At 35.7% G+C, this 72,089-nt stretch overlaps 4 protein-coding genes, 3 long non-coding RNA genes and 1 pseudogene across 9 annotated transcripts in view; 1 reads left to right on the forward strand and 7 right to left on the reverse strand.

Moving 5' to 3' along the window:
- Window positions 1-5,026: 5,026 nt before the first annotated feature.
- LOC109177853 lies at window positions 5,027-7,439 on the reverse strand (annotated as a pseudogene).
- A 568-nt stretch (window positions 7,440-8,007) lies between these two features.
- On the reverse strand, window positions 8,008-9,565 carry LOC109176881. Its single transcript, XR_002053477.1, has 2 exons — window positions 9,448-9,565; window positions 8,008-8,275 (listed from the first exon to the last, which is right to left on the reverse strand). It is a non-coding gene; the product is annotated as an uncharacterized LOC109176881 (long non-coding RNA).
- A 14,025-nt stretch (window positions 9,566-23,590) lies between these two features.
- On the reverse strand, window positions 23,591-26,380 carry LOC109176872. Its single transcript, XM_019326271.1, has 6 exons — window positions 25,920-26,380; window positions 25,325-25,410; window positions 25,219-25,226; window positions 24,884-25,123; window positions 24,653-24,781; window positions 23,591-24,034 (listed from the first exon to the last, which is right to left on the reverse strand). The coding sequence occupies exons 1-5, from the start codon at window positions 25,922-25,924 to the stop codon at window positions 24,710-24,712; spliced, it is 411 nt and encodes a 136-aa protein (XP_019181816.1). The 5' UTR covers window positions 25,925-26,380; the 3' UTR covers window positions 23,591-24,034; window positions 24,653-24,709.
- Window positions 26,381-34,677: 8,297 nt separating this feature from the next.
- LOC109176845 (putative disease resistance RPP13-like protein 3) lies at window positions 34,678-39,145 on the reverse strand. The gene is made up of 4 exons (XM_019326243.1): window positions 38,466-39,145; window positions 36,219-38,330; window positions 35,502-35,611; window positions 34,678-35,151 (listed from the first exon to the last, which is right to left on the reverse strand). Exons 1-3 carry the CDS (start codon window positions 39,022-39,024, stop codon window positions 35,541-35,543), a joined length of 2,742 nt encoding a protein of 913 aa, XP_019181788.1. The 5' UTR covers window positions 39,025-39,145; the 3' UTR covers window positions 34,678-35,151; window positions 35,502-35,540.
- Window positions 39,146-44,056: 4,911 nt separating this feature from the next.
- LOC109176855 lies at window positions 44,057-45,220 on the reverse strand. Of its 3 annotated transcripts, none has more exons than XM_019326256.1 (2): window positions 44,379-45,220; window positions 44,057-44,174 (listed from the first exon to the last, which is right to left on the reverse strand). In XM_019326256.1, exons 1-2 carry the CDS (start codon window positions 45,194-45,196, stop codon window positions 44,144-44,146), a joined length of 849 nt encoding a protein of 282 aa, XP_019181801.1. In that variant the 5' UTR covers window positions 45,197-45,220; the 3' UTR covers window positions 44,057-44,143. The 3 variants fall into 3 exon arrangements, with proteins under 3 accessions (XP_019181801.1, XP_019181796.1, XP_019181805.1); XM_019326251.1 differs by having other exon boundaries at window positions 44,057-44,226; XM_019326260.1 differs by having other exon boundaries at window positions 44,057-44,248.
- Window positions 45,221-45,271: 51 nt separating this feature from the next.
- Window positions 45,272-46,766, reverse strand: LOC109176850 (putative late blight resistance protein homolog R1C-3). The gene has a single exon (XM_019326246.1). The coding sequence runs from the start codon at window positions 46,714-46,716 to the stop codon at window positions 45,670-45,672; it is 1,047 nt and encodes a 348-aa protein (XP_019181791.1). The 5' UTR covers window positions 46,717-46,766; the 3' UTR covers window positions 45,272-45,669.
- Window positions 46,767-46,820: 54 nt separating this feature from the next.
- On the reverse strand, window positions 46,821-48,963 carry LOC109176886. The gene is made up of 2 exons (XR_002053480.1): window positions 48,804-48,963; window positions 46,821-47,350 (listed from the first exon to the last, which is right to left on the reverse strand). It is a non-coding gene; the product is annotated as an uncharacterized LOC109176886 (long non-coding RNA).
- Window positions 48,964-63,661: 14,698 nt separating this feature from the next.
- Window positions 63,662-72,089, forward strand: part of LOC109178239 — an 11,441-nt gene continuing 3,013 nt past the window's right edge. Inside the window, exons 1-2 of the long non-coding RNA XR_002053687.1 lie at window positions 63,662-63,934; window positions 64,016-64,071. This is a non-coding gene — a long non-coding RNA (uncharacterized LOC109178239). The remainder of the gene's footprint in view (window positions 63,935-64,015; window positions 64,072-72,089) is intronic.

Here is a 72,089-nt window from a genome sequence, read left to right on the forward strand (position 1 = left end):
AGTGAGTCAATGTCACAATCATATCCCCGAAAGAAAAAAACAACAAATAAGGGCTTCAGTTTTATAGGGCGGTTTGCACTCTGTATTTTCGGTTTTATTTAACTACTACTATTATACAGTTTTGTAGAATTAATTTCCCAGTAAGTTGAACTGGTGTCAGTCATATACTTGTACAACAATGGCGGACAGTAAGTATAATGTTGAAGCTGCAGAAATTGTCGCCAACAAGAGGAAATTAATTCTGTGCAGATGATGATGATGACACGACGAGTCGACGACTGTGCAGAGCCAGCCTCTGCCTAGAGATCTTTTCAAGATTCAACAACTACATAAGTCTCGGGTTTCCAGTTCACACACATATGGGAGTGCAATTTCTGGAGAGCTCTCTGGCAGGAGTGGCAGCACCCGTTGATAGCAATTAGCAAGTGATACATCTTCCACTGTACATTAAATATTTTCATGTATTATTACTTAGGCTCCCTTTGTATCATTACCATTTACTTTTCTTCTTGTGTTATACTCTGTTGCCCCCTATTCTGGGTTCTGAGGCAGTAGGGAAAGCTCTTTTCATAACTAATTCTGTAACAATCTATACCCTTTGTCTCTTCTTAATTAAGAATATTCTTTATAAAAAAAAATAAAAAAATTGTTCTTTTTTTTCATTTTTTTTTTAAAAATAAAAAAATTGTTCTAATCTCCGTGACTACAACACATAATATGTTAACTGCATATTATGTTGTTGTAGTTACCATATTATGTGTAGTTAATATATTGTAGAGTAAATTTCATTTTTGGTCCTACTGTTATAGGGATCATTTCAATTTTAGTCCACCATTATTTGTCTGGTCACATAGCGGCCACTGTTATTATAAGTGTTCCACTTTTAGTCCACCATTATCTATTAACTGCACACATAAGTTGAATGTCGTTTTGAGGGAGAGACAGAAAGATCTAAATATGATATAAGAATCCGAAAAATGACTCTCAAGTAAAAATTTCAAAAGATATTTTCCGCTAAAATGAGTCATTTTTTCTTTGACCGAAATAAACATTTTCCATTGATTGTCAAATACTGAAAAATTCAAAAAATGACTTTTAAAAGTTATTTTTTGAGTTTCAAAAGAAACCTTATTGAAAAATGTTTTGAATTGCAATGCCCAGCCCACATGGAGGAATAGAAACAATAATATGAAGTAGTGAGTAATAGCAGAATGAATTCCACTATACTATTCATTGGCTAACAAAATCTGAAGAAGCACTTTTTGCAAATTAAAGTAATTAATGGGTTTGTATGTGCAAACAAATGCCTAATTGCATGGCTCGCAGTATGACTGGCTTTGAACATCCATATAACTTGATTGTGATTTGAGACTAGTTATATCTGCAAAACTATTAGGAATCCTTTTAAAAAATAACATGATCCCGAGGACTAGACATTCAAGAGCAAATATGTATGAATAAGTTTCAACGAACTTACAAACAACATCCACCTTAAGAACCATGCATAATTTGATGCGATGCTAAAATCTCTCTGGGTACCGTCTTACTATCTGGAAAACCAAACATCAGCTATGGTTTAGAAATTAATCATTGAAATTGAAATTAAGAAAAGTAAGGATTTAAAAAATTAGAATCTTAATTTCAACTGTTTTGAAAAGCAAAAGATAGCTTGAAATTGGACCTGGAAATATCAACAATAAATGTGTCATCTCCGTACTCTTGCCGCTCTTTTTGAATGCACTCAGCAGATGATATAAGTGATTCTGAACAACTTAGTTCTAGACACTGTCAAGGAAGGGAAACTGATCTTTACTGGCCTCCCAACATGATAGATCTTCACATCAAACCCCAAAAATATTCATCTAAGTCATCAAACCGGCCTGGAAAACAAAACATCATCATCTATGGTATAGAAATTAATCATAGAAATTGAAATAAATTTAGATTCAAAATAAGAAATTAAAGCATGTCTATCAGTTACATGATATGTTGTTTACTAAACCTAGCTTAACATACAGAACACATAGCACATAGTCACCCGTTCCCATACATCTGAATTTTAGTGTACTTATATATTTCACAGTAAGCACCAACTTATAAAATCAATTCCAAAAATTCTCACTAAAGTATAGTATTAATGAGTTGCACAGGACTACTTGTGAAACCATTTTTCATTATCTGAAATGAGGAAAATTAAATGTATATGTGCTTACTTGCATGCGCCACTTATTCTCTTCACCATTGTCTCAAGTAGATTTAGCAGCAACGTAACCTGTGGGCAAACCTTTTGGAACAATTTATCAATTATATCTGCATCCAATAAGAACAACAATCTTGGAAAGTTAACCAAACAATATGCTCGATCCTACAAATATGTTCCTGGTTATTTAAAAGCTGTAAACCAATTCACTTCAAGAAAAGGATAACTTTTTAAGGTAAGGTAATATGATAGTATGGTACTATATTGATTAAAATAAGGACCTGATGAATCCACCATCTATTCACCGTCAACCATCAAGATAGGCATTTTCTTGTAATCTGACCACTTGATTTCGTTTTTGCTATTGGTCTTGTGTGCATTGGTCCCATTCTTTGGTGCAATCTTGGGAAGACCCATGAATAAGAAGGATGATTGAATTGCCCTTTTGTGCTTGCATTGCTTGGTAGTGTGATTGAGAGGTACCCCTTTGATAAAAATCGAGTGATCTGTTGGCTTTCTATTCCCTCGAATTTTTGGTCTAATGAGCTTGCCCATATTCAAGTGATGATACAAGAGTTGTCAACCTCCGAGTATACGTCCAACTGAATAACGAAACATCAACATCTATGGTTTAGAAATTAATTATAGTCTAATGGGAAATGCATATACCTTGTAGTATCTGTGAATGACATTGTTATTACAGGGAGTGATTAAGAGGGCATATCTCAGTTGAAGGAGTATCTCTTTAGTCGGTTCCAGACTAAAGATTTGGGCAAGCTGAGATACTTTCTAGGAATTGAAGTGACACAATCTAGCAGTGGTGTTGTTATTTCTCAAAGGAAGTATGCCTTGGATATTTTAGAGGAAACTGACATGTTGGACAGTAGACTGGTTGATAATCCAATGGATCGGAATGTTAAACTCCTACCAGGACAGGGGGAGCCATTGCCTGACCGAGAGTGATATAGGAGATTAATTGGAAAGTTGAATTATCTCACGATCACACGACCGGATATCTCTTTCGCAGTTAGTGTGTTGAGTCAGTTTCTTGAGAATCCTTGTGATTCTCATTGGGATGCTGCTGTTCCTGTTCTAAGGTATATCAAGAGAGCACCAGGACAAGGCCTATTATATGAAGATAGAGGACATTCACAAGTTGTTGGGTATTGTGATGCAGATTGGGCTGGTTGCCCATTTGACAGACGCTCTACTTCAGGTTATTGTATTCTCATTGGAGGTAATCTCATATCTTGGAAAAGTAAGAAGCAAGATGTGGTTGCTAGGTCCAGTGCTGAAGCGGAATATCGAGCCATAGCACTTGCCACGTTTGAGCTTATGTGGCTTAAACACCTACTACAAGAGTTGCAATGTGGCAATGTTGCCCAAATGACATTGCTATGTGACAACCAAGCAGCTTTACATACACATCGCATCAAATCCTGTTTATCATGAGAGGACTAAACACATCGAGGTTGACTGCCACTTCATCAGAGAGAATTGTGTCAGGGTGCATTAAAACTAGCTTTGTCAATTCTGCGGATCAGTTAGCTGATATCTTAAAAAAATCTCTTAGAACTCCTAGAGTTGGGTATATTTGTAACAAGCTTGGAGCATATGATCTATACTCACCGGCTTGAGGGAGAGTGTTGAAACCCTAGATCCATTACAGTGGACCCATTAGATAATAGCTTTTGGTATAAATTATTGTAATCTGTACAGCACTCTATGAAGATATAGATAAAACCTTTCGCTCTTTCACAAACTTGAAATAAATTTGGATTACAGTTATGATTATTAACGATTATATTAAAAAATTAGAATCTTAATTTCAACTTTTTGAAAGGCGACGTAGCTAGCTAGTAATCTTACTCGAAATTATCAGCAACAAATGCATCGTTTCCATACTCTCGTTGCTCTTATTGTCTATGCATGGCAAATGATTTAAGATGGCACGATGTAAATCTCCATCTAAGAATTAAACATTCAAGAATAGGAAAATGATCACGTACTAGTGACTTCCCAACTTTGTTGATCACAATAAAATATTTCCAAAAACTTCAATCTATGAAACCCTCCATCTTTGGGTTCCCATCTTTTACCATTAACAACACATGTTTTCAATCTGAGGACCTCAAGCTTAGACAAAGTAATCCCTATCCTTCCATTTTAATCTTGTACCCAAGAGTTCCAATTTTTTAAGATTTGACAAAAAATCATCTAGGCTTAATATCCCTACTCAATTCGAATTGTGATCTTAAAATTAGTGACTTTTAATTTAATTTGATCTTGCACAGACAAATTAAACTTATATATTGAAGTGGACACATAAGATATTTAATTTATACCTTTACTGAAAGGACCTCTGGTGGAATTATTTCCATAAATATTCATCAAAGTCGTCCTCAAACCTGGAAAGCAAAACACCATCATCTATAGAATAGAAATTTAAATAAATTTGGATTAAAATTAATAAGAAAATTATGGATTAAAAGTTACAAGTATAATTATTAATTTAAAAAAAAAACAAAAGTAGCTAGAAATCTAACCGTAACAAATCAACATAAACGCGTCATTTCCGTAGTCTAGTTTCTCTTCTTGAATACACATGGCAGAAGATATAACTGACTTTGAACATCGATGTAACTTGATCGATTTGAGGGTAGTTATATTTGCAAAGTTAGTAAGAATCTTTTTAAAATTAAATAATTTTATGAGGACTAGACATTAATGGTCACTCGTGGCTTTCCAAATTTGTAGATCACAATATTTTATGCTTAAGAACTTTAACCCAGGAAATCCTTCATCGGTCCTGGGTTTCCATTTTCCGCCAACAGCAGCTTTATCCCCCAAGATGAGGATCTCAAGCTTCGGCAACATCCCAACAACATACATTTTCTTCCAATTTAATTTTGTAAAGCAGAGTTTCAATTTCTTAAGATTTGGCAAAAAATTCTCTATGCTCAAAGTCCCCATAGAATGAATAGTACTAAACTTCGGATGAAAAAGTTCGCCACAAACTTGTAGATCTTCCAGTTTATATAAACAGGCAAGGCTTTGGAACCAATTGAATGCTTTGCATTTCAGGTCAATTCCCAATGTCCTTAGATTTGGGATTCTCATAAACAACTCCTCTGTACAACTCCTATTATCCAAAAATCTAATGCTCTCCAAATTATGATGAACTGATCTTGGAGGAACCAGTCTAATGGTCTTCAGAAGGCGGAGATTCTTCAGTTGGGGCAATACCCAAATATTAAGGGGTTCATTTATTGAAGGACAAAAATCAACATCCAGCTTTTGCAAATTCCATAACATGAACAAGGGTAGACAATTAAGTTTCAAAGTAAAATCACATTTTAGATATCTCAAGTGCACTAGACCCATTAACTCTATAGACGCATAGGCATCGCAGTGTGCTCATAGTATCAATCCCCTTAAAACTTAAAATAATGATGATAATGAAACTGCTGACTGAATAAATTAAACTCAAACATAAAAAGGTGCTGCAGGTATGAGATAAAGAGTTGTAACTGCAAATTTTTGATTGGATACTCCATGAGTGAGATATACGAGAGGAGTTTATTGGTTGAGTTCTCCTAAACCCCACACTCAAGATAGAGTCATCATTTCTGAGACATAATAGATTCTCCTTCCGAGCTTCTCTCAAGACCAATTCACGCAACACATCATGCATTTGATATATATTCATTGATCCATTAAAACCAATCTTTGTAGAAACTAAAAGGAGATTCCTATCTACAAGATCTTTTAAGGATTCTCTTGCAACATCTTCCAAGCTCTTAGACCTCAAAACCTTTAGAAATCCCTCCGAAATTCAAAAATCAACAATAAAATCTTCAGCAAATTCTTCGTCTTCTCGAAAACACCAAATTGACAAGAAACAATGTTTAAGATGATGAAGTAAGAAGCTGTAACTCAAGTCAATGATGTTTTCACCCTGCTGATTTGAATGATCTATACTTAATGCATGGACATTTTTTGCAATTAGCTCCCATTCATTTAAGTCTTGTTTGGGGTTTGAGAGGAGTCCAGCAACCACTTTAATAGAAAGAGGTAATCCTTTGAACTTCTTTACTATCTCTGCACCAATTCTTTCAAATTCAAGGGTAAAAAGTTATTCTCTTGGGCAACACTTGGTTGCGAAAAAGGTTCCAACTTTCATATGAATCCAAAAAACGCATGGTATGACAAAGATTACCACGTGAATCAGCGTACTCAGCCACATTTTTTAGGCGAGTGGTCAACAACATTCGACTTCCATTCTTGCCATCCTTGAAACATCTCATTAAATCATCCAAAACATTTGTACTCCATATGTCATCTATTACAATCAAATACCTTTTACCTTTGACACATTTGTCTACTCGCATAGCCAATTCATTCTTTTCTTCATAGACGACCCCTGCTGGGTCAAGAGAACGATGAAGGGCTTTGAGCACGTTTATTAGATTATAATCCTGTGAGATAGTAACCCAAGCTCGACAATCAAAGCGAGAAATGAATGAAGCATCTCCATAAATTCTTTTAGCTAAGTTGGTTTTACCAATTCCACCCATTCCCACAATTGACACAATATCTCGTTGCTTGGATTGTTGGTCAGCTTATTCATTATCATGTTGAACTCATCATCACAGCCCACCATTTCTATTGTAGTATGCTGCAACGTACCACCAACTGTAAGAGAAGCAGAAGCATTGTTCCCTTGTGGGGTATTGGATCCATTGTAGTGTGCATTCTTAACCTTCAATACCTCTTTCTTGATGTAGGATGTAAGCTTAATTCCTTGCATGAAAATTTGATGAATCATATGTCGAGCCTGTATCCGTTGCTTCATGTATTTATTGAGATAAGAGGAAGCTCTCAATTCTTGCCTGAGTATACTTTTTGCATGGTTCACACAAAATATGATGTTGTACCTCGGTCTAGGCAGTCTCCTCTGTTCATCCTGGCTCCTTTGTTCATCATCACTCTCCTCCTGTTCATCCTTAGTTCCTTTGTTCAGCATCACTCACCTCCTGCTCATCCTTGCTCCTTTGTTCATCATCACTCTTTCGTTCTTTTTCTCCCATTCATCCTCACTCTTTTGTTCTTCCTTGTTCTCCCATTCATCCTCGCTCTTTTTGTTCTTCCTTGTTCTCCCATTCATCCTCACTCTCCTGTTCATCTTCGCTCTCTTGTTCATCCTCGCTTCCCTGTTCATCATCGCTCTCCTGTGCATCCTCGCTCTCTTGTTCATCCTCCACTACTGGAAATTATTGAATTTTCGACCACTTGAAAGTGATCTTAAATCAAGTTGAAAGTAAAAAGTGGTCGGAAATAGCAACAAAGATTTTTCCGAATACCAAAAGTGGTAGGAACAAGGCTTTCGACTTGATTTAAGATCACTTTTAGGTTGTTGGAAATTTCATAATTTCCAGTAATGCTCGCTCCACTGTGCATCCTCGCTCTCTTGTTCATCCTCGCTCCCCTGTTCATCCTCGCCCTGCTCTTCCAAAATAAAAGCACACTCTCTGAAATGAGTGCCCCACAGTTCATCGTGGCTCTCCTCTTCAAAAAGAAAAGCATAATCTGTGGAAAAAGATTTGACCCTTTTGTTTATATGAGGCGGCATGTGTGATACCGGCAGCGTGAAGTGTTTCCGTAGCATCTCCATCACAGATTCCAAATTCATAGTTTCTATGCCGCCTTTAGTTGCTCCATTCAAAATGGGAAGAAGCTTTTGAGCAGAGTGAAGCCTAAGCTTCATGGATTTCCCCAAGTAAAACAATGTCAAATGGTGTTCATTTGGAACCTTAGTTCAATGGAGACATCTCTCATTTGTGCTTCCAAAGCTTTCATTGCTTCATCACAGTCCCCCACTTTGAAATCTTGTTCAAGAGAGGTTTGCAAAGAAGAAAGATGTTTGTAAAGTAATCTGACCTTTGTTTTGTTGCGAAGAGGGAAACGAGGAGTGGGTTGGAGGTAGTGTTGGTGGAGTGTATCCATCAAAATTGTTATAGCGGCAAAAGCCATAGCGGGTGAGAGAAAGAGAGAGCAGGAAGGAAGTTGAAAATTCTGCATATATATCAAAGGATGTTATTTTTACTAGACTAGAAATTGCAAAATAAGAATGATCGGACTTTCCAACAAGCAGTGCTTAGACTCAACACTTAAACTAACATCTTTTCATAATGGCAAAAAATTATTTGAGACTATCTCACAAATCCTTGTCCTGAAGACGGGTCAGATTGTAGACAACATAAATGTAAGTATCACAATTTTAATTATAAGTATTACAATATTTATCACTAGTCTTTTCAAAAAATATTTATTATTAGTAACAATCATTTTACCCTAAATAGTATCACAATTTCACATATAAATATTACAATATCATATCTATTATAAGTAATGATTTATTTATTTCAAATTAGTATAAAATTTTATGTAATAAGTATTACGATTTTTATCATAAGTAACAAGTAATCCGTGAGACGGTCTTATCCAAGTATAACTATTTGATAATTAATATTTAATTTTTCAAAGTTATTTTTTAAAACTTTTATAAGGTCATCTTTATGAATTATATACATCATTTTGTACTAAGGACCTTGTGGTCTAATGGTACCAAGTTGCTTTTCTATGTGGGAGGTAATGGGTTTGAGCCTAGATGAAGGCATAATAGCTTTTTTGTATATATGGGTATCTCCTTCCTTTATAATAAAAAAAAATATACATCATTTTGTGAGTTTCGTTGCTTATAAATTTTCCCTATTAAAAATCACTCAATTATTTTTGAATAAGTCTTATATAAGAATGTCTCATGTTAGATATGTATTAATTCTTTAGCTAAAATATAATATTTTTTATAGGTCTATAAAAAAGTATTACTGTACATTTTAGTTAACACACAAAATCTACTCATTATTTTTTACTTTCACCTAGATCGAATAATAATGAGATAACTCATCCAAAGTATGTGTAAATTACTATATCAAATACAGTAATACAGCCATTAATAAATGATTAAATGACCATGTATTTAGTTCCGTTAGCAAAGCTTAACCAAAGTTATTTTTAATCTAATTTTTCATAATACTAAATTTAGTGTTAATTATATAAAATTTATATATTTAAAAACAACATTAAAAGTTCTTTCAAAAAAAAAAAAGCAACATTAAAAGTACTTATAATCACACACTAAAAGGAAAAAAAAAAATTTATACTTAAAATTTTTCAAAACTTACATGAGATTGAACCCAATTTGGAGATGTGATCAGAGCTTTAATTTGATGCAGCAGCAAAAGGGTTTAGCAGAGGAGGAGAAAGTTGAAATTGTGCAGAACAGCAGAAATGACAGAGGATATGCCAGATGCTGTGGGAAATGAAGATGGAATATTTTGAGAGAGAGAGTTTCAGATTAAGAAAAGGCAAGGAAGAAGATTTATTCCTTTTTTTTATTGAATGATTTTGACATCCTACCAATTATTATTGACTCAGAACCCATTATATATATATACTAGAACCCATTATATATATATATATATATATATATATATATATATATATATATATATATTTTGGGGAATTTAGCTGTAACAAGAGAATTAGGAGAATAAAGAATGACAATTTGATAGGTGATGAATAATGTAAGAATAAAATATGAATTTAATTTTATTATTTGGTCGATGCGAATATAAATAGGGTTACACTTGTCTGAGTCAGTTTCACAGATATAGAAATAAGGGCGCACTCATGTGAGACCGTTACACAGATCCTTATATGTGAAATGGGTCAAGTTGAATTGATTCAATATGAAAATGTAAAACTTATATTAATATCGACCTCTATGACTTTGTCCCCGTCATCCTACTGCTTGTATTTCCGGACCTTAGCGTTTGGGAATAATCGCATCATTAGGAATATCAAACTGGCTTGGACAATAAATTTGATTGATATATGATAATATACATTTTCTATTACTTGAATACTATATGTTACAATTAATTATTCCAAATAAACAATCATTTAAAAATGTGTAAATGATTCGTTTTCAAAAAAAAAAAAAAAACTTACAACATCTACATCTGTGGGTTTTTCACAGTTTTTGAGGGGAAGATGACTTAGCTTACACTACTGGAAATTATGCAATTTCCGACCACCCGAATGTGATCTTAAATCAAGTTGAAATCAAAAAGTGGTCGGAAATAGCAATAAAGGTTTTTCCGGATACCAAAAATGGTCGGAACAAGGCTTTCGACTTGATTTAAGAACACTTTCAGATGGTCGGAAATTTCATAATTTCCAATAGTGTTATGTGGAGGAGAGAGAAGAGTTGGGGTTCTCCTGCAAGAATGGTTTTTTTGTGGGGCCCGCCAAGAGAGAGAGAAGGGAAAAGAGAGGCTAGGCGCAGCCCGCGTGCATGGATTGCACAGATCGCGCCTAGTCGGGCACGTGCACTGCTTGTCCGGTGCTCTATTTTTTTTTTCTTTTTTTTTTCGCGTCAGACATGCTTTTAATTTTTTTTTTTTCTCTTTTTCCTTCTATCTTTACCTCCTCTCTCTTAATTGGCACCTCAAAAACCATAAAACGATCATTACTATATTGAGGATGGCCTTAGTTATTTACCCATACTTTGAATTAGTTATCTCATTATTATTCGATTTCATGGAAGTGAAAAATAATTGATTCATTTTTAAGAGGCGAAAATTATAAGTTACGCACAAAATTAAATGATATATATATATATATATATATATATATATATATATATATATATATATATATATATATATATATATATTGTTAGAATTTTTAGTAAAAAATGACATTTTGAGTGACTATTTTGTGGTACAATTATATGTGGGTCCACTCCCGATTTGGGTGGAGTCAGAGTGGATTCGGGTTCTTCGTAGTGAGACGAAGAATTTGATATAATGTACGCTCAAAATGGGTAATAGGTGAATGAGAAATTAATTCTCAAAATGAACCTATTTGAGAGAAGTCAAAAACTTAAGCATTTTAATAACTTTCGTTGCACTACACGAAAGTTGGGTGTATAAGCTTAAGTAGAGTTAAGCATTGAAAGCTTAATTGTGAATTTGGGATTTTAGCACCTTTCGTGCTATGCTTTCATGCTGGACGAAAGTGCATGCAAATTGAAAGCTTTAGTTTCATGCTGAAAGTTGGAGTTGTGAGCTCTTTCGTGAGCTACTTTCGTGCTGAGCACGAGTCAATGCTATATGCATTGATTCGTGCTGCACTGTTTCGGTGCTTGCGGACAAACTCGGGTGTGGTTTTCGGTCCCAATTCATTAAACCTTCGGGTTTGTACGGACTTCTCGGTCACTCAGATATTTTGAAACGGGTCGCTATGGTTGGTTAATGGCCATTATTAGGCTAATTATTCACTCTTCCCTACAAATAGCTTAGGATGTTGGCAGATAGTTTTTTGAAGAACATTCTAGTTGAAACTCTCAAAAATCTTTCTTTTGTTTTCTCTCATCTCTCATTCCGTTTACAAGAGAAAAGTTATTCTGCCAACATCTTCCGTAAAACATCGGAGTGCTCAACTTGTGTTCCAGTTCGTCGGGCTTTGGGTTGGAGTGCTCGAACACCAAAGTCGTAGTCCGTTTTATTCTAGGAGACTAACACTACAATGATCCTAGTACCCTCGGGAGGTGGCGAATCGGTTTTAAGGAGAGTGTGTGTACACACGACTCGGGCTTCCTCTACTTCTTCTTTTTTCTCGTTGGGTTAAAATCTCAGGTTAGAAACCCTTCTCTTGTTTTTTTTTTTTTGTTCTTGGTTTCGTACCAAGTGGTGGGATTAATCTCGTAAGGATTAAATCCCCTGTACTAGTTTCGTACTAGTTGTGATGGGATTAATCTCGGATTAAATTCCTTGTACTAGTTTCGAACTAGTTGTGGTGGGATTATTTTTTGATAAAATAAGTCCCTATTTGGTTAATATATATATATATATATATATATATATATATATATATATATATATATATATATATATATATATATATATATATATATATATATATAATTTTGGTTTCGTACCAAAATTGGTTGGAATTAATTTTCTATAAATTAAATTCCATTTTTCGAGACAAATATATATTATATATATTTTGTGTATCGATTTATTCACCAATATTCAACAATCTTAAAATCGATTAATTTTTGGTGATTAAATCGATGGATTCCACGAGTGGTGGACCCGTGAATGTTGCTCGTGATGCACATTCAAATGGTCGGATCGGCAACGTAGTTGCATATTCTAAAACCCCGGTGAACTTTGGTTCGGAAACCGGTGGTGGCATCAAAGGTATATCCCTACGATGAAGGTACATGGGACGGTACCTTGTGGATTGGTCGAAAGACCATGGAAATTCAAGATGTTGAATTTTGAAGGGTTGCAACTTAAAATGCTGTACAACCTAATGATTTTCGGCATGTCATGGTTCTTGACCGAGATGGTTCCTAGTGGAAAGGAACATGAGTCTAACGCTCAAACCGTTAGCATAGTGAGGATTTGGAAATACTTGATTTTCCTATGCCTAAACTATGTTTTAAACGGTTTGTGTGACTCGTTGTACAGTGTATACTGTAGATCAGAAACAGCTAACGGGCTGTGAGAATCTTTAGACCTGAAGTATAATAGTGATGACGCTAAGGCAAAAATGTTTGTTGTTAGCCGATTACTTAAATACAAGATGGTGGATTCCGGGATCGTCCTAAGTCAAGTTGACGAAGGAATGATCATGAGTGAAGCCTTTCAAGTGGAATCTAGTATCCATTTGTTGTCTTTGAGCAGAAAGGACTTCAAGAAGCAATTCCACGGAAAATGCTTGAATGGCTTAACGACCATAATGGTATGTAACAAACGTGTTGCACGTTGAAATCTTGTAAAGGACTTCGGTTCTAAATTTCAAGTATATATAGTCAATTTGTCAAAATTGGGATGACTATATAATCGTGAGCGTCAAAGCTCAAGTTTATTGAATATTTTAAATAATATTCTTAATACGATTATATAAGCTTGATTCAACTAGTTGGAAAATTTAGTTGATATAATCTTGTTAATTGTGTGAAAATTAACTTGATTAAAGATACCAAATTGTACTAGTGTGAAATTAATTTGTGACAAATGATGAAAGTGTTGGGACAACAAAATGAATCTCGAACCACCTAACTTGCGAGTAATGGTGTAATGATTTATAAAGTTGTCACTATTGTGGATTAAGACAAGGTTTTGTCCAAATTTGGAATGAAGGCAATGGTTAATTAGTAATTGAGCTATAAGCTCGGTGTAATAACCATAATTAATGAGAACATTATTAATTGGTCTTGCCTGGTTGGGTCTTCGTGTTCGAGGTACGGTAGACAAGGTCATGGTAATTTAGAATCTATACGTAGATTAATTAGCATAGACCATATTCCAAATTTAATGATAAACACAAATGTGATATTTGTGATGTGGCAAAACCACCGAGAAGTGAAGCGCACATCTCGGGTCTGAGAAGTGCTAGAAGTACCTCTAGGCCATGTGATCGAGAAGTAAACGTACCTTTCGGTCATAGGCGAGTTATCGAGAAGTGGAGGTACGTAACCTTTCGGGTACCTACGGGTGACATCTTAGATGTACTTCTCGGAGTATCAACGCTAGCACTCGATAGTGCTAAGTGAATTTTGCTTGAGAGCAAAAATGATGTTGTTGATAGATTTATTCTTTATAAGAATAAAGTGGAAAACCAACTTAATCGTGGAATTAAGGCGGTTAGAAACGATCAATGTAGTGAATATGAAACACCTATTGGTGATTTCTGCGTAAGCGTTGGTATCGTACTCGAGCGTACGACACAGTATTCACCTCAATCGGACGGTGTTGCCGAACATGAATATCAAGACGTTGATAAGTTCGGGTCTACCTCAAAGTGTGTGGGGTGAGACAAGACTTTGGACAAGTAAGTACCTTTTAAATAAGGTTACCCGCATGAAACTCGATAAGGCTTCTTATGGGTTGTGGGTACGTAGAAAACTTTCCTACTAATACCTGAAATGTGGGGGTGTCTTGCCAAATGCATTTTTTTTTATTCTTAGTACACGAGTCCTATGTTCTGGACGTACATAAGAACACGATAAATTGAATCAAGAAATTCATCGCTCATGAGAATGTATTTCTGCGAAGGTTCAATGAAGGAACCTAGCACGTTGAAATGAATGTTTGACATAGCTGTGGTTGGAGGGTATGAAAGAGAACCCGAGCTCGAAGCTAGACGTAGCAAGAGAGCTAGGATTAAAAAATCCTTTGGTCCATATTTTCTGACGTACATGTTAGAGTGTGATGCGCATATTCTAACTTGTTTACTAGAAAATGAATCGGATTTTCTGACAAGGTTGTTAGAAAATAAGTCTCAAACGTATGTAGAAGTGGTGACTTCTATAGATGTACCAACACGAGAGAGGCTACCAAGGTGAAGTAGAATCTATCTTAAAGAATCATACTTGGAACTGGTTGTTTTTCCTCCAGGTTGTAAAACCTCTGGATCCTATATGGATCACTAGTCGGAAGATAAGACCGGTTGGTTTCATTGAAGTACAAGGCCGGGCTTGTAATTGAAGATTACATGCAACGCGAGTGCCACAGTTACTTCGATGTGTATTCTCTCGTGATGAGAATAAAATCCATTAGAATGATACTTGCCATAGCTGCGTAGTGAGACTTAGAAGTTCATCAAATGGATGTGGAAAATCGCTTTCTTAATAGACATGGAACGACCTGAGGGTTTTGTGGTTCCACGCTATCGAAAGAAAGTGTGTGTTTGGTGAAATCATTGTATGGTTTGAAACAATTGCCTAAGAATTGGCACGTGAAGTTTGATCATGCAATGATAACCGACGAGTTTAGTATAAACGAAAGTGACAAGTGTGTCTACTAATGTATACGATAGACGGTGATATCACTATTTGTTTATACACGATAAACTCATCGGGGTAGTAACGATCAGTTGATCAAATCTACAAGGAACATGTTAAATTTGAGATTTGACATGAAGGGCATAGGTTTGGCAGATTTAATCCTCGGGATTGAAAATCGTGTGAAGACCGAATGGTCTGTGGTAAAGCCAATCTCATTGTGTTGATTGAATCCTTGCAAGGATGATGATCAAATGGCTTGGACACCATTAGATACTAACGTACAACTAGCCAATAATCACGGAGATTGTATTTATCATGGAGAATACAGTCAGATTATTGGTGATTTAATTGTATCTGATGGGTTGCACTAGGCCGGATATTGTCTTGCGGTTAACAAACTCGGTAGACATACGAGTAACCCTAGTGATACGCACTAGAAGGCAATAGTGGAAGTTATGAGATACTTAAGGTATGCTCGTGACTTTGGACTGCACTACGTGGGATATCTAGTTGTATTTGGAAAGTATAGCACGTTAAAAAGATATCAAAGGACGCTAAGTTCATTGAAGGCTACGTGTTTACGTAGGCCAGTGCAGTTTGTGGTAAGGAAATTCTCGAAATGATTTGTGAAAGCTAAGATCCATGACGGGATCTAAGCTGAGAGCCTTAGACTCGTGTCACGAGCGAGTAGGCTGAATGGCCATGCCATTTTTTCGGGAATGTTCCTAGATGTAAACTCGTACTTCCAATTTGTGTGCGTTGCGATAGTCAAGCCAAAATTGGATTGGTTAAGTACAGAGTTAGATGTAGAATGGTATGCCTAGACTTATAAGTCCTAGACATAATACCATTAAACAATTTCTCACAACAGGGGTTATCTCTATTGACTACGTGATGTCAAAAGATAACATAACAACCGCTAACTTGCTAACCCGAGAGTAAGCAAATGGTTGTGGAGAAATTAGCACGGGGAATGGGTTTGAAGCCCATGGAATAAAAAGTTCTATAGTGGACACCCAACCTAGCTGGCACCCTAGGTTCAATGGGACAACTAAATTATGGAACGAAGCGTGTCACTGTGGGGGTTTCGTACCAAGTGGTGGGATTAATCTCGTAAGGATTAAATCCCCTGAACTAGTTGTGATGGGATTAATCTCGGATTAAATTCCTTGTACAAGTTTCATACTAGTTGTGGCGGGATTATTTTTTGATAAAATAAGTCTCTATTTGGTTAATATATATACGTTGTGTGTGTGTGTATATATATATATATATATATATATATATATATATATATATATATATATATATATATATATATATATATATATATATATATAATTTTGGTTTCGTACCAAAATTTGTTGGAATTAATTTTTTATAAATTAAATTCCATTTTTCGGGACAAATATATATTATATATATATTTTGTGTATCGATTTATTCACCAATATCCAACATATATATATATATATATATATATATATATATATATATATATATATATATATATATATATATATATATATATATATATATATATATATATATATATAGGCTTTGAATCCGGTGCAACCCTATACTAGATGTATTGAGGGAAAGGTAAAAAGGGCACATTCGTATTTTCCTCTCTTTGGTTGTTACAACCGCTACTACTACATAAGGTGGCAGTTTTTTCCTTTCCAGTGAATTTAATCACTTTTACGTACCAAAACCATTTCAATGAAAACCTTTCTTCCTTCCCTGCTCTCCTAAAGTTCAGTTTACGATATGGTATCAGAGCCTCCGAGGCGAGGTTCGTACGCCGCTGCCGTCACCGGCGAGGCGAGTCAAGATAGGCATTCAGCATCGCTAATCGCTCACTCACCAGTTCGCACTGCATCGACGACAGTTCCACAGAGGAACTTCAATCCCCAAACACAGAGAAGCTACAGAACGGATGATCTAGAGAATCCGTTCTTCCTCAACATGAACGAGAATCTTTTGTGGGCTCTGCTCAAGAAAGAAAGATGGTTGGGCGATGGAAGCAAAGGAAGGAAGGTCGGGGGTGTGAAGGCTCGCCAGTCTATGGATGGAGATAAGAGTTGACACCACTTAGGAGATAAATCCCTAGATAAGTCAAAATACTCCTCAAGAACTCAAGGAAAATAAATTTCCACAGCAATATTCTTGAATTTACTACTATCAAAGTTGTCTGTGAAACAAATTAATAGCAAGGCTATTTATACACTTTAGCAAGCCTCTACATCAATGACTTTTTAAGTTCAAAAAGAGCTATTCTAGTGCTATACTAGCTTAAAAGATGCAACTAGCCACAAGACTAGGATAACTAAGTCAAATAGGTTTTATAAAAACCTAAGTTCTAATTGAATTTAGGATTTATAAACCAAATATGGACTTCACAAATTAAATATCATAGGGATGGTCTAAAATAGTCTTAAACTTTTATTTGCAAGAAAAAAAAAATTCCAAGTGTCGATTTATAAGGTATGAACCTCCACTCGATCTTTATTCTTCAAATTATGCCTGAATCAGATTGACCACCTTCCATTCAACTCCATCTTCATATTCTTAATTAGCTTCACTTACTCCTTTAATAATGCCATTCAAAGCTTCATGAAATATCTTCGCCCTTGCTCTCGTCATTGGAATTCCTAAGGTTTGCAAATGATCTGTTTCTTTGTTCTCATCCTCATAGTTGTCCTCAACATCTCCCTCCCCCTTAGAAAGATTCGTCCACGAATCAATTTCACCGTAATCTTATTTATAGCTCGGCAGTCAACGTACATCCTCCATGACCCATCCTTTTTTGGCACCAGCAATACTGGTGCAGCACTAGGACTTAAACTCTCCCTTATTTGTCCTTTTTCCATAAGCTCGTCCACTTGTTTCTGAATTTCTTTAGTTTCTTCGGGGTTGCATCTATAAGCAGGTCTGTTTGGAATAGGAGCCCCGGGTATAAAGTCTATTTGGTGCTCTATTCCTCTCATAGGACGTAACCCACTTGGAATCTCCTCTGGAAATACATCATCAAAAACCTGCATTAAAGAAGAAATAGCCTCGGGCAAATGCTCAAGGTTGGCTAGTGTTGGACAATTTTAATAATATCCTCGCAAGTGCACGAGTCAGTGTAGTGGTAGTGTGCAAAGGCAAGGGTCGAACCCACAGGGAATTGTACAATGCAATTTAATTACAAACTTAAAGAAATAATTGACTTGATAATGTAAAGTGCTAGACAAATGCCAAAGATAGCGATCAATAAAACTCAGGTAGTTAAGCAATAAAATTAAATCAGAAAGCAGAATAACAAATAGAAACCAATTGGAAAGTACGAACATGAATCAATAAATCAATTAATAACTAAAATAAACAGCAACCAAGCATAGTATTTGGAATTTGAAGAATTAAACTAGCAGTGCTTTACCATAAGAATAAATTCAATTAATGATAGCTTAATACTAATGTCCCTACTAAAAGTAAGTTCAAGGATTAAAAATATAGCTTTAAAATCACCAAATTAACATCATAATTAGGTGCAGTTTCTATTCTCCAGGAACAACGCTACATACCATGCAAACAAAATAATTAAATATCAAAGCTTAGTAATTTAAAACAATAATTGAAAGGAAATTAAACTGGGTCGTAGACATCTTATAGACTAGGAATTTAGGTAATTACAAAGTGTAATGTAGTTTGAAGGAAAACAAAGAAGAGAGAACCAGGTAGTGCTGCTGCCTTGGAAATCCGCCAAATTCCACCGTCCAATCACTGCCTGAGCTGGAACTCGCCGTACTTGCGAGCGCCGACCGGAGTACCTCCGGTTAACTCACAGAACAGAGCTTGGCGTAGAGATTGATGATCCTGTTAAATGTTGCAACACCAAGTGTGAGTGTGTCCTACTGGTTCAGACATCATGGGGAGTGGAAATAGGATCATGGGATCATGGGATCATGGAGTAGTTTATTATTTTGTGGTTGTTATTATTTTTAATCATGTTGTGTAGTTAGGATTTCTATTGGGTTGTAGCCTATATAAAGGCAGTATTTCTTTGTTAATGCAGTACATCAGAAAGCAGTAATATAGAAACATTTCCTTCCCTAATTTTCCTTCTTGTTTGAGAGCCATATTTCAATTGTGTGTTCATTTGTTTAGCTCTGTCTTTCAACAATTTGGTATCAGAGCCCATAACCCATAGGTCCCAGGTTCGCGAGAGTTCCACATATTGTAAGTTTGTGAGTAGTTCTGTTGTTAACATAATGACTGAACTACATGTTGTCAATGGTATGAAAAAACTCACTAACAATAATTATAGTACGTGGTCAACTTGCATGGCATCCTACATGCAAGGGCAAGACTTGTGGGAAGTAGTCAATGGTGCTGAAGTGGTTCAGCCAGATGCAGAGGATGCAAATGGTTCCTTACGGAAGTGGAAAATCAAAGCAGGCAAAGCCATGTTTGCCCTTAAGACAACAATTGAAGAAAAGCTCTTAGAACACATTCAAGATGCTAAAACCCCGAAGGAAGCTTGGGATACACTTACCAAGCTATTCTCGAAGGAAAATGAGTCGAAGCTTCAACTTCTAGAAAGTGAGCTACTCTCTATAGCACAACGCGACATGACGGTTGCACAATATTTTCACAAGGTGAAGACGTTATGCCGAGAGATTTCATCGTTAGATCCAGAAGCTCCAATAAAGGAAACTAGGGTGAAACGAATTATCATCCATGGTTTGTGACCTGAATTTAGAAATTTTGTTTGCTGCGGTACAAGGGTGGAAGGATCAACCATCACTTGTTGAATTTGAGAATTTGCTAGCTAATCAAGAGGAATTAGTTAAGCAAATGGGAGGAGTCTCATTGAAGAAAGAAGAAGAGGCACTCTACGTCAACAAAGGTAGACGAAATTCAAAACAACATAATACTGGTGGATCTAACAAGAATGATGATGAAGCAAGAGAGCATCGGAATGAGAGGAACACTCGTGGAGGGGGAGTTCCAAAGAATCAAAGTCGTGGCAAGAGATTTGAAGGGAAGTGTTTTAACTGCAATAAAAAGGGGCATATGGCAAAAGACTGTTGGTCGAAGAAGAAAAATGTGGAAAGTAATGCTGCCACGTCCAAAGTTGAAGAGGAATGGGACGCCGAGGCGTTATTCGCTGCAGATGGGGAAGAACTAGCCTTAACTATGACGACTGTTAAGCATATTGATTATGGAAATGACTGGATTGTTGATTCAGGCTGTTCTAACCACATGACTGGTGACATGAAAATGTTGCAAAATTTAGCAGAGTACAAAGGGAGCCGTGTGGTAGTAACAGCGGACAATTCTAAATTGCCGATAACCCATGTCGGCAATGTAGTAGTTTCTCCTCATTGTGGTGAAGTGGATGTACCATTGCAGGATGTCTATCATGTTCCAGGTATGAAGAAAAATCTTCTCTCAGTATCACAATTAACATCTTCTGGTCACTTTGTCCTATTTGGTCCACAAGATGTGAAAGTGTATCGGGGCCTTGAGATTAGTGGAGCCTATATTGACAGGGAAAAGACTAGAGTCAATCTATATGATGTCTGCAGAAACTGCATTTGTAGACAAGACGAGGAGCAATGAGACTGTTGACTTATGGCATATGAGGCTTAGTCACGTTAGCTATTATAAGCTAGACATGATTATGCGAAAGTCAATGCTGAAAGGTTTACCCCAACTTGAAGTGCGGTCTAACGTTGTTTGCGCAGGATGTCAATACGGAAAGGCACACCAGCTTCCCTTTGAAGAGTCCAAATACAGAGCAAAGAAATCATTAGAGTTGATACACTCTGATGTGTTTGGGCCGGTCAAGCAATCATCTTTTGGCGGGTTGAAGTATATGGTCACCTTCATTGATGATTTTTCAAGGTATGTGTGGGTATATTTTATGAAGGAAAAATCTGAAGTTTTGTCAAAATTCAAAATATTTAAGAGTGATGCAGAAACAGAGGTTGGCAGTAATGTTTGTTGCCTACGAACTGATAATGGGGGAGAATATACCTCATATGAGTTCTCAGATTTTCTTCATAGTTGCAGAATAAGTCATCAATTCACGTGTTCAAGCACGCCACAACAAAATGGCGTTGCAGAGAGGAAGAATAGGCACTTAGCAGAAGCTTGTCGTAGCATGCTTCATGCTAAGAATGTTCCTGGTTGCTTTTGGGCAGAGGCGATGAAAACTACTGCTTTTGTGATCAACAGACTTCCTCAACAAAGGTTAAACTTTCTTTCACCTTTTGAAAAATTAAAGAATGTGAAACCTACTGTTGGCTATTTTCGAGTATTTGGATGTGTTTGCTATGTTTTTGTTCCTGACCATCTACGGAGCAAGATGGAGAAGAAGGCTGTTAGGTGCATTTTTGTAGGATATGACAGTCAAAGGAAGGGGTGGCGATGCTGTGATCCAACAACACATAAGTGTTACACATTAAGGAATGTAGTGTTTGATGAAGCCTCTTCGTGGTGGTCATCTAGAAAGGAAGTGTTACCAGACTCAAATGTTTTGAAAGAGGGGTCGCGTCCTTCTACAGTCCAGTTAACTATAGAAAACGATGAGATTGCTGCAGATAGTGAAGGTGTTGGAACTATCTCTGTTCAAAATCCATGGCAAACTGGTGTATATCAACATCAGGAAGAAGAAGGTGGTTCCAATGATGTGAACACGTCGCCACTGGTACGGAGGTCGACAAGAGTCAGGAAGCCAAATCCTAAGTATGCTAATGCTGCAATAGTAGAAGAGGAAAAAGAACCTGAAACCTTTGATGAGGCATCTCAAAAGTTAGAGTGGATCAATGCAATGGAAGAAGAGATTGTTGCACTAGAGCAAAACCAAACTTGGGAGCTTGTGGCGAAGCCAACTGATGTTAAGCCTATTTCATGCAAATGGGTTTATAAGATAAAACGCCGTGCCGATGGTTCAATCGAGAGGTACAAAGCTCGTTTAGTAGCTCGTGGATTTTCTCAGCAATATGAACTGGATAATGGTGAAACGTTTAGTCCAGTGGCAAAATTTACAACTGTGCGAGTGTTACTAGCACTCGCAGCAACTAAGAATTGGAATCTTTGGCAGATGGATGTAAAAAATGCATTTTTGCATGGAGAACTGGATCGAGAAATCTATATGTGTCAGCCAATGGGTTTCCAATGTCAAACTCATCCGGAATATGTCTGCAAGCTTCGGAAAGCTCTGTACGGATTGAAACAGGCCCCTAGAGCCTGGTATGGAAAAATTGCTGAGTTTCTTGTTTATAGCGGTTACTCCGTGGCACCTTCAGACTCTAGTTTGTTTGTCAAAATTGAAGAAGGTAAGCTAGCTATTGTTCTAGTGTATGTAGATGATTTAGTTCTAACTGGTGATCATGAAGAAGAAATTGTGAGAACTAAACAGAATCTGTCAGTGCGCTTCCAGATGAAGGAACTTGGGTTGTTGAGTCACTTTCTTGGTTTGGAGATAAACCGTAGTGAAGAAGGGATATTTTTACATCAACACAAATATTCTAGAGATTTGTTGGAAAAGTTTGGCATGTCTAGGTGCAAACTAATTCCAACACCATTGGAGATGAATGCCAAGTTATGTGCGCATGAAGGGAAAGACTTGCATGATACTTCAGTGTGTCGACAGTTAGTAGGTAGTCTAATCTACCTTACGTTAACGAAGCCCGATCTTTCGTTTGCAGTTGGAGTGGTGAGCAGATATATGCAAAACCCGAGGAAGCCTCATTTGGAAGCAGTCCGGAGGATCTTGAGATATGTCAAGGGTACTCTTGGTCATGGTATTATGTACAGAAAGGATGGAGCTAGCAGATTAATTGGCTATTGTGATGCTGATTATGCAGGTGACTGTGATACGCGACGTTCCACTACGGGCTATGTATTTATGCTAGGGTCTGGAGCAGTTTCGTGGTGTAGCAAAAGACAGCCAACAGTGTCTTTGTCAACCACAGAATCAGAGTATCGGGCAGCAGCGATGGCGGCACAAGAGTGCACTTGGCTTACACAGTTGTTAAAGGATTTACATCAACCAACAGAGTGTTCAGTTCCCCTATACTGTGATAGTTTCTCAGCGATATGCTTAGCAGAGAATCCCGTGTTTCATGCAAGAACTAAGCATGTCGAAGTGCACTACCATTTTGTTAGGGAAAAAGTCCTTGGAGGAGAAGTGGAGCTGATACATGTAGGAACAGAAAGCCAAGTTGCAGATATATTCACAAAAAGCTTGAGTAACAGCAAGTTTGAGTATTTCAGTAATAAACTTGGTGTGGTGAAGAATAAGACTGTTGGTGTTGAGGGGGAGTGTTAAATGTTGCAACACCAAGTGTGAGTGTGTCCTACTGGTTCAGACATCATGGGGAGTGGAAATAGGATCATGGGATCATGGGATCATGGAGTAGTTTATTATTTTGTGGTTGTTATTATTTTTAATCATGTTGTGTAGTTAGGATTTCTATTGGGTTGTAGCCTATATAAAGGCAGTATTTCTTTGTTAATGCAGTACATCAGAAAGCAGTAATATAGAAACATTTCCTTCCCTAATTTTCCTTCTTGTTTGAGAGCCATATTTCAATTGTGTGTTCATTTGTTTAGCTCTGTCTTTCAACAGATCCATCCCCCTCCAAACGCACCTCTTTTATACCGCTCAGGTTCAACCGTAACTCCGCGAAGTCGATGGCCGCAGAAGACCTTGGATCACGGACGCCATTGAAGTTTCTCTCGCCAGTCCGAAGCTTCAGCTAATCGATCGGACATCCTCAGGACTGAAAATTCCTCAATCCGCATCGTCCGGAGACTCTGTTTGTTGCGGCCGGAACTCTTGCGCCTCTCCCTTCATCGTCTCTCGTCCGCTGCGCTTTTATTTAGGGATGTGCTAATTTATTGGGCTGACATTTTTATAACAAAACTAATTTAATAACAAAAATAACTCCAAAGTTAAACAATATTGAATAAAATTACTTATAGCAATAATAAATAAAAATAGATATAAAATTAATCAATTATTGCAAATTAACTATAAAAAGATTATTTAAAATAACACTAAAATAATGTTTATCAGCTAGCTCAGCGACAGACTAGGGATGGCATTGGGTCGGGGCGGGGCGGGGCGGGGGCGGGGAATGGGGTCCCCGTCCCCGAAATAGATCCCCATTCCCCGTCCCCGCCCCGTTCCCCGGCGGGGATGGGGAATAATTATTCCCCATCCGCGCCCCCGCGGGGATTTTTCGGGGACGGGGAATCCCCGCCCCGTTTTTGAATGATGCAATGAAAAAAGAAAACAAAACAAGAAATAATTTACCGGAAATTCAACTACAGTATAATAAGTAATTAATAAGTTAATCAAAACAAATTAAAACTAAACTAATTAACTAATAACTTAATCAAAAGTACTGAACTAAAACAAACCAAAACTACTGTTGAGTACTGAACTAAATGAAATAGTTAATAAGTTAATAAACACTAATGGAATAAAAAAGTTCATTAATATTATATAGAGTAAATACCAGTCAAGGTCCCTCGAGTTTGGTGGTTTCACCACCTATAGTCCCTAACTTTCGTAATTACCATCCGTGATCCTCCAAGTTGTGAAATCTGACCTGCTGCCATCCTCCTGTTAGTTTCTTCTGTCTAAGCTGTCAAAAGTGGGGGTAGAAATGTCATTTGACATATATAATTCTTTTTTACTCTTTTGCATCATAGTTGAAAAGTCAGCTCAGATTGCAGCGGTGGTGTACCGTTCGTCCGTTGGTGTTGCCGCCGGAATCCGCTGCAATTCCATGGACAGGTGCTATTCGCTTGGCGACGATGTTCTTTCCCGACAACCGCAGAAGACCAACAGCACCATACATCCGCTGCAATTCAGTGAAGCCAAGTAAGATATGCAACATGGATAGACAAAATATACGCACCATCAACTGAAGAACCACATTGCTTTGAGCCATCACCTTGCAAGTTGGAAGAGCTCTCAAGATTACCTTCGCAACATAAACTGCAAATTTTCAGAATACAAAGAGAAAAATAAGCGCAACAACCAGATTCTCGAAGAAGATTAGCTAAATAAGTGACAAACCAAAGAACCTGAAACGTAAAGATATGATTAAGTTGCAAAAGAGACACACAGGAAGTTAAGTAATACAGAGTAATATTCCAACGAAAGAAGGGAGATGAGACAATACTATATTCTGAAATTCTCTTGCCTCTTGATTCCTTAGAAGACTTATTTGCATCATCAGCATCCGTCAAACCATCCACAAAACAAAGCCTGAAAATGGCACTCTTATCCACCTACTCAGTACTCAGCAATCATATTTTATACAGTAAATAATGAAAGTATCCAAAATTCTCATCAATTTGAAGAGCCATTGCCCATTGAATCAACTAGAGACTTCAAGAAAATACAAAAACAAAAGAAAAGAAAATTCGTGTTTTTCCCACATTTTTATTTTTCTTTTGTGTCATCATAGCAGAATTTTCATGATAACTTAATTGATGAAAACTAAAATTTTCTTTAAATTCAGGAGTCACGGAATCAACAAGAACATGGAAAAAAAATAAAGTTCTTTAAAGACAAAAGAAAATTAAAATTAGGCATATCCTAATTGCACATCATTATTTTCCAGTTCAGAGAATGTTTCTAATTTAAATGTTGTAAAAAGAAAGCAAAGAAAAGAAAAAGAATTTACTCTTTCCAGATAACCTAATAGACACAGTAACAATAAAAATAAAAGAAATTACTTAAAAGTAATAGAAACCATTTCTTGAGTTTCTTACTTCATTTGATGGGAAAAGGGCAGAGAGATTTGTTTGAGGAGGAAAGCACGAGAGCAATAGAGAGACCTTGAGTCGCATAGAGCTTCGACAAGTCCAGAAGTGCAGCTAACAATTGGCCCAATTTGGAATCTGTTTCGAGCTTCGACAACATGGTTTCCAGTAAAGAAATGGCCTTCTCGAGTTGGTCATCGTGTACGAGGTCCTCCACCGCCTTCGTCCAGTTGTTGATATCGGCGGCGGCGGCGGGCGAGCTGGTGTTCTCCATGTCAGATGCTTCTCTCGAATTATTCAATCATCCAGGAATTTAGACATGGTGTATTCCGCACTCAAATATGGCAAATGATATTTTTATCCCCACTTTTGACGGTTTAGACGGAAGAAACTAACGGAAGGATGGCAGCAGGTCAGATTTCACAACTCGGAGGACCACGAATGGTAATTACGAAAGTTAGGGACTATAGGTGGTGAAACCACCAAATTCGAGGGACCTTGGCTGGTATTTACTCTATTATATATATTATAATATTTTGTTTTACTGGACTAATTAAGTTTATTAATATTATATATATTATAATATTTTATTTTTATTATAGAGGCAGTCGGCACAGGCAGGCAGCACTCCTGTGAATGTTCATGAATGTTTTGCTTTTAAGTTTATTATTAATTAATAATATATATATATATATATATATATATATATATATATATATATATATATATATATATATATATATAATATTATACGGGGAATCGGGGATGGGGACGGGGATCGGGGATCGGGGCCGGGGACGGGGCGGGGGATGGGGGAATTCTCCTCATCCCCGCCCCCGTCGGGGCGGGGACCGGTTTTCCCCGTCGGGGGCGAGTTGAATTGCCATCCCTAGGACAGACCCTTTGTAAAGCATAAGAATTATAGAATGTCCGGCATCAATAACTCTCTCAATTTCTTTTCTTTTGCAGAATATGTTTGATTTTTTTCTTCTCTCTTTCTTTTGCTCACTTTCTTTTCATTTTTTTCTTCTTTTTTCTCTTTTTCTTTTGTTTTTTTTCTCATCATCATGAATTTGATTAGGAGTTAAAGGTACAAGAATTACTTTCTTTTCTTCATGTACAAATGAGTATTTATTACTAAAGCCTTCATGGATGGTCTTCTTATCGAATTGCCAAGGCCTCCTTAAGAGCACATGTGCAGCCTGCATGGGGACTACGTCACATAAAATCTCATCAGTTTACCTTCCAATGGAGAGCGGAACTAGCACTTGCTTGTCAACCTTGATTTCTCCATTTTTGTTTAGCCATTGTATAGAGTATGGCATATGATGCTGAATAGTATTCAATCCTAGTTTTGTAACTAATTCAGTACTAGCTACATTAGTACAACTACCCCCGTCAATTATAAGTTTACACACTTTGTTATCAATGTGACATCTAGTGTGAAATATGTTTTCTCTTTGCTCTTCTTCACCTCTAGCTTGCAAGTTCAACAATCTTCTCACCATCAACATATCTCCTTCAGCGGGACTTAGAATTTCATATTCACTTCCACTAGGAGCTCGAGATTTCTCAGATTCTGGATCCGTCTCAAATTCCCCTGAATCAAGCAAAATCGCATTTCTTTTGTTAGGACAATCTTTAGCTATGTGGCCTCTACCTTAGCATTTAAAACATTTAGTGTTGCTAGTCCGGTTGGTAGCAATATCAACTTTGTCCTTGCCCTTGTTAATTGACTTGCCCGCTTCTCCTTTGGGCTTGAAGTCTCTTTTCACTTCTTTGCTTGACCTCCAGTTCTGAGCCCTTAGTTTCTTTTTCTCAAGTTTTTTTTTTTTTTTTTTTCAACTTGGATGGCCTTTTGAACCATCTCTTCATAATCCAAGTAGTCACACATTTCAATTTCATCTTGAATGTCCCAATTCAACCCTTTGGTAAACCTAGAAATAGCAGTTTCAGGCTCTTCTGTAATTCCAAGTTTTGTTAAGAGTGTCTGCTCCTCATGGTCATACTCAGCTACAAACATTCTGCCTTGTACAAGTTCTTGTAATTGTTGATGTAATTCTCGTTGGTATGAAGCAGGGACTCATTTCCTTCTCATCAACACCTTCATTTCTCTCCAACTCCCTACCTCTCTATTCACACTCCTTCTCCTATCCAACACCTCTTTATCCCAGCAAAGAGTTGCAAAATCACTAAATTCTAGTATTACCATCTTAAGTTTTTTACTTTCACGGTAGTAATGACAATCAAAAATTCTGTCTACCTTCCTCTCCCCTTCTAAATAAACATCAGGATCTCTCTTACCCGTAAAATTAGGAATATGTGAATTAATGTTTCCAATGTCATCATCTTCCTCATTTCTATCCCTCCTATATCCTCGATTACCTCTTCTTCTCTTATCATATTCTTCTCCCTCACTTGTACTGCCTTCTTCCTTTCTCTCATTAGCTCTCTCATTTTGACCTTCATGACACATCTGGAATACGCAATGTTCATGCGAGTGCATGTGCGTAAAGCTTGTGAGTATTCAAATGCATTAAAAAAAAAAAAACCCCAATAACATCCGGAAACAAAAACCCGACGAAACTAAACACAATATTTAAAGTGAGGAGAGAATTCTAAAAGCTGCGTATAAACTAAAGGGCTTCAACAAGCCGCAACAATTGACCTCATAACACAATCGACATTCGTTAGCCGATGTGTGTTGCTTTGGAACATCAAAATATCATCAAAATGCCTCTTAAACCAGACATCCCCTCAAGATTACCTCTTAACTTGGAGGCAATCATAGCCAAAGTAACGGCATGGTTGGACTTCTCAAACTTCAAACGCCACTCCTTCAAGATTTCACTAATATCGTCTTTTTGCCTTTTGGTGATGACAACCTCACCGGCGGGCAGCCCTAAAATAGAATGGACATCAGCCTCCGACACAGTAATGCTCGACCCATTTTCAAGCCGCAAAAACATGGCCACGAGATCGAAATTCGTAAGCAACCACCTAGCGAATGGCTTCGGGATGTCATGCACTTGAAGGTTCAAAACCTCTCCCAAACCCAACTCAACTACAACTTTCCTTTAGCAAGCATTAAAACGCTTAATAGGTTTGACAAGATGCTTTCGAGAAGCGCGAATCTTCAAGTGGGGAAAAATTGACTCATCAACCTCATCGGGCAAAACACCAAACCCATACACAGATATTATCAATCCCATATGCAATTACACAAGTCGTATACCCAAACCGAAAACAGCATCAACTTATTGTCGAAATGACTCTCTTAAAAAAAAAAGATTTCTACAAACAAATTAGTTCATGATTGTCTGAAACAATCATAAAAAACAATTAAAAAAAAAACATTCAAAACATAAACATTAACTCATCACGCACACAGAGAGGCACATCTACGCACAGACCATGAAACCAAACATTTCAATCCTCAAAACCTAGTAACCTAACACAATATTGTGCACAAACTAACACAAATAACGCACATGCCATGAAATTAAATAATCGGAGCCTAACATACGCAAAAAGGAAACCCACCATGACCATTGTTGATGCGCAAAAAACACAAGACCGTGCATTCCTAACCCCATGGATGAATACCAACCATTGTTCCTTATGTTTGCCTTACAACTACATACAACAACAAAAAACCCGAAAAATGCCAACCAAAACTAAGCAACGAAAATTAAAAAAAGGTAAAAAAAAAATAGTAATGCCAAGTAGCAATTAAAATTAACCCTACAAGCACACGGTGGCATCCTACAACGCACAAACCAACCTACCTACACACTGTATCCCCAAAAGTTAGAAACAAAAAAAAAAAACAAAAAAATAATAAACACGCCCTAAGAATTCACACACAACCAAAATAGCACTTTTGAAATCATACAACACAACAACAAATTATAAAATGTAAAAGAATAACATATGCAAACCCCACATAATAACAATGAAATGGTGAACCCAACCGGAAAAAAAAAATAAAATAAAATAAAAACCCCAGAAAAATTAGATAAAAACCCATAAACAACCCATAAATCACAACCCACTTAACACCCATGCCAACACACTCCGGCAGTAGAAAAAAACAACAAAAAGCCTCACATGCATGTACTCTTAACCGGCAAAGATAATGACTTGTCATAATCAAATACAATGATGAATTACAAAACAGCCCCTACCTACCTACACAACAAGCGCACGTGTTTTAAAAAACCACATCATCTGGATCGTTGAAAAAAAAACATCAACGATCAGGGAGTGTGCTTACGAGCTCGGCTAAATAGGGGGTATGCACTGGATTCAAAATTTGGACTTCGAATCCGATGCAGCCCCTATAGTAGATGAGACCATGAGGCCTCCTGATATCCATTGATTCATTTTCCATGAATGGTTGAGATTAGAAGAGATCGTGGTATTAATTAAGGACATTTTCCAATGAAAAGGAGATAATAGTAATTGTAGTCCTATGTTTATTTATGGATATAATATAATTGGAATCTGAAGCATTATATTAGGGAGTTTATGAATGGTAATTAATACTTTCAATTATTTACAAAGGCTGATGAACTGAACGTGGCGTGAACAAGGCTTGAGGAGAAACGAACGGGTGGGAGTGCAGAAACAACGACGGAGCACACTTATGTGCATTTACAGGTATGTGCATTTATGTGCCCTCGTGTGTGCATATGCTGAAGATTGGGGTTTTTTCCCGGAGGGGTTAGGAGAGGGGGTGGGGGTTGTTGGACGAACTAGAAGTTATGTGATGTGCATAGCGTGTGTGTGTGTGTGTGTTCATGTGAGTGCATACAGGTCTGATTGTGAAACAGATAGGTTGGTGGGAGGATGCATAGACAACAATGAGTATGTGCAGAGCGTGCAAGAAGGGTGAAATTATGGTTTGCACATTAATTTTTTAAAAAATATTCGGGAGTTTGGTTGGCCAACGTAATTGAAAAGAGATGTGTGTGCGTGAGATAGTGATTGTTGACAGTGTGGAACGGTAAGCATGGTGATTACAACTTAGTATGATGATCGTTACGGTGCATGGTGCGTAGGCCAGAAAAAGGCATGTGCATATCGCCTGCATCTCTCTGAGGATTTTGGTGTTATTATTATTATTTTTTTGGTGCGTGAGCTTCGGAATTTATGAAGTGTGGAACGACAAGAGTATGTCGATCACTACATACTATGTGAGTTTTGATGGAGGGTGCGTATGCGAAGATGAGTGCTTGCATACCGTGTGATTATATTGAGAAATTTGTTGGTGTTTTTTTTGTTTTTTTTGTTTTTTTTTTATTTGTTTGTTAAATACGTAAAACGTCGATAAGTAGATTTTGTGTGGCAGGTGTACTACCTATGGAAGACGATGTGGACGCCGAACAGTGTGTTATGGATATATCGCCGAGTGGGACAAAGATTTGGTTGCGATAGACGAGTTGAATTATTGGTTGGGTTTAAAATTGTTATTAATTTGTAATTATGTTGTGAGCGTTGTTGTATGCAGGTGAATGCATTATTCAGTAAAGTATAGCTATAAGTAAATACTAATATGGTGCATATGCATCTTCGTGCACTGCTAGTGGCGCGCAGCAGGCCACCGATCGATGCATAACGCTGTGGCTAAAAACATGCATGTGTCGCGGTGTGCATTAGTGAATAGAAGAAAGTTCATAGCACTTGTTCTGTGTGGGGTTTATGTTTTGGTTTTAGGTTAGTCCTCTGCTGGCACCCAAGTTTGCATGCACTTGACAATTGATTTTTATTTCAAACAAGGATGTGTGCGTAGTTATATAAAGGTGAATGCGTTACACCGTAAACAAGATTTATTACTTATTACTAATATAGTGTGTGCATAGTAGGCTGTCAGTCTGTGTATGTCGCTGAGTAGGCCAACAGTCTGTGCGTAGTAGTAAAAAAGGTGAATGCGTTACTCCTAAAAACAAGAGTAAGTAGTTATTAATAATATGGTCAGTATGCATTGGCGTGCACCGCCAAGTGCGTATTAGGCCATCAGACTGTGCATAACGTTGTCGATGAATACTTGCATGTTTCTGGTGTGCATTATACGATTGAAGTTAGTGCGTACTGCTGGAATATATGACTCATCTATAATACGCAATGTTCATTTGAGTGCACGTATGTAAAGCTTGTGAGAATTCAAATGCATTTAAAAAATCCCCAAAAAATGTAAGACGAATATAGGACACAATTGTAATACGAAATGTTCAAGTGAAAACCGAAAACAAAAACCAACATCCGGAAACAAAATCCCAACGAAACTGACCACAATATTTAAAGTGAGGAAAGAATTGTAAAAGTCGTGTATAAATGAAAGGTTTGACAAGATGCTTTAGAGAGGCGCAAATCTTCAAGGGGGGAAAAATTCCCTCATCCACCTCGTCAGGCTCAGCATCCGATCCATCCGTATCTGGCGCCGGTTGAGCGGGTTCTTGGGGCACTTCTACTGCTTCCGACTGTGGCAAAGGTGCCACCGCATCAACTACACCCACCGGCTCAACACCACCGTCCCCTGCAAATGGCACAAATCAAAAGACCGCGAAACCAAAAACAAAAAACCCCATAACATAAAGAATACCACTACAAAACATCATAAAACTGAAAAGCAATGACTTAAGGACAAACTCAACAACCATAGTGCACAAAGCTAAATCAAAAACGCAAACATACAAAAAATAACCCCCCAAAACGAAGACCATTAAACCTAGCTTTACCATGATGACACACATCGACGCACAAATTATGAAACCACACACACGCAGCGCCGATAAACTTTTAACCACTAACTACAAGTCCATTTAGACTAAGTTGCACACGGTGACATACATCTATGCACAAACGTGAAGACTAGCAAATCTGTAGAATAACATAGTACTGTACATGAACGAAAGATCCCAAAAATAATCAAAAAAACTTAAAACACACAACACAAATGCATAACATCAAAAAAATGAAAAAGCAATGACCGAAGCACAGACCAAATATCCATAGTGCACAAAGCTAACAACAAAAGACAACACCCCCCAACCCTACCCTCATCACCGCCACACTCGCCACCCCGCACCACCCTAAACACACCGGCCAATGCCAATACCCACCACTCGGTGAAAACCCCCCAAAAAAAACACACATACACAAACTAAGACGCCAGAAAAATAGAAACCCCTCGATGAAAACCCAAACACCTTTGGATCAGTATAAAACCCCCCAATATCAAAATAAAAATAACTCCAAAAAAAACAATAAAATAAAATACAAAGGATATGTAAATCGGAATACCTGTAATGGAATCAGAAAAGTTGCCCCTAAGTCGCTTAGACCACCTGGTGCTCGAACCCGCCATGAAGAAGACTCAGGCGCCCTGTGTACCGGAAGGAGATGTCGCGAAGGGAAGACGAACGGATGGCTAGAGACTGGCGAAGACTATGAAACGACGGCAAGGGGAGAGAAACCAAAAGTTATTCCTAATAAAACTCTGCAGATCCCATAAAACCAGCGGCAATAAAGACTTAACATAATAAAGACAATGCGAAAGTACAAAATAACCCCTATCTACATACACACACAGCGCACATGAGATGACAAATCATCACATCTGAGCCGTTCAAAATAAAAAAAACAAACAACTAGGATGTGGGCTCACGAACTTACCTGACTAGGGGGTGCACTGGATTCAATACATACATACATACATACATATATATATATATATATATATATATATATATATATATATATATATATATATATATATATATATATATATATATATATATATACCCATTCGATGTTTAGATTTGGTTCGATTTTTAGTTGAACCAAACCGAAACCATTTTCGATTTATAAAATATAAAATCAATCGATTTTTTAATAATAAACCAACAACACCTAATCATTCAGTTCGATTCAGCTCAGAAAAATCGAACCGAAATGTCCACCCCTAAATATTACATTTTTATATCAATCAAACCCGATCAATCTCATAGACAAACAGACTTACACAAGTGTAACCCAAACATTTTATAGAGTTACCCAAACAGCAGAAATGCTAACCCTCAAAAGTTTCGGATCAGCATAAGTAAAAATTGACCAATAGCAAATAGAATCTCAAGAACCAGTGGGAAGTAATCCTCAAATGTTTATGAATGATACTCATATGCCTTAATGAACAAAAACCTACCATCATTTTCAAATCACTAACCCCTTGCAATTATTCATACAACACAATCTCATCTACTTAATCATGAATAGCATTTGACTTGAAACAATAAGATGTTGAAACTAGATTGTACCGCACGATTGAGCTTGTGTTGAAGTATTCAGATTACAGTGCTGGTGTAGATGTGTGGTGTGTTGGTTGCTTCTATCTGATATGATCTTCATGGATTAAGGGTAACCACATCTTAAGTGCAAGAACAATATGAGAAAATTGGGGAGAAACACCTATCCCGCAAATTTACCCACAATGTACGTTAGAATTCAAGATCTTTCAATCTAGAATTAGAATAAGGAATTGCCCTACTTTTGTGATGTCTCAATTCCAAACTCTTAAGCTCAAAAGCACTCTAAAGTCCCAATTTTCCAACTTTCAAAGGTAATAATTGGGTTGTGAAGAGAGAGCTTAAGGCTCGAGTTCTTCACCCAACTTTCGTTGCGATGATTTACTTTCCAAGGGCAAGCTAATCCATGTTGCACATCAAGAATCAACAAGATCTAAACACAACCTTCTTCACAAGAGTGATCCCTAGAAATGAGTCTTCCCCTTTTATAAAAAATCAACATAACTAGCACTTGGGAGGGACATAAATAAACACAAATAATCTAATCTAAGCTAGAAAGCTATCTAAAAAATTAGGGAAAAGTTCTTTGCTCTCCCCCTCTAAATCTATATCTGAACAAAATAAAAGATAGCTCAATACGCAAGATTGGGATTGTTGAACGGGCATGTGAGCGCCCCTGTGTACATATGGGCTTTCTCATGCCCATGCGATGTATGTGCCCACGACCCCTATACGGGCATGTCGACGCCCGTGTGACGTCATCAGATCAAATAGAGACATCACTTATCTTGGCTCTTGAACGCGATCCTTCTTCTTGATTATCCCATGATGTTCTCGATCATCTCAAAAGGGCTCCTTAGTGCTGCAAATCATCCAAAAATCACCCTTTTCTTCACTTCCCTTGCTATTGAAGATAAAAAAAAAAAAAAAAACACCTAAAAGAAGAGAAATAATACTAATAAGCCTTATGCAATGCAATAAATGGCGCAAATTAAGCATAAACTTAGTTAAAGAATGGGGTAAAATGTGTACAAAAATACACTTATCATTATGCATCATAAAAATAGTACAAATTGACACTTATCAAACACCGGAGGAGCCCCATGTGCAACCCTCACCCCATGGATGTGCTCGTCCCTCTTCGAATTGTTTCCTTAAATCGAAGTGAGAGACTCTCCACACATATTATGAACAAATGTGGTGACAATGGGTCCCCTCGTAGGAGTAACCTGCCCTGCACAACATTATTTACTAACACATTATATTTCATCATTGAGATACATACCGTAATCAACCACACCCAATCCTCCTCAAACCCTAGCTTTCAAAGCATGCACTCCAAGAAGCCCCACCCGCTTGCCCACCCTACTCCCGCATTAAAAATCATCAATTCGCCTGAAAAAAAAAAAAAAAAAAGGAGAAAAAAAAGGAGAAAACTTACTCATTATGAAAGTATAAAGGGAACACAATATCCTCCTTAAGAATCATAGTTTGACGCGTTGATAAAAGCTCTGGGCAACATACCATTGGAATATGGTTTATAAATCAATGGTTGAAATTGATATAAATTTGGATTAAAATTATGAAAAATAAGGATTCAAAAATAGAATCATATTTTCATTTTTTTTTTGAAAACTAGAAGTAGATATAGAAATCTGACCTTAAAATATATCAACAACAAATGTGTCATTTCCATACTCTTGCTGCTCGTTTTGAATACGCTTAGCAGATAATATAAGTGACTCTAAACAACCATTTAATTTGATTGATTTGAGAGTAATTATTTCTGCAAAACCACTAGGAATTTCTTTCAAAGCTATGTGACCAAGGACTAGTTGTTCAAGGACTGGAAAATGATTACTAGTGGCTTCCCAATATCGTAGAGGACTCCAATCTATCCTCAAGAACATTAATCGACGGAATCCTCCATCTCTGGGTTTCCATTTTCGATCCCTAACAACACATCTATCCAATCTGAGGTCCTCAAGCTTAGACAACTTACCAACAACATCCATATCCTTCCATTTTAAATTTGTTTCAGAGAATCTTAACTTCTTAAGATTTGGCAAAAAATGCTCTAGGCTTAGCTTCCCCATAGAATAAATAGTTCTAAACTCCGGAAGTACGACAACATAAACCACTAATGTTTCCACTTTATATAAATAGACTAGACTTTCAAACCAATTAGGAGCTTTGCATTCTATTTTATGATTAGTAGTAACTTGCAATGTCCTTAGATTTGGGATCCTCATGAACAACTCCTTTGTACAACTCCTATAATCCAACCTTCTAATGCTCTCCAAATTATGATGAACTGATCTTGGAGGAACTAGTGTAATGCCAGACCAAATAGTGATATTCTTCAGTTGAGGTAATCCCCAAATATCAAGGGGTTCACATGGTGAATAATTACGAACTTGTAGCTCCTGTAGATTCCGCAACATGAACAAAGGCAGATACTGAATATTTAACTCACAAGTAATAGATAAGTATCTCAGATGCACTAGACCCACAATCTCCAAAAAATTATTATGGACATTTATATCCTCACTGAATACATCCAATGCCCTTAAAAACTTAAAATGTGCAAGCACCCCCACCCGTCTTGAAGTCCTGTCCAAAAGAAACCTAGTAACCTCAATCAGTGAAGAAGTGTTGGTAGTAGGAGTTATACTGTTGTAATTGCAAATTCTTGATTGGATACTCCATGGTTGAGATATATGGGAAGAGTTTATTGATTGATTTCTCTTCCACCTCAAACTAATCATATCATAACCCTTCTTGAAACATAAAAGATTTTCTTTTTGAGCTTCTCTCAAAGCCAGTTCACGCAAGACATCATGCATTTGATATAATTCTATATCGAATCTCTTTCCACAAATTAGGACAAGATTTCTATCCACAAGATCTTGTAAATATTTCCTTGCCACATCTTCCAAGCTCTCAGACCTCAAAACCTTTAAAAATCTCTCTGAAACCCAAAAATTAACGATCCTACTTTTATAAATCTCATCGTCTTCTGGAAAACACCCAAATGACAAAAAACAAAGTTTAAGATGATGAGGCAAGAAGGTGTAACTCAAATCAATGATGTTCTCACCCTGCTGATTAGAATGATCTAAACTCAAAGCAGGGACACATTTTGCAATATGCTCCCATTCATGAATAGTTTGGTTGGAGTTTGAGAGGAGTCCAGCAACCACAATAATTGCAAGAGGTAATCCTTTACACTTGTCTACTATCTCTCTACCAATTTTTTCAAATTCAGGGGACAATAGAGTTATTGATCTCTTACACACCTTGCTCTGAAAAAGATTCCAACTTTCATTTGAATCCAAAAAACGCAAGGTATGACAAAAATTATTACCTGAATCAGCATACTCAGTCACATTTTTTTGCCGAGTGGTCAACAATATTCGACTTCCAGTATTGTCATCCTGAAAACATCTCATTAAATCATCCAAGACATCTGTATTCCAAATATCATCTACTACGATCAAATACCTTTGATGTTTTAGAAGCCTGTATACTTGCTCAGCCAATTCGTAGTTGCTAGCTCCATTGTTGTGACTGGCCTCTGGGGCAAGAGAACGAAGCAGGCAATGGAACACTTGTGTTGGATTATAGTCCTGTGAGATAGTAACCCAAGCTCGACAATCAAAGCAAGAAAGAAATGAAGCATCTTCATAAATCTTTCTAGCTAAGGTGGTTTTACCGATGCCACCCATTCCCACAATAGAGACAATTTCTCGTTTTGAGGATTGCTGGCTCAGGTTGTCTATTATGGCGTTGAACACATCATCGCAGCCCACCATTTTCACTGCAGACTTTGAATCACCAACCATAATGCTATCAGGTTCCAGACCTCTAAGAGAAGCAGGATTGTTGTTTTGTGAGTTGTTGGATTGGTGGTATGCATTATTCTTAACATTCAACATCTCTTTATTGATGTAAGATGTGAGCTTAATTCCTTGGATGAAGAGTTGACGAATCCTCTGTGTAGCCTGTATCCGTTGTTTCATGTATTTGTTGAGATAAGAAGCTCTCACTTCTTGTCTGATTACACTTTCTGCTTCATACAACATATTCCTCCTTCTCTCTGTCTCTTGCTCATCATCGCTTTTCCTTTCCCGTCTGAAACAAGATTTCTTTATTTGAGACGACACGCGCCTCACGGGCCCTATGAAGTACCTATGAAGTACGAGGGTTACGATGTTCGACTGGACCCGGGAATCCTCGTCATCATCACCATCAATCTGTTGTTCATTCTTGCTCTCTTGTTCATCATTATCTTGCTCGTCATCCTCACTCTCGTTTTCATAATGGTAAGATTGTTTTCCATATAGGAAGAGTTGATGTTGCCAGCAAAAAGATTTGACCCTTTTGTTTATATGAGGCGGCATGCCTGATACCGGCAGCGTGAAGTGCTTCCCTAAGATCTCCATCACAGAATTGAAATCCATAGTTTCTGAGCCGCCTTTAATTGCTCGATTCAATATGGGGAGAAGCTTTTGAGCAGAGTGAAGCCTAAGCTTCATGGATTTCCCCAGGTAAAACAATCTCAATTGGTCTTCTATTTGGAACCTCAGTTCAACCGAGACATCTCTCACTTGTGCTTCCAAAGCTTTGATAGCTTCATCACACTCCCCCACTTTGAAATCTTGTTCAAGAGAGGTTTGCAAAGAAGAAAGATTTTTGTAAAGTAATCTCACCTTTGTTTTGTTGCGAAGAGGGAAAATGGGTGTGGGTTGGAGGAAGTGTTGATGGAGTGTGTCCATTAAAATGGTTACAGCACCAAAAGCCGCCATAGCCAGTGATGTTGCAGAAAAATCGAAGAGGTAATTAAGATGGATTTTGCAGAGAGGGGAGAAAGTTGAAGAAATGAGAGAGGAATAGGATTGGATGTAAAAATGAAAGATGCAATTTTTGCAGAGCAGACAGACTCGTTTAGGATGCAGAGAACACTGTTACTTTTTTCCAAAAAAAAATAAAATGCAACGTTTCAGAAAATAGGCCAAAAACTCTTGATTAGTGTTTAGGCTTGGTCGTCTTTTTTAACGAACGATGCAGACTTCCTAACAATTATTGATCCTGGCCAAGTATTTTTGTGTAACTCAATTGTATTTTTGTGGCTCTTTCAAATAAGATGTTGCAAGGTTCAAACTTTAACGAAGATAGATACTACATAGTATTTATATTAGTTTAATCTGATTTTTATTTTTATATTTCTGGTGATGAGAGAAATTTACAATCATAATATATCTGAGAGAGTATGAATAAGATAAATTCACTATTATGTAATAACTATATTATGACCTTAAATAAAATCATAATGAATAAGAAACCTTTCAAGCAGACTTCTGATTTCTAACCATATTCAAGTCGCAACAAATCCTAATTTCACACTTCAAATGCCCACCAATCCTCATATACAATGAACTATTGATAGCCAAATACAGTAAAACATCCCTGGAAAGTAAAACACCATCATCTATAGCATAGAAATTAATCATACAAATTTAAATAAATTTGGAATAAATAAAGTTAAGAAAATTATGGATTAAAAGTTAGAAGTATAATAATAATAATAATTATTTTTTTTTGAAAAACAAAAGTAGCTAGATCCTTCGTCAAAAAAAAAAAAAAAAAAGTAGCTAGATCCCGGCCCCTAACCCATGTGACCCTAGCGAAGGTAGAAGACCAGATAATGTACTCTTTTCTTCTGTCATATTTAGCAATGGTGTTCAATTTTTTTATTTTATTTTATTCGTACACATTCATTTGTATTCTTACCTGTATGTAATCCAGTATTAATATTTGAATCGCACTACATCTCCATGTTAGATCCCTTAACCCATGTGACCTTCCAAATATTTAATCTTTTAATTACATATCTCCATGTTAATTAGCTAGATCCCCCACCCAACCCATGTGATCTTCCACCAATCATTATTGTATGGACTATGGTCCACACAAGTTGTGTGGACCATATTGTGTTTACTGTAAAATAATGTACATTCAGTACAAAAATAATATACATTCAAAACAAAAATAATGAACATTGTATTCAGGAAATGTACATTATTTTTATTCTTAGTGTACATTATATTGTATAATGTACATTCAGTACAAAAATAATGTACATTCAATATATTAAAAAAATATTTTTTATTATGGCCCACATAACATTGTATGGACCATGGTCCATACAATAATTTGCCATCTTCCACGTACTTAATCTCGTAATTACACAACCCTAGGCCTAATGCCCAAATCGCCCCATATTTTCAATATTTTAATTACATGCCCAAACGGACATCTCCGGATCCATACACATTCATTTGCATTTACCTGTAAAACATTATACTACCTCTGTCCGTCTGGTTCGATTAACGAGGCTTGATTAAAGTTATTTGTAATCCAATTTTTCAAAATATTAAGTTTAGTATTAATATACAAAATTTATAAATTTAAAGACTACACTGAAGTCCTATTAAACACAACAATTTAAATTTAAGAATAAGTAAAAACTATTAAAGAAAATAAACAAAGAAGAAAGAGTTGGTTTGACCAATGAATAGTAAGTAGGACAGATAAAATGAGACATATGGAGTATATATATATATATATATATATATATATATTAATTTTCATTTTTAGTCCTACTGTTATAGGGGCATTTTCAATTTTAGTCCACCTTAATGTTTTTTGCCACTTTATAACCACTTTTAGTCCCACCGTTAATATTTCCATCAAGAGGTCGTGTAATCTAGGGGTATTTTGACCTTTCTTGTCATTCAAAATTATGTTTGACTAAAGAAATGAGAACATTAAACCAAAAACTTAAGAAACCCCGCTAGCCCGTGTTGGAACGAATGAAACGATGTAGCTTTGGCTTCCCATTCTCGTTGTTCGAAGAGCCATCTTCGAATATCGGAGGAGGAGGACGAAGCGCCTGGATTAAAAGAGAAGAGACAAACATAAAAAGACCAAAATACCCTTTGATTATACGGTCTCTTGACGAAAATATTAACGGTGGACTAAAAGTGGAACACATTCAATAACAGTGGTTGTAAAGTGGCAAAAAAATTAGAGTGGACTGAAATTAGAAACGCCCATATAACAGTAGGACCAAAAATGGAATTCACTATATATATATATATATATATATATTACAAGATTTGACCTAAAAATTAACTCGGGTAGTACTCTATTACCAGATGGTATTATACTATTTGAATTTGAACTTGTGACATTTCCTCAATCACATTTTACTTTTCATATTTACTATTCATTAGTAAAGTCAACTATTCTTTTTTTGTATATTTTCTTTAATAATTTTTATAGTTTTTTTTTCTTTAGTTTGATAGTATTTTTTATTTATTATTATTATTATTTTTTTTTGTAGTGGATTTGTGTTTAATTTGAGTAGTTGTTGAAACTTAAGGTACAGTTGTGTGAAACTTAAAGTGAACAATTTTAAAACCCTAAGTGCGTGGTTTGTATTCTTAAGGTGCTTTGTTGTGTGCTTAAAGTGCATGGTTTTTGTTTACAAGTTCTCCAAATTCCTTAAGGAATGCGGAAAATGGAGATGGAATATAAGTTTGAAAGAATAAATTTAGTAAACAATTTCTCCAATTTTTATTTTTTCCACTTCTCAATTTCTCTATTTTAAAAAAAAAAAAAAATTCTCAATTTTTTCAAGATGGTAAACCACCCCCAACTTATTCTTTCAACCAAGACCTTGTTTAATTTACCAGTGTGTTTCCAGTAAAAAGTACTCACAAATTAATTTAATAATTTTTTTTCAAGCAAGACCTCTTACCCCCCATAGTTAATCTTTTCATTGTGAAATTTTTTTCTCAACCTTACAATTTCCAATCTATATTAATCAGTCACTCTTGAATTAAAATATAAAAATTAAACTATTTAATTTCATGGATTAAGATCTCAAAAAAAAAAAAAAATCATGAACAGATACTACAATATAATAGAGTTAGTAGTACTCAAAAAACAAACAAAAATAAAAATAAAAATAAAAATCATAGATTAAGATCTCACCTTGAGGCTTGAATTAATAGGAAATTACATATCCAATAAATAAATGATAGGAGTGATTAATATATATAGAATGATAATTATAGGAGTCTCAAGTATGACTCTTTGCTTAATACAACTTTAATAAATTTGATGACTTAAATCGCCATAATATATATCCAATAACTACATTAATTAATCTCTAACTAATGCAATGTTTTTATTCTTCCACAGTTCCACTTAAACTAAAGTTACAATCAATTAAAAATGTTTGCTTTCAACCAATGATGTTAGATTTACCAGTGTATTTACAGTAATAATTACTGATTAGAATGGCAGAACAATCGGTAAAAAAAATGTTTGAATTGCAACGCCCAGCCCACATGGAGGAATACAAAGAATATAAAGTAGTGAGTAATAGCAGAATGAATTCCACTGCACTATTCTATTCATTGGCTAACAAAATCTGAAGAATGAAGCAGTTTCTGAAAAGTAATTAATGGGTTTGTATGTGCAAAGAAATGCCTAATTGCTCATCATCCAAACACACACTAATTTACACTACAAATGTGTTTCTCTAATAAGATGAGGTGAGATATGAACACAACATCTTAGATTGCAACCATACATGTCCAACAACTTTAATCCATGGAATCCTCCATCTCTGAATTCCCATTTGTTGCCACCAATGACACCTTCTTTCAATATGAGAACATCAATTCGACTTGTGATCTTTACAAGACGTTTGGTTGGAGGGATTTTAAATTCCCTTCCCACTTAATTCCCACCTAATTCCAAAGGCCATTAAATTCCGTAGTTTTGTTGGAGGGAATTGCAATTCCATGAAATTGCAATTCCCCCATTTTCATGGAATTAAAATCCCATGTCCCCCCCTGGTATTTTAATTCATGGGAAAAAAAGATAGTGATGAGTCAAAATTACCCCTTCCTTTTTTAACCTAAAATTAATGTCTAACAACAATAATGGACATTTTTGACTTTATACTACTTATTCCCTTTCAATTCCCATGTATACCAAACATTAGAATTGAAATTCCCAGTAATTCTATTCCTGTCAACCAAACACTGGAATTTAAATTCACACTTTATTCCCAGTAATTCAACTCCCATGGAATTACAATTTTTTTCCCACATAATTCCCCCCCTCCAACCAAACGCCCTGTTAAGGTTTGTGACTTTAGTGTTGCTCCCCCGCTACCCGCCTTCATTGAATCTTGATTATTACCCCTTGTGCATACGCTAGCGTCCCAAATCCATCAATTCATCACGTCCAAAATGCTCTCAATTTGTTCCATTCCGCAACTTATCAGCTCAAAACCTCCAACATATATAGCAAAAATGAAGAAATAAGTAGTGTAGTGTTTATTTACTTTGAAATCATTCTAAAAACCTGCAATACATACAAGGGCACAACATGCACATAAAACCCCCCAGGATAGGAATTTACAATTATGAAGAGCATTTTCAGGTTAGATGTGTGAGGCAGACACAAAAGTAGGACACTAATTTGTGGGTTAAAATACATACATTTGGCAATTAAATGCATGTTATTCATAGAGCTACACTAGAAGCAAAAAAACCAGTTGCATGCTCAATTCAAATTGTGATCTAATTAAGATTTGTGAGTTTAATTTGGTCTTAATTTCCCACACAAACTAATTATGTATTGAAGTGGACACAGATCAGAAGATGCATGTTCATACTAGATTGTACCAGGTGACCGATCGAGCTTCTGTTGAAGTCTTTAGATTAGTGTTGGTTGCATCCATCTGATCTGATCTGATCTGATCTTCATGGAGCTTATGAACAGGCAAGCAAAGGAATCTCTTCTAACATCATATCATATATGCACCAACTTAGTTCTATGCATTCAATTCTCAACCAACGGAAAATCATCTTTACTGGAACATGCAACAACTTTAATACCAAAAATAATCAACGAAGTCATCATACCTGGAAAGTAAAACACCATCATCTATAGCATACAAATTAATCATACAAATTTATATAAATTTGGATTAAAATTAACAAAATTATGGACTAAAAGTTACAAGTATAATTTTTTTTTTTTTTTTTGAAAAAACAAGAGTAGGTAGAAATCTAACCGTAGAATATCAACAGTAAACGCGTTGTTTCCGTACTCTCTTTGCTCTTCTTGAATACACTTGGCAGAAGATATAGCTGACTTTGAACATTCATGTAACTTGATCGATTTGAGAGTAGCTATATCTGCAAAGCCACTAGGAATCTTTTCAAAATAATCCATGCACATGACCAGACATTCAAGGATAGGAAAATGGCCACCCGTGGCTTTCCAAATTTGTAGATCACAACTCTCTATGCATAAGAACTTTAATCCAAGAAATCCTCCATCTTTGGGTTTCCATTTTCTGCCAACACCAGCACTCCTCAAGATGAGGACCTCAAGCTTCGGCAACATCCCAACAACATACATATTCTTCCAATTTAATTTTGTATTGAAGAGTTTCAATTTCTTAAGATTTGGCAAAAAAATTTCTACACTCCAAGTCCCCATAGAATGAATAGTACTAAACTCCGGATGAAGAAGTTTCTCACAAACATGTAGATCTTCCAGTTTATATAAATAGGCAAGATTTTCGAACCAACTGAATGCTTTGCATTTCAGATTAATTTTACGACCTTCATCAACTCCCAATGTCTTTAGATTTGGGATTCTCATAAACAGCTCGTCTGTACAACTCCTATAATCCAAAAGTCTAATGCTCTCCAAATTATGATGAACTGATCTTGGAGGAACCAATGAAATGGTTCCTCGAAGAGTGAGATTCTTCAGTTGGGGCAATCCCCAAATATTAAGGGGTTCATTTATTGAAAAATTAACACTAACATCTAGCCTCTGCAAATTCCGTAACATAAACAAGGGTAGAGAATTAAGTTTCATCTTAGGAAAAAACCGTAGACATCTCAAATGCACTAGACCCATTAACTCTCTGAACTCATTGGCATTCTCTTCTGGCTCTGTTAGCTTCAATCCCCTTAAAAACTTAGAATGCAAATGAAGCTGCTTAGTGTAGCAGTACCTGATTGAATTGAAAGCTAAAAAGGTGTTGCAGCTAGGAGATAAAGAGTTGTAACTGCAAATTTTTGATTGGATACTCCATATGCGAGAAGAAGAGTTTATTAGTTGACTTCTCCTAAACCCCACACTAAACAAAGAGCTATCATTTTTGGAACATAATAAATTCTCCTTCTGGGCTTCTCTCAAGGCCAACTCACGCAACAAATCATGCATTTGATATACTTTCAAGAATCCATCATCATTCATCTTTGTAGAAACTAAAAGAAGATTCCTATCTGCAAGATCTTGTAAGGATTCCCTTGCCACATCTTCCAAGCTCTTAGACCTCAAAACCTTTAGAAATCCCTCCCAAACCCAAAATCAACAATAAAGTTTTCATTAAGTTCAGTGTCTTCTGGAAAAAGCCCAAGTGACAAGAAACATTGTTTAAGATGATGAGGTAAGAAGGTGTAACTCAAGTCAATGATGTTTTCACCCTGTTCATTAGAATGATCTATACTTAACGTATGAACATTTTTTGCAATTTGCTTCCATTCATTTAAGTCTTGTTTGGGGTTTGAGAGGAGTCCAGCAACCACATTAATTGCAAGAGGTAATCCTTTGCACTTGTTTACTATCTCTCTACCAATTCTTTCAAATTCAGGGGACAAAGTTATTCTCTGGGGCAACACCTGGTTCTGAAAAAGGTTCCAACTTTCATATGAATCCAAAAAACGCATGGTGTGACAAAGATTACCATCTGAACCAGCATAATCAGCCACATTTTTTAGTCGAGTGGTCAACAAGATTCGACTTTGATTGTTATCATCTGGGAAACATTTCTGCAAATCACACCAAACATCTGTACTCCATATGTCATCAATTATGATCAAATACCTTTGACGTTTTAGACATTTGTAAACTATCTCAACCAATTCGTTGTTGCTAGCTTCATTGTTTTCTTCAAGGACCCTTGGGGCAAGAGAATGAAGAAGAGTTTTGAACACTTTTGTTGGATTATACACTTGTGAGATAGTAACCCAAGCTCGACAATCAAAGCGAAAAATGAATGAAGCATCTCCATAAATTCTTTTAGCTAAGGTGGTTTTACCGATTCCACCCATTCCCACAATTGACACAATTTCTCGTTGCTTGGATTGCTGGTTCAGCTTATCTATTATCATGTTGAACTCATCATCACAGCCCACCATTTCTATTGTAGTATGCTGCAACGAATCACCAACTGTAAGAGAAGCAGAAGTATTGTTCCCTTGTGGGGTATTGGATTCATTGTAGTGTGCATTCTTAACCTTCAACACCTCTTTCTTGATGTAGGATGTAAGCTTAATTCCTTGCATGAAAATTTGATGAATCATATGTCGAGCCTGTATCCGTTGCTTCATGTATTTATTGAGATAAGAGGGGTCTCTCAATTCTTGCCTGATTATACTTTCTGCTTTACACAAAATATCCAAATCATTACTCTCCACCTGTTCACCCTGGACCCCATATTTAAAAAGAAGAGCGTACCGTGTGCAAAAAGATTTGACCCTTTTGTTTATATGAGGCGGCATGCCTGATACCGGCAGCGTGAAGTGCTTCCCTAGCATCTCCAACACAGATTCCAAATCCATAATTTCTATGCCGCCATTAGTTGCTCCATTCAAAAGGGGAAGAAGCTTTTGAGCAGAGTGAAGCCTAAGCTTCATGGATTTCTCCAGGTAAAACAATCTCAATTGGTCTTCTATTTGGAACCTTAGTTCAACGGAGACATCTCTCATTTGTGCTTCCAAAGCTTTGATTGCTTCATCACACTCCCCCACTTTGAAATCTTGTTCAAGAGAGGTTTGCAAAGAAGAAAGATTTTTGTAAAGTAATCTGACCTTTGTTTTGTTGCGAAGAGGGAAACGAGGAGTGGGTTGGAGGTAGTGTTGGTGGAGTGTATCCATTAAAATGGTTACAGCCGCAAAAGCCATTGCAAGTGATGTGATGTGATGTTGCAGAGAGAAAGAGAGAGCAGGAAGGAAGTTGAAAATTCTGCATATATATCAGAGGATGCTATTTTTTAGCAGAGTAGAAATTACAAAATAAGAATGCTATGGAAAATCTTTCTACTCCATCTCTATGCTAAGTTAAATAACTTTTTCCAAAAAAAAAAAATGTAATGTTAAATAACCCTTTAAAAATAAAAAATTATTGGACTTCCCAACAACCAGCGCTTAAACTCAACACTTAAACTAACATCTTTTCATAATGGCAAAAATTTGTGTGAGACCATCTTACGAATCCTTATCCGTAAGACGAGTCATATTGTAGGCAATAAATATGTAAGTATTACAATTTCAGTTATAAGTATTACAATATTTATCATTAGTAACCATCATTTTACCCTAAAAACTATCACAATTTCACACACACACACACACACACACACACACACACACACACACATATATATATATATATATATATATATATATATATATATATATATATATATATATATATTATAATATCTATTATAAGTAACGGTTTATTTATTTCAAATTAGTATAAACTTTTCTACAATAAGTATTATGATTTTTATCACAAGTAACAAGGAGACGGCCTCACACAAGTGTAATTCTTTGATAATTAATATTTAATTTTTCAAAGTTAATTTTTAAAACTATTATAAGGTGATCTTTATGAATTATATACATCATTTTATGAGTTGCTTATAAATTTTCCCTATTAAAAATCAATTAATTATTTTTGAATAAGTCTTATATAAGAATGTCTCATGTTAGATATGTATTAATTTTTTAGCTAAAATATAATATCTTTTATAGGTCTATAAAAAAGTATTACATTTTAGTTAACACACAAAATCTACTCATTATTTTTTACTTTCACCTAAATTGAATAATAAAGAGATAACTCATCCAAAATATTTGTAAATTGCTATATCAAGTACAGTAATACAACCATTAATAAATTATTAAATGATCATTTATTTAGTTCGGTTAACAAAACTTAACTGGAGTTATTTTTAATCCAATTTTTCATAATATTAAGTTTAGTATTAATTATATAAAATTTATATATTTAGAAACTATATTAAAATTATTTATAATCACAAAAAAATAAGTAAAGAAAAAAAAAATTAGTTTAACCAATTAATAGTAAACATGACATATAAAATAGAACAAAAAGGATAATAAATACAAAATATAAAATATGTTTACCCCTATATGCTATTTTGGATTTAGGACTTGCAGTTTCAAATATTTTTTTTGGTGTTTCAAATATTAAATAGGTGGTTTTAATACAGAATTTATCATCATATAGCATAAAGTGGAAAATTAATGTATTGGCCTCTTAGCCTGTAGAAGAATGGTGAATTCATATTCATGTCCATTCATTTTCTAATACACAAATATTTAGTTCATTAAAAAAAAATTTGTAACTCATATTAAGAAAAAGAAAAAATTATCAAAATTAAACTTACATGAGATCGAACCCAATTTGGAGATGAGATCAGAGCTTTAATTTGATGCAGCAGCCAAAGGCATAATGGGCAGTGATGTTGTAGAAGTAGAAGAGGTAATTAAGATACATATGATGGGTTGGTTTGGTTTAGGGTTTAGCAGAGAGATTAGAGGAGAAAGTTGGAAATTGTGCAGAACAGTACAGAAGAAATGAGAGAGGATATGATAGAATAGATGCTGTGGGAAATGAAGATGGAATATAATATTTTCAGATTAAGAAAAGGCAAGGAAGAAGTTGAAAGTGTTCTTTTTTTTTTTTTTAATGAATGATTTTGACATCCTACATTCCTACCAACTATTATTGACTCAGAACCCATTATATATATATATATATATATATATATATATATATATATATATATATATATATATATATATATATATTAAGCCACTAATGGGGTATTTAGCTGTAACCAGAGAATTAGGAGAATAAAGAATGACAATTCCATAGGTGATGGATAATGTAGGAATAAAATAAGAATTTTATTTTATTATTTGGTTTATGTGAATAGAAATAGGGTCACACTTACGTGAGACTGTTTCACAGATATAAAAATAGAGTCATACTTGTGTAAGACTATCTCACGGATCCTTATTCGTATGATAGGTTGAGTCGGGTCAAATCAATATGCAAATGTAATAATTATACTAGCAAATGTAATACTAATTAGAAATAAGGTGTTTGTTAATTATATAGGAAAACCTCAATAGTTGGGGATTTTACCCCAGATTTTTGTGGGCCCCAACATCCACCTCATCATCCACTATCTCACTCAATTACAAAATCTCTTCTTCTCATTAGTTTTAAGTTTTTGCACAATTTTTTGTGGACCCACAATTTTATCTCCATATTTTAATTATTTTTTATTTATTTGATTTATAAATTTAAAATTTTATAATAAACATAAATTAATGAACATACGTAATTATGGAAATAATACTATGAATGAACCTACATAAATATGCGTATAACATATCTACAGATATAAATTTAATTTAATTAATAAAGATATTAATAAATATAAATAAAATTAATAACAATAATTTAACTTTTTAAAAACAAGAATTTTAAAAAGTTAAATTAAAAAAAAAAGAAAAAAAAAAGAAAAAGAAAGAAGCTGGCCGTTGCATTACTGTAAATAATAATAATAATAAAAAAAGTAGTTCTCAATTGAGAGTGGCCGCCCTCAATCTCCTGACATTTTTTTTTGAACTTCTGACAAATTTTGGAGTGTTGCAGGAGAAAGATTTCTCCAAAATGCAACACTCCCATTTGTCAAAATGTCTTAGGCCAAATTTTCTTGTTTCAAAAGTTTTGTAAAATTATCCTTATGGGGATGCCCTAAATAATGAAATATAAGGGCCCGTTTAGTCGTTTACTAACAGAAAACTGTTTTCTATTTTCTATTTTCTAAATTTTTCAGTTTTCATAATATTTTCCATTTTATGTTTTCGGTTTAGAAAACTTGTTTACTAATGAAAACTTGTTTTCTATTTCCAATTTTCAAACCATCAATGGCAAAAGAACTCAGATATGAGAAAGTGGTCAAAGACTTGTGCATTATTCTCTTCAATATTCTGATCTTGTCCTTCAAATATCTTGTTAGGCTGTAACCAAGAACTGCAATAATCATCTTCACCAAATCTGAGGCTTTTATTTACTTGGAAAAAAATCCCATTCAGAAACAATCTCCAATCTTGTACTTCATGTGGCCCTGTAATTTATCTTCAGTATCTGAATAAAATATATGAAAGAAGAAACAATCTCCAAACCTACAATATTCATCTTCACCAACAGGAGACAACCTCAGCTCTGTTTCAAGGAAAAGATGATTGGCATCAGATGCTTTAATAACCAATTAAGGTAACACTTTTGGAAGACAATATATAGTATCTGTGAAAAACATCCTATGTGATACACTAAACTCCGTTTATAGTATATGTAGAAAACATCCTATCCTATCCAATGTGCTACACTTAACTTCGTTAGCCAATTGCGAGTTGAGACTTAACATCTTCATTTGCAGCTACCAATCCCTGAGCCACCTACATTTCCCAGTCTGAGAGTTGCATTATATTGTAATTTCAACTTTATTTGAAGGACAAAAATAGTTTAAAAATCCAACCGTAAAATATCAACAGCAAACGTGTTGTTTCCGTACTCTTGCTGCTCTTCTTGAATACACTTGGTAGAGGATATAACTAACTTTGAACATCCATATAACTTGATTGATTTCAGACTACTTTTATCTGCAAAACTACTAGGAATCCTTTTAAAAACATAACATGATCCCAAGGACTAGACATTCAAGAGCAGATATGTATAAATAATTTTCAACTTACAAACAACATCCACGACCTTAAGAACCATAATTTGATGCGATGCTAAAATCTCTGGCCACCATCTTACTATCTGGAAAACGAAACATCATCTATGGTTTAGAAATTAATCATTGAAATTGAAATAGGTTTGGATTAAAATTAAGAAAAGTAAGGATTTAAAAAATTAGAATCTTAATTTCAACTGTTTTGAAAAGCAAAAGATATATAGCTTGAAATTGGACCTGGAAATATCAACATCAAATGTGTCATCTCCGTACTCTTGCCGCTCTTTTTGAATGTACTCAGCAGATGATATAAGTGATTCTGAACAACTAACTTGATTGACTTAAGAGTAGTTATATATACAAAATCGCTAGGAATCTCTTTTATATCTATGTAACTAAGGACTAGATCTTCAAGAACAGGAAAATGATCACTGGTGGCTTCCCAGTATTGTAGACCACACCACAATATTTTCAACAACTTTAATTCACAAAATCCTCCATCTTTGGGTTCCCAGTTTTGGTCCTCAACAGCACCACTAATCAATTCAAGGTCCTCGAGCTTAGAAAACGTACTGATGACATGCATATCCTTCCATTTTAAAAATGTACAATATAGTGTCAACTTCGTAAGATTTGTCAAAAAATTCTCTAGGCTCAGCATCCCCATAGAACGAATAGTTTTGAACTCGTGGCGAAGTTGTTTACATGCAACTACAAGTTCTTCCCGCTTATATAAATAGCCAAGGCTTTCACACCAATTGGGAGCTTTGCATTTTGGATTAATTTTATGATCAGTAGTAACCGCCAATGTCCTTAGATTTGGGATTCTCACGACCAACTCTTTTGTACAACTCCTATAATCCAAACTTCTAATGCTCTCCAAATTATGATGAACTGATCTTGGAGGAACCAGTGTAACAACATTACTAACATGGGGATTCCTTAGTTGAGGTAATCCCCAAATATCAAGGGTTTCACATGATGAATAAAGATAAACTTCCAGTTTCTGTAGATTCCTCAACATGAACAAAGGCAGATAATGAATATTCAGCCTACAATGAATATTTAACCATCTCAGATGCACTAGACCCACAATCTCCAAAAAAATATTATGGACATCTATGAACTCACCTACTGACAACGCCCTTGAAAACTTAAAATGTGCATGCACTTGATTCAACGGGAAAGTAGTGGATCTAGTGAATATGGGGTACCCTATACCAATAAGTGAAGAGGTGTTGCTAGTAGGAGTTATACCATTATAGTTGCAAATTCTTGATTGAATACTCAATGGTTGAGAGATACGAGAAGAGTTTATTGGTAGAATTCTCTTCCACCTTAAACCTATGCCAAAATCCTCCTTGAAACATAGCAAATTCTCCTTTTGAGCCTCTCTTAAGGCTAATTCACGCAAAACATCATGCATTTGATATAGTCTTGACAATTTACTAGATCTCTCCTTACAAATTAGAACAAGATATCTATCTACAAGATCTTGTAAGGACTCCCTTGCCACATCTTCCAATCTCTCGGACTTCAAAACCTTTAGAAATCCCTCTGAAACCCAAAAATCAACAATCACATCTTCATCAACCTTATAGTCTTCTGGTATACACACAAATGACAAAAAACAAAGTCTAAGATGATGAGGTAAGAAGGTGTAACTCAAATCAATGATATTCTCATACTGCGGATTAGAATGCACTGCTGGAAATTATGAAATTTCCGACCACCTGAAAGTGATCTTAAATCAAGTCGGAAGCCTTGTTCCGACCACTTTTGGTACCCGGAAAAATTTTTATTGCTATTTCCGACCACTTTTTGCTTTCGACTTGATTTAAGATCATTTTCAGGTGGTCCGAAATTTCATAATTTCCTGCAATGATGATCTAAACTTAATGCGCAAACATTTTTTGCAATATGCTCCCATTCATAATTGATTGGTAGGAGTTTGAGAGGAGTCCAACAGCCATAGTAATTGCAAGAGGTAATCCTTTGCACTTCTCTACTATCTCTCTTGCACTACTTTCAAATTCAGGGGATAAAATTATTCTCTTAGACAACACCTTGTTGCAGAAAAGGTTCCAACTTTCATTTGAACCCAAAAAACACTTGTTGTGACAAAAATTCCTACCTGAGCCAGCATACTCGGCCACATTTTTTAGCCGTGTGGTCAACAATATGCGACTTCCATTTTTATCATCCTGAAAACATCTTATTAAACCATCACAAACATTAGTACTCCACTGTAAGACTTTCCTGTATACTATATATTATATATTATGGGTCTTACTTATGTGGTGCAAGTGGACTAGGCCCATTAAGTAATTGGTTGGACTAGACATTAGGTTAAGTTTGTATTCCACCATATGCCTATATAAACTCTGTATTGATGGGATACATGACATATTCATTATATAGCATAAAGTATTCATACTGCTCAGAAAATACCAGTACACCATCTAGGGTTCTGAGTCAAGTATGAGACAAAACAGCTAACCCTATTCCGCAGATCTACCGTTCACGTGGCTACACAACAGGATATCAACCATGGCTGGAGATCTACCGTGCTTCCGCTTCCGCTACTACGAGTTAAGTTTCTCGTAGATTATACTCTTATTTTTAGATCTCACATTTGGTATCAGAGCCTTTATGAATCTCTGCATGGTTGATTGTTTTGCCTAAAAACAATATTAATTTTTCATATACATCAAGATTTTGTATATGATTTTTTTGACTACTAAAAATTATTAATTTTTTTTTTTTTTTAGCGTTAAACATGATTTTAATTTCTATTTTTGAATTTTGAAAATTATGTCTTGTTTTTGGGAACCCACCGGCCACCACCATCGGATTTTGGCTAGAGAAATGCGGTACGAGAAAACAAATTGCAGAGCCGTTCGGTGGCAGAGGAATTAGCTGGAAATCAGTCTTTAGATGCCGCGTTGTCTCCTTCATTTTTCCGGCAACAGCCATTAATTCCTGGCTTTGACGTTCGCGATTTTGCAGTACCAGGCCTGGGCGGCGTCACGGTGGAAAACCGGCGGGGTGAAGCTGGGTTGCCGCGACTTCCTGCTTCGTCTTCTCCTTCAGGCGACGCCGACGCCGGTGCTGGTTGCTGTCCCTCAAGGTTTGGGCAGCGCTAGGTCTGGTTTTAGACGACGGCGAGAAGTTGCGGGTGGAGAACGAAGGCAGCGAAGTGGCGTTGCAGCGAGATGAGATGGTGGAGACCGGATTGGCTTTCCGGTGAACCGTCACTGCTCCTTCTCCTTCAGGCTTCGCGTTCTCCTCTCCGTAAGGCTGTCGGCGGTGGCGCTGTTTTCCGGAGAAGCTATGGAAGAAGACGGACTCTTTTTCTTTGGTGAAGCATGGAAGAAGACGCATACTGCCATGGTACATTTCCTTATTAAAATTCAATTTGCCTCTATCTTACCATATATTATTTTAGGAATAAGGGTCAAATAGGTCACTGAACTACACGCGAGAATGCAATTAGGCCACTGAACTTAAAAAACCTACAATTGGGTCGCTAAACTAACCAATTTCATTCAATTTGTCCATTTTTTAAGTTTCTCAAGTTGCTAACAAGTTACCCCTCCACCTAGGATGCATATGTGGCATTTTTTTAAAAATAATTTATTTTTAAATTAGTTTTTTAATATTTAATAAATAAAAACTAAAATAATTTATTTTTAAATTAGTTTTTTTTAATATTTAATAAATAAAAAGTAAATAATTTTTTTTTGAAAATAAAATAATTTGTTAAGACATCGTACAGGGCTTGGATTTTATTTTTTTTAAAAAATAAATTATTTTTGTTTTTATTTATTAAACATTAAAAAAATTTAATTTAAAAATAAATTATTTTAATTTTTATTTATTAAACATTAAAAAAACTAATTTAAGGTTTTCAAAAAAAAAAAAAACTAATTAAATTTTTTTTTTTAAATGCCACATATGCATCTTAGGTGGAGGGGTAACATGTTAGCAACTTGAGAAACCTGAAAAATGGACAAATTGAATGAAATTGGTTAGTTTAGGGACCCAAATGTAGGTTTTTTAGGTTCAGTGGCCTAATTGCATTCTTGTGTGCAGTTAGTGGCCTATTTGACCCTTATTCCTATTATTTTATTTGCCAATCATTTAGTAATTTACATATTAATAATTTAGGTAAATGGTAATTATTAAGTTTATTATTTCCATATTAATATTACCTAATTTAATATTGTATATTATTGGCAAATGGTAAGTGTTTGGCAATTGCTTAATTTGGAATATTAATACCCTTTAGTTTTTTCTTAATTTTGGCATTAAATTCATAATTAAATTATTATTTAACTTTAGGCAAATATTAAGTTTTAAATTTGCTATTTGAATTTTAATTTAATATTAAATTGCCTCGAACTTACAACCTTCCAAATGGAAGTCCAACCCGAATACCATTAGACCACATAGTCTTGGTAGAATATATATGAGTTAATATATATTAAAATGCAAAATCCGAATATATATGAGTTAATATATATTAAAATGCAAAATCCAAGCATGCTAAGTATTTTTATAATTTTATTGTTATAATTATGCATTTAGAAAAGCATGTTTTAATGTTGGATTAACATATTATTAACTCATAGATTCATTATTAGAATATCATTCAACTTATCATTCAACTTAGATCCTTAAGCCAATTTTATTCATGATGGCCTACTAAAGTCGTTTGTTTTGGTTTCCCATTTAATTTTGGGCATATTTTAGTCCTATATTTTACTTAGGACTTTAAAACCTATTTTGAACAAGCTATTTGGGACCTATATTGGGTCATTAAAGTTTGGATCCCACCATTATTGAGTGATATTTTAATGTTAATTATAGCTATTTTATTTTGACTTATAACATATTTATTATGATAATAATATTGATTGTTATACATAATATGTTCACTAAGTCTTAATTATTACTGACTACTATATTTTGTTAATGGTATTCATGGTTGGTAATAATATTACGTTTGGATATATTTCAGTACTAGACCATTTTATATCCATGTCATAACTCACTTGGACCATTGAGTTTATGAGTCTAATTTGAGTGGTTAAGTGCTATAATTATTATTTTGGGTCTATTTATGAGCCATTAAGAATTTAAGGATTATAATTGTTATTTTGGCCATTAAGAATTATAACTATTGTTTAAGTTGATTGTATTTTTAAGGGAAAATGGCACTTTTTCCCCCTAAGTTATATATTTATAGCACTTTTTCCCACTCAATTATTTATGTAAGCACATTAGCCCCCTCAATTATTTTGAAAATGGTGGTTTTTCCCCCTAATATATTAAATTGACATTTCTACCCTTAAAGTAAACATTTTATTTATTTTACTTCTCCAACAAATTATTGCGTATATGTAGCGATTACCACGGTTCGGTTCGAACTGAACCAGACACTATAGCAATCGAATTAAAAATTTTCGGTTATGATTCTGATCTAGAACCCAATATTTGGATTTCAATTTATTAAATTTAAGAATAAAAAAAACTGTAAATGAAATATCGCGTTTTAATAAACTCTAAATATCGCGTTTTGATTATAAATTGTAATTGGAATATTTTGGTTTGGTTTGAACCAAATTATAGTAATAATTTGTTGGAGAAGAAAAATAAATAAAATATTTATTTTAAATATTTATTTTAAGGGTAAATATGTCCATTTAACATTTCAGGAGAAAAAAGAGCCACTTAAATAATTCAGGGAGAAAAAGTGCTATAAGTATATAAATCAGGGGGAAAAAGTGCCATTTTCCCTATTTTTAATATATCAATAGTTTTCAGGGCCTTAATAATAATATTAATTTCTTTAATAATATAGTAAGCAATATAGTTGGTATATTGCCTTTACATGGTAATTTGATTATTACCTTAGTTTTAATCACCCTAAAAGACATTATAGTCTTGGTTAATTATTATGTGGTAATATGAGATTGGCATTTTGATTATTACCTTAGTTTTAATCACCCTAAAAGACATTATAGTCTTGGTTAATTATTATGTGGTAATATGAGATTGGCATTCGGTATCCCCTTAATTTCAATTTTGCCTAAATGGCATTATTAATTACTGTTATTAAATTTAGGCGCTAATACCGTTTATTACCTTTCATAATAATTATTATTGCTTGGTAATCTATTATGTTTGGAAAGATTACCTATTTAGTCGTTATTGTTACGTACCATTGGACGTTGCATTGAGGCTACTGACGATGAAGATGGGAGAATTTTAGCACTATGGGAGATGCGGTTTGCATCATTAAGGTTAGTCATTAAGTTTTTATCATTATTTATTGATAATTAGTGCTATAGTTATAGTTTGATTGCTATAATTTTGAAATTGTCACATTTTATTTCCTTAAGAAAAATGAAAATATTAAAGAAGGTATATTACCATACTTTGGTTGTTATTACCAAATATTAATGGTGATTATAAGGTTATTTATTACCATTAATATTTTAATGATAACATTATTATTATGGTTTATTTAGGAATCCTAAATTTGTTTCCAATTATGTTTATGTGGCAATGCTTCAGATAAGAAATTTTTTTAGGCAACTGACTATTGTCATTACTGTACATTTATTCCATAATTCATTTATTAGTCTTTGAATTATGATAAATGTTATTGCCCATATTTGTTTAAGTATGAATAAATGAATATTTGGTGTATTTTTCATACTCTTTATATTGTTTTATGCATTTGATCACATTAAGTGCATAATATTAAGTTTAATTATGCAATTAGGGTTTGTGATATTTTGATTTACAAATGATAACATATATATACTTTTGGTTTGTTATTGTTATAATTTTTGAATTCAGTTATTTCTCATAAATTTGATCTTTATAAATTAAAACATTTTGTCATGGATTTACAGTTTAAAATTTCAAATTATTGAAATCTCATATTGTAAATTGCTTTAGGTTATGCAATTTGTCTGGAATATATGAGTTTAATGTTTATTTTTATGCATATTTGTCCTAAGCATAATATTCTGTTTTAGATTGTGCAATTTTTTTTATTATGCCTTTAGAAATGCATAAATTTAGGATGTGATTATATTAGTTCCTAATTAAGTTGGACTTATGCATAAACTTTAGTTACGGTAGTGCCTGAATTTAAGCACGTTTAGTCCGTTAATTTAGTTCATCAATTTAAAGCCTTATCCATATGTGAATCTACAATCTTTAGATCTTCCAAACGATTTTACTTCAAACATGAGAATGCATGACTTAGGGAAGTTTCTTGGGGAGGAATACTAGTTCTATGGCCCTGGCTTAAAAGCCTTGTTGCTACTAGTCCCCTTGCGACGCTACTCTGTCTAAGGAGTTGGTATTTAACCGGGCTTCGTCTCGACCAACTTTCCTGGGAGTATACCTAATAATTATTATCATGTGTTGGTTTAATTTGTTTGTTAGGCTTTAAATTCCCCCTTTTGCCAAGTGATTACAATTTTAGATTAATTAAAGAGTAGCCACAACATCTTTAATTTACTAAAATTGTTTAAGGTTTAAATTACATAAATATGTCAATGATAATTGTCTAGTGATCTTATAATTTTAATGAGTTGGGGAGTAGCCACAGCATCCTTAATCAGTTAAAATTATATATTAAGCAGTTTATCTTGATCACACAGTTTTTGACATATCATTTGTGATTAATTGTATGTAATATGATGGAATTTAGCCCACAGACAATTTCATTATATTTGTATAGTTAATCAGGATGAAATACTGGACTACACGGTCATAATTTAGCCCACAGGCAATTATGTATCGGAATGTAGTTTAGTAGTTTTATCAGTGATGATAGAAATAAATCAATTTTATTTACTTGTTATTTGTAAATAATTGTCATCTCTATCATAAAGTTTAATTTTATGATGTAAACTTTAGATCATATTTCTTAATTTACCCACAGGGATTAAGGAAAGGAACATGATTTCTTAAGTTTTTATCATAATAGTTGTAATGAATCTTATTGAGTAAAACTTTAGCCTACATGCAAGTTTTATGTCACTTGATTCTTCAACTTATTTGATAATTGTTTCATCATAAAATTTCAGTTGGATCTAATTGAGTATAACTTTAGCCCACAGGCAAGTTTTATGTCACTAGATTCTTCTCTCTATTTAGTAATTAAGATAAATTATTATCATAAGGGTTTAGTTGGATTTAATAGAATTAAAACTTTAGCCCACAGGCAAGTTTTATGTCAATAAATCCATCAACCCACTAGATAATAATTTTATTACAATTTCTTAGAATTTATAAATTTAGTTCAATTATAATTCTAAGTTTCATGATTTGCATTGGCAAAACATGTATTTAGTTACTTCCCAAAATTTAGCCACTTGTATTAATTGTTTCACGAAGCTTACTTAGTTATTTGGATCAACTATAGTAAGTTATGTGATATGATATACCTTTTTGGATTCCAAGAATAAAATGTACCTTTTTGAGCCAAATTCTAAATTGGTTTTGGAAAGTGTGTTTTATTATTTAGTATGTCCAACTATGGTGTGGAGTTATGTCCTTATTAGTTATTCCTTTAGTTGGACTATAATTGGAATCATATATTGATTATTTAGTATGCCCAACTAATAGTGGGGAATTATATCTTCATTAATTAGTTGGTCAAATCAATTATGAGTACGTATATCATTAATTTTGCTAAAGAATATCTTAATCAGTGGGAGTGATCATTTAAAAAAGGATCATTAAGATACTCCATAATCAGTGGGAGTGATCATTTAGAAAAAGATCATTAAGATACTCCATTAAAGATTTTGGATTTAATAGGCTTCATACCTCCTAAATTGGATTGTATGTCAAACAATAAGTCCAAAAGATTCCACAAGTATTAATATTGTATTTGATCATATAAATTCATATTGGTTTAGCAACATATTTATGAAAATGTTGTAATAATTGAGTTTATTAGAATAAAACATATAACTTGTGGTGCACTGTTAAGTAATAAATTCTTCAGCATTTAATAGTCTTTAGTTTCTTCAAAATTGATCCTGGGCCATTTTGGTTTGTAAGGCTCAAGACAATTTTGAGAAACATAAAAGTAAGACTCATAATGTTCAGTTCATTTATTTTAAGGTGGACCTTGAGATTATTTGGGAGGTTATGGTCTATGTTTAACATTCCAAATTTATGGACTTAGAGTTTTGATTTATTGTCTAAGTTATTGGAATGCTTCTATAACTTGACTATCTTTTGGCTATTTTGATGAGTGGGAGTGACAGACGTGTCAACTCCAAGCTCTTAGCCGTTAGAGGTAGTGCTTAAAGTTAACTTATAAAGAAGTCATTGAATATAGTTAGCTTTATGCTAACATTAAAAGATCTCTACTTAAGGCATGCTTTTAAGGATCTTGGAGATCATACAGTGTACTCTATTGTACAATTTGGATGATTTTCTCTCTTTAGTTGCGCATATATATATATATATATATATATATATATATATATATATTGTTTTTTTTTGAGAAATATCCATTTAAGGTACCAGGAATAAACATAAGGTTTGTTCATAAATGATTCAAGTTGGGTAATCAAAATGCATGTGATCATAGGAGATATTACTCACTTATTCAGTAGAAGACATATTACTATGATTCGTGGGTTTTGTTCTTTGATGAGAATTGTGTTATTACTTGCACCAAGTGGGAGACTGTAAGACTTTCCTGTATAATATATATTATATATTATGGGTCTTACTTATGTGGTGCAGGTGGATTAGGCCCATTAAGTAATTGGTTGGACTGGACATTAGGTTAAGTCTGTATTCCACCATATGCCTATATAAACCCTGTATTGATGGGATACATGACATATTCATTATATAGCATAAAGTTATGGTACTCATACTGCTCAGAAAATACCAGTACACCATCTAGGGTTCTGAGTCAAGTATGAGACAAAACGGCTAACCCTATTCCGCAGATCTACCATTCACGTGGCTACACAACAGGATATCAACCATGGCTGGAGATCTACCGTGCTTCCGCTTCCGCTACTACGAGTTAAGTTTCTCGTAGATTATACTCTGTATATTTAGATCTCACACATATGTCATCTATTACAATCAGATACCTTTGACCCTTGAGACATTTGTATACTAGCTCAGCCAATTCATCACTGTTTTCATAGACCCCTGCTGGGGCAAGAGAATGAAGTAGGCTTTGGAACACTTGTCCCGGATTATACTCCTGTGAGATAGTAACCCAAGCTTGACAATCAAAACGAGAAATGAATGAAGCATCTTCATAAATTTTTTTAGCTAAGGTAGTTTTACCGATGCCGCCCATTCCCACAATTGAGAAAATTTCTCGTTTCGAGGATCGCTGGTTCAGGTTGTCCATTATTGTGTTGAACTCATCATCGCAGCCAACCATTTTGATTGTAGACTTTGAAGCTTGCTGTTGCAGCGAATCAGGCCTTGTAGGAGAAACATGATTGTTGTTTTATGAGTTTTTGGATTGGTGGTATGCATTCCTAACCTTCAACAGCTCTTTGTTGATGTAAGTTGTGAGCTTATTTCCTAGAGTGAAGATCTGACGAATCCTGTGTCGAGCCTGTTTCCGTTGTTTCATGTATTTATAGAGATAAGAGGAGGGGGCTCTCAATTCTTGCCTGATTAAACTTTCTGCTTCATACAACATATTCCTCCTTTCTTTATGCTTGCTCTCCTGTTCATCACCAGCTTCTTGTTCATTCTTGCTTTCTTGTTCATCGCCACTCTCTTGCTCATAATAGTAATATTGTTTATGATACAAAAGACGTTGATGCTGTGTGCAAAAAGATTTGACCCTTTTATTTATACGAGGCGGCATGCGTGATACCGGCAGCGTGAAGTGGTTCCTTAGCATATCCAACACACAATTCATATCCATAGACATAGTTTCTATGCCTTTAATTGCTCGATTCAAAATGGGAAGAAGCTTTTGAGTAGAGTGAAGCCTAAGCTTCATGGATTTCCCCAGGTAAAACAATCTCAATTAGTGTTCAATTTGGAACCTTAGTTCAACGCAAACATCTCTCATTTGTGCGTCCAAACCTTTGATTGCTTCATCGTAGTCGCCCTCGCCCACCCTAAAACCGAAATCTTGTTCAAGAGAGGTGCGGAAAGAAGAAAGATCCTGTAAAGAGAAGTGACTTTTGTTTTGTTGCGAAGAGGGAAAATGGGTGTGGGTTGGAGGAAGTGTTGATGGAGTGTGTCCATTAAAATGGTTATAGCACCAAAAGCCGCCATAGCCAGTAATAATGTTACGAAGAGGTAATTAAGATGGATTTTGCAGAGGAGAGAAAGTTGAAATTGTGAAGATGAGAAGAAATAAGAGTTAATTCCAGCAAAGGTCCTCCGACTATAGTGATTTTCCAAATTTAGTCCTTGTCTTTTAATTTGGACAAATTTGACACTTGACTATCAAAATCTTTCCACCATTGGTCCTTCCGTTATCTCAGCGTTATTTAGATGTTAATTTTAGGGATAAAGTTGTGCTTTCATTACTTGGATTGTCTTCTTCCTCACCATACAAGCCAGAACAACATGATAGCATGCAGTCGATGACGTTGCTCCTCAAACTCCCGTTGACGACGCGACTTGGAGTTGCGGGTGGCAGCAAGGCGAAGCAGCGACGGCGTAGCTGGTTTTCCGGCGGAATTGGCGTCTGATTTGAGAATGGTTCAGAACTGATGGAAAATTATAATTTGAGAATGCAAGGGTATCCTCCAATTTGATAGGAAAATATGGGGTCGTTTACTAACTTGGAAAAATGGAAGATTTTCCAAAAAAATGGAGAATTAGAGAAGTGAAAAAATAGAGAATGGAAAACTTGTTTACTAAAATCCTTGCTCCAAATTCACATTCTATCTCCATTCTCCACTTTTTCACTATATTTGGAGAATAGATAAACGAAGTTCTCCAAATGGAAGAATGGAGGAAAGCGCGCGCATGAACAGTGTCATTCCTTAAGGTCGATGGGTCGATTTTGACAGATAGCATATTAGCGTATATGTCCCTTCTTCTTCTTATTATTGTTATTGTTATTGTTCTTATTATTGTTATTGTTATTGTTATTATTATTGTTATTGTTATTATTATTGTTATTGTTATTATTATTATTGTTATTATTATTATTGTTATTATTATTATTGTTATTATTATTATTATTACTTGAAAAATTGGAAAAATGGAGAAATGGAAAACTGGAAAACTGGAAAAGGAAAGACAGAGAAACGAAGTAAACGACCCCATATTGAGTGAATGATATGATTCAAAAGGTAGACTGTTTAACCAAGTTGAGGTACTGGCATTTCAATTCAAGAAATCAACAAGGCAGAAAACTGTAACATATAAACCACTATTTGAACTCCAGTTATTGACATAATGCAAAATGAATCTTGCTAGGGAAAAAACCACAGGCATACTTGTAATACCCACTATCTTAGAAATAAAATTATATCTATGTTTATTAAATGTGGTCAACAAGTCAAAGCTTATTCAAGTTTAATATTGGATAAAATTACTAAATTGCCCTTCATTACCCTTAAAGGTTAAGAAACCACTTTGGTCTTTGGATAAACATCTCTTTTGAAAGAAGATAAGATGAGTGGACTAGAGAGATAGAGGAAAAGAAACATCTTGAAGCTTTGATCTTCATCTTCTTCAAGCTTAGGTCTCAAGTTATTGGAGTATTCTAGGTAAGTTTGACCTCCATATTTCACTCCTTTTTTAATTGGGTTTAACATTTGAGCCCTAAGATTGATGATTGAAAATATTAGGAAATTTGACAAGGAGTATTTGGGTGAGCTAAATAGTTAAGATTTGGGTGTTTCAGGTAAGTGGTTAACTCTTCTCTCCTTATTTTGCAAAACCCATATATATAACCTATTTTGAAACCTCTACTACTTTGAATACCCATTTTATGGTTAGTATGAGTTAAAAATATTTTGGGCTATGATATGTTTTTGGGTCTGAAAATGCTAAGCCATGATTTCTGAAGTTTGGACTGAAATTGCTATATATTTTAGAGCTTGGACTGAAATTGAAATTGCTATATATTTTAGAGCTTGGACTGAAATTGTTTTTAGTTCTGTGAGAACTGTGTTCGGAAACGAATGTTAAGTAAAGTTACGTACTGAAATTGTTATCATGTGTAGAGATGGTGGGTTGGTAGGACTGTTGTTGTGTAAATAGGTGGATGTGGGTTCAATTCCACCTCTTAGCAATTTGTATGGTTATATTGCATATGTACATATTAGATTTGTAAAATGATTTCTACTATGTTCAGAGTAACACTTGAACCCTTAACTTCATGTTTAATAACTTAAATTCTTTACAATTAAACCACTTCAACTCTTTTGAAACTATTTTGGTTTAATAAACTATTCCACGATTTGTTTAAAGAGTTATGTACTAAGAAAATTATTATTTTGGGAAGGGTTTATACCTTGCATAATTCTTAGTTTGATAAATTTATTATCCATAATTGGAAATATTATGTATATTGAGAAAATATGTGACTTGAAAAACTCTGTACAATAAATTATGTAATTTGTTATGTGATTTTTATAGAAATGATTTTTGCTACATCGGGCTATTTGATTATCAGAACTATTTTGAATGTTCGGTCAAACTCATGAGGTAACCTACATTTTGTTATTTGTGTAATTTTACATTTTCTCTTTTTAAACAGATTAACTGGATTAATCAACTGACTAAATAGACTGACTGATTCAGCGATGAATTCAATCAGTAATAACTAATCACAGTGAAGATTAAAGAAAAGATAACACCACAAAGCCAACAACACATAATGTTTACCCAGTTCGATACAGTGTGTATCTACGTCTGGGGGACGATCACATAGGCGTCCAATCCACTAAATCATAATCCGATGTACAAAGGTAGATATACAAAAATCTTACCCAAGTGCCCCACACAAGGTACATACCCAGTCTACACAGGTTTAGTGGATTGTTGAAGATGGAGAGCTATGCATACAGAAGTCCAATGAAATCCCTTCACTTGGAGAGCCCACTCTGATGCAGTCCACTTCAATGATGCTATTTACAGTTGTTCCCACAACAGTGTGATCACAGTGTCCTTTCGTTTAAGCAGTAGTGATTCTTCTCAAGTTCGTCATCTTAATCACCATGAACATGTTGTATTGAGAAGAGGCATGATTATCAAAGATCTGATCTCATCAAACTGATGTGAAGTGTTTTCTTCTTTCTCAAAGGCGTAACCCTCATTCACTTCGAATGAGGATACTTATAGTTTCGTCAAAAGAACACTCCTTCCATAGATGTCTTTGATTGTAGATGGTAGGACGATATTTGAAGAATGTAATCTTAAGGATTCGGTCCATACCTTTCCAAAGCAGATACGCTGATCTTCTTTCCAAATCTGACTTCTGTAAAACCGCGTACAACATTTAGGAAAATAGCTTCCTACAATAGATCTTCAGTGTCAGTCCTTCTGTTGTTGAATCTGATTAATCAGTCCTTTGAGGAACAAAACAGACACTGAACTAATCCTATCTTAGTATGCCATAATAATATTGTCAATTATAAGTTGGGTTTTTGAACAATTAAAACACTAACAAACTCCCCCTTTGGCTATTATTTGGCAAAACATCTCGACTATATAGAAAGACATAAGAACTGAGATAACTAAGATAGGCTAACATAAAACCACCCAACATTTGATTACATTGCAGAAATAAAAACACAGCATACGTGTCATGCTGGATCAAAACAAAGTCAAGAAAAACATTCTTCAAAAGGAGGTGCCATCACAAACAATCGCCCTGCCAGGGCCAGAAGGTACACAAAAACACACAACTCCCCCTAAGTTCATACTCCCCCTTTTTGCCAAAAGAGAGCCAAAGCCAGGTCAAGCGTTGGAGGGAGTCTCACTGTTAGACTTCACAGGAGCAGCAGCAGAGACCTCAGTCAGGCTTAAACAAAGAAGAACAGTGGCTAATTCTGTATGAGCCCCTGTCAGCTGTTTAGCGATTATGCCATGAACTGTCTCGAGTTCAGAGACTCTTGCCTTCAATTGGATAGAGAGTTGAAGATCTCGTGCATGCGGCGAGATGTCCTCCACTGTATCAGTCTCAGGATTGGAGGGTGCAGTCACCGGCGTAACATCACATATATGTTCTCCAATCAACAGACGCCGGTCCACCGTGTAGAGAAGGGTCGGACTGATTACCTCACTCGTCATAGACTCAAGGCCCTGTGATGTAAGAATTCCAAAGATCAAATTAGGAAAGGGCAGTCGTACCTTTTGTTCCCTCGGGTGAATCAGAGTGAGAATATGAGAATAGATCCACGACCCAAGATCAAAGGGCATCTTGGTTCCAATTCTGAATAAGAGACTGGCCAGTGGCTTGCTGACAGTGTGGAAATGTGCCGAAGGGAGCCAGTTATGCAGAGCAAGACGATGAAGAATCACATATTTGGAGGTGAGCTGAGAGCTAGGTAGAATATCCTTGTCACCAGTACGCCATCTGTCAGCTTGTCCACCTGTGACTGTTTTGGCCACTGCATCCCAGTCAGTAATAGCTTCCTCTTGGACTCCTTGCAGGCTATAGTATTCGTTAATCTTGTCAGGGCCAAACACATACCATTCCCCTCGAATGAAAATCTGCAGTGGATGCTCTCCAGACAAATTGTCCATCTCCTCATTAAGATTACAGTAAAATTCGTAGGTGAGCAGCTTTGAGTAAGGACAGATGGCAGTGACAGTCTTCAGAAGACCCACTTCTCTCAGCAAGGACAGAACATCACAGACGGAGTTCATCTGGTTTTCATCAACCGATCTTTGAACAATCAGTTCTCTTCGGACCATTGTGGACCACTTGGCTTGAGCAGAAGGAGAAACAAATTGAGGTCTGTAAATGGATGTGTCAGAGCTTTCAGCAGCTTGAACCTCAGGTGTAATGCTCCGACCTCTAGCACGGGTAGCATGTTTCACTTTTCTGGTGGAAGATGCGAGGACAACATGTGGTTGAGTAGCAACAGAACCCTTTTGCTTAACAGAGGATCGTAGAGTCTTGAAAACTTGTTGGATAGGTGGATTAGATTCAGATTTGACTGTTTCACTAGACTTCCTTTTCTTCTCAAGCTGATCTGTGTCAGCATTGTCATCACCTGTCTCCGCAATAACTTTTACAGGAACATTCTTCCTCTTAGACCTTCTCGTTTCTTTGGTTGGGGATTGAACAGGAGTCACAGAATGACTGGAATCAGATACTTGAGCAGAAGAGCCATCAAGCAGATTAGTAACCTCTCGTATTTTAAATTTTGTGGAGTCAGGATGAGCAGTGGCCTCAATGGTTGGAATGTCAGATGGAGGTGCTTGAGACCCATAAACTTCAGCCAGAATCTTATCATCTTCGCTGGAGGGTTCAGATGGGTGAATCACTCGATATGGTTGAGGAATCAAAGCAGACGGTAGTCCAGCAAAATGTCGCACATGTTCCAGACTTTCACCTAACGATGTGGCAGTGTAGACTGGGATTCCACCTGTTTTCTCAGACTTATTGGGGCTAGAGAGGTCAACATACTCAACATTAGCAGGTAAATCAGACGGATCATCAGCAGGGCAAATTTCTTTGGGATCAACAGCAATCTCAGCAGATGGCAGAACAATATTATCAGAAGAGAATACAATTAGACTCAGATTATTGGGCTCATCAGATGATTTTTCTTTCTCATCAGACACATGCAAGGCATCATTTTTCACACAATCAGACTCACTTAACGGCAGAGATGAAGGATCAACATTCACAGGGGGTTTCTCAGAGTTCAAAGCAGTTAAATTTTCATTATTAACATGCACACAAGACGGAGTAGCAGAATCATCAGGTTTATCCGGTGAAATTTCAATAGGAGAATCAGAATTGTTTGACCTGTTTCGGAGGATCTCCAGTCTGTGTCTTGCCTCTTTTTCAGCAGCTTCGAGATACAAGGGCTGCGACTCTGCTTGCCGTCGAGAGACCTCAGCAGATTCTAGGGTTCGTTGTGCAAAATGCCGAAGAAATGCCCCGACCCGATTTCCATCCGAGGGTTCTGGAATAGATATTGGAGAAACCTCATCACTGGCTTCAGAAACCATCATCAGCAGTTCAGTTGCATCGTCTTCAGACCAATCAGCATAAAACTCTTGGTAGTTTGTCATAACAGTCACCAATATCTCATCACGAAGTAGAGGATCAAGCTTGAGTTTCTTCTTCATGGCAAATAGAGTCTGAATATGCTTAAACGCCACTTCTGGAGAATGTGTCTTGCTTCCGAGTTTGATGATGATATTTCTTACTGGATCCGCCATTGGAGATTTTTGTGAGAGAAGAAGGACAAATCAAGGAAGGCAAGGAAGCAGAGAGGAAGACTGAGTGCTGAGATACTCGTAGATATTTTTCTACTTGGCCCGATAACAAATAGACTTAAGGGTGATGAACCCTAATTAATGAGGCTAGTCAAATAGAATGCAGACGCGATTGATTGACACAACGGTACAACTTCTTTTTAGGAAGGAAACGGAACCCAAGGAAATTTGAATTTCGAAAAAAGATTAAGATCTTTAAGATATCTTTGAGATACATTAGGTTATAGAATCCACTTAACAAAAATAGAGAGGATATTTAAAAGGAAGTCAAGCCATAATACTGACCCGTACAAACAAACCTCCACTCCTCTTTGACTGACCAACTGCTTTATTAGTCAATTCTGCAAATTCCCAGAGCAGACCTGAAAATTTCAAAATGATTTGCGTCTAGTGGCTTAGTCAGAATATCCGCCAGTTGTTTGTCAGTTTGAATATATTCCAATTCAATCTCCTTGGATTCAACCAGGTCTCTGATGTAATGATGCCTGATATCAATATGCTTCGTTCTGGAGTGTTGAACTGGATTCTTGGAGATATTAATAGCACTGACATTGTCACAATAGATGTCATAATTCCTTGAGTAAGACCATAATCCAGCAACATCTGTTTCATCCATACCAACTGAGTACAACATCCACCAGCAACTATGTATTCTGCTTCTGCAGTGCTTAAAGAAATAGAATTTTGTTCCTTACTTAGCCATGATACCAAGTTTTTACCAACAAAGAAGCATCCTCCAGATGTATTCTTTCGATCATCAATATTTCTTGCCCAATCAGCATCACAATATGCCACAAGACTCAGTTCACTGTCCTTGGAGTACCAGAGGCCATACTGCATCGTTCCTTTTACATATTTCAGAATACGTTTTGCAGCTATCAGGTGCGATTCCTTTGGATCAGATTGATATCTTGCACAGATTCTAACACTGAACATTATGTCTGGTCGACTGGCTGTTAGATACAACAGACTGCCAATCAAGCTGCGATAGACTGTGTTATCCATTGATATACCAGTTTCATCCTTTGATACTTTTGTGGAGGTAGATATTGGTGTCCTGGATGGTTTACATAATTCCAGATCAAACTTCTTGACTAGATTCTTAACATACTTTTCTTGTGAGATAAAGTATCCTTCAGAGCTTTGCTTGACCTGTAGTCCTAGAAAGTATGTCAGTTGACCAACCATGGACATTTCAAATTCTTCCTTCATGACTTTTACCAACTCATCAGTGTATCTCTGTAAGGTTGATCCAAATACAATGTCGTTAACATAGATTTGGGCAATGGTTACATGACTTCCAGTAGTCTTTACAAACAAGGTTTTGTCGACACTTCCCCGTTTATACCCATGTTGAAGCAGATACTGTGTCAGTCGCTCATACCATGCTCGTGGGGCTTGTTTTAGACCATAGAGAGCTTTTCGAAGCTTGTAGACATATGATGGATGGTCTGGATCTTCAAAACCTTTAGGTTGAGCCACATAGATATCTTCGTGCAGATAGCCATTCAGGAATGTTGTCTTAACATCCATCTGAAACAGTGTGAATCCCATAATACATGCGACAGCCAACAGAATCCTGATTGATTCGAGTCTAGCTACAGGAGCAAATGTCTCATCATAGTCAATCCCTTCAATCTGAGTGTACCCTTGAGCCACTAACCGAGCTTTGTTCCTTGCTATATTTCCAGCTTCATCAGTTTTATTTTTAAAGATCCATTTTGTTCCAATTATGTTAACACCATCAGGTCTTGAAACTAAATCCCAGACATGATTTCGCTCAAACTGATGCAGATCATCCTGTAAAGCTTCTTTAACATTCCTGGGTTCTATCTTTGAGGTATAGCAAGCAGACCCAGATATTTCTGTCAGATTATTTCTTATTCTGCTCCTGGTCTTCATCCCATCTGTTGGATCTCCAATGATGTTGTCTGACGGATGATTTTTCTGAGTTCTGGTGGGTTTGTCTTTACCTGTATCATTTATGAGATTTGTCTCCTGTTCTGAACTTTCTTGATCTTCATCTGAGGATTCTTGTGATTTGGGCTGACTGTTGCTATCAGTGGTATTTGATTCACTGAGAGGAAGCTTTGTCACTGAATCTGTCACTGCTGTGTCTACTGATTCTTCTGGACTATCATCTATAACCACATTTACTGATTCCATCACAGATTGAGTTCTCTTGTTGTAGACTCTGTAGGCACGACTGTTTGGAGAGTATCCAAGGAAGATGCTCTCATCACTCTTAGGTTCAAACTTCCCTCTTTGTTCTCTATCAGCCAGCACATAACACTTTGTCCCGAACACATGAAAATACTTCAGGTTTGGCTTCTTTCCCTTCCAGATCTCATATGGTATTTTGGTCGTTCCTGGTCTAAGATAGACCCTATTTACAGTATGACAGGCTGTGTGTACTGCTTCAACCCAGAAGCGCTGCGGCAGATGAGAGGCATGTAGCATAACTCTAGCAATTTCTTGTAAAGTTCGATTCTTTCTTTCCACTACACCATTCTGTTGAGTAGTTCTAGGAGCTGAGAACTCATGTGATATACCATGCTCGGAGCAGAAATCTGAGTATAGTGAATTCTCAAATTCTTTTCCATGATCACTTCTCAGTCTCTGAACTTTTATTATAGATTCATTCTTTTCCTTTTGAATCCTTATGCACAAAGTTTTAAAGGCCTTGAATGCTTCTAATTTTTCTCTTAGAAAGTATACCCAGCTGTATCGAGAGAAATCATCTACACACACAAATATGTATTATTTTTCCCCCAATGCTTTCAGTCTGTGTTGGCCACATGAGGTATATGTGAACAAGATCTAGACACTTCTCAGTGGTGATACCTCTTACTGCTTTGTGCGGAGTTCTGATTTGTTTCCCAATGGCACATGCACCACAAACTTTTTCCAGATCTATTCTGATCTTAGGTACACCTTTCACAGCTTCCAGTTTTATCAGTTTATCCATATCTCTGAAGTTTACGTGACCCAGTCGTCTATGCCAGAGTTTTGATTCATCAGATTTGAATAGGTGACATGCAGTTTCATTTGCCAAAACATAACAATTGTCTGAGGACCGGGTTCCTTCCATGACAAGTTGATTTGCTTTGTCACTAACTCTGCAACAGTTACGATCGAAGCACACATTCCAATTTTGATCACACAACTGACTGATGCTAATCAGATTAGCTTTCAACCCACTAACTAACAGAACTTCTTCTAATTGAGGCAAACCTGGTACATTCAGGGTACCTTTCCCAACTATTTTCCCTTTTTGTCCATCTCCATATGTTACAGCTCCACTGCTTGGTTGAACAGCCATCAGTCACTTTACATTTCCAGTTATATGTCTGGAACAACCACTGTCGAAATACCATCTAGCTTCAGTTGACGCAGTCAGAACTATAGTGGGGTAGCAAATAACGTCTGACTTTCTGACCCAAACCTGTCTAGTAAACA

The sequence above is a fragment of the Ipomoea nil genome, unplaced genomic scaffold (genome assembly GCF_001879475.1).
Source record: "Ipomoea nil cultivar Tokyo-kokei standard unplaced genomic scaffold, Asagao_1.1 scaffold0176, whole genome shotgun sequence".
Lineage (NCBI taxonomy): Eukaryota > Viridiplantae > Streptophyta > Magnoliopsida > Solanales > Convolvulaceae > Ipomoea > Ipomoea nil.

Coding starts and splice junctions, on each gene's coding strand:
- LOC109176872 (XM_019326271.1), bottom strand. Junction 24,782..24,883: donor GCAACACCAACGGACGAACG/GTACACCACCGC, acceptor CACTTTTGACAG/CTTAGACAGAAGAAACTAAC.
- LOC109176845 (XM_019326243.1), bottom strand. CDS start 39,024: ATGGCGGCTTTTGGTGCTGTAACCATTTTAATGGACACACTCCATCAA. Junction 38,331..38,465: donor GAATGAACAACAGATTGATG/GTGATGATGACG, acceptor GGAAAAGCGATG/ATGAGCAAGAGACAGAGAGA. Junction 35,612..36,218: donor GAAGGATATGGATGTTGTTG/GTAAGTTGTCTA, acceptor TTTTTTTTTCAG/GCGAATTGATGATTTTTAAT.
- LOC109176850 (XM_019326246.1), bottom strand. CDS start 46,716: ATGAAGCAACGGATACAGGCTCGACATATGATTCATCAAATTTTCATG.
- LOC109176855 (XM_019326251.1), bottom strand. CDS start 45,196: ATGAAACTTAATTCTCTACCCTTGTTTATGTTACGGAATTTGCAGAGG. Junction 44,227..44,378: donor TTTACTGTTGATATTCTACG/GTTAGATTTCTA, acceptor TTTACTTTCCAG/GTATGATGACTTCGTTGATT.